Source organism: Lepidochelys kempii, chromosome 1 (genome assembly GCF_965140285.1).
Source record: "Lepidochelys kempii isolate rLepKem1 chromosome 1, rLepKem1.hap1, whole genome shotgun sequence".
Classification (NCBI taxonomy): domain Eukaryota; kingdom Metazoa; phylum Chordata; order Testudines; family Cheloniidae; genus Lepidochelys; species Lepidochelys kempii.
Window position 1 is genome coordinate 240,560,216 of NC_136380.1, and position 59,277 is coordinate 240,619,492.

At 44.6% G+C, this 59,277-nt stretch overlaps 1 protein-coding gene across 2 annotated transcripts; it reads right to left on the minus strand.

The window, feature by feature from the left end:
- Positions 1-6,426: 6,426 nt before the first annotated feature.
- On the minus strand, positions 6,427-24,860 carry PEX26 (peroxisomal biogenesis factor 26). 2 transcript variants are annotated; one of them, XM_073319677.2, is made up of 5 exons: positions 24,278-24,860; positions 20,698-20,838; positions 17,670-17,983; positions 11,549-11,695; positions 6,427-6,684 (listed from the first exon to the last, which is right to left on the minus strand). In XM_073319677.2, the coding sequence occupies exons 1-5, from the start codon at positions 24,493-24,495 to the stop codon at positions 6,677-6,679; spliced, it is 828 nt and encodes a 275-aa protein (XP_073175778.2). In that variant the 5' UTR covers positions 24,496-24,860; the 3' UTR covers positions 6,427-6,676. The 2 variants fall into 2 exon arrangements, with proteins under 2 accessions (XP_073175778.2, XP_073175770.2); XM_073319669.2 differs by lacking the exon at positions 6,427-6,684 and adding an exon at positions 7,353-10,663.
- Between the last annotated feature and the right edge of the window lie 34,417 nt (positions 24,861-59,277).

Below are 59,277 nucleotides of genomic sequence, written 5' to 3' on the forward strand. Positions count from 1 at the left end.
TAATACGATTTAGAAGTATCGTTTTTTCCCTTTAATCAGATGTAATTTTGTCAGTTTTAATCTGGATGTATTTATTACCTTGGTATAGCTTGAAGTTATGGATTGAATAAGAAGTGACATGTACACATACACTGTAAGAATCCAAAAGTACTTAAGATTGTCATTTTCTAGATTATAGGCATTTCATCATGTGTCATCTGGATATATTGAGGGTACATTGTACTTTAAAAATTTTATTAAGTTAAAAAAAAATTCACACCTCAGTTAAAAATGCAGACCTTGCCAGCATGTTTTTAAGAGTGTGGGGGGGGGCGGAGAGGGGGATGGAAAAGGAAGTAGTAGTCCCTCCCCAAATTATATCTGCCTCTTCTTCCCCTTTGAATGTGTGAGCGTTAGTTAGCTTCTCAAATCCAGCATTTCAGTTCCCCTGTTATGAGGTGGAACAGAATAAAAAGCCCCCACCTAGTGCATCACAGGGTCTGTGCATCGAAACCCTGTGCATGCCAGATTTGATCCAATTATTGAAGAGTTGCAGAGGATTTAGTAAAGAGCTGCAAGAATTATTCCAGGACTGTAGGATACACCTTACAGTGGCAACTTGATCATGGCCTCTGAGTACCTACACAGGAAGAAGGTATCTGGTACTAACCAGAGGACTCTTCAATCTAGTTGTCAAAAGCGTAACAAGATAAAATTGCTGGAACCTGAAGCTAGGAAAAGTCATACGGGAAATAAGGCATAAATTGTTAAATGAGGGTCATTACACATTGGAACACCTTAGCCAGGGGTGTAGTACATTTTCCCTCACTCTAAGTCTTTAAAACAAGGCTGGGTGTCTTTCTAAAAAATTTACTCAAGTTCAGTTGCAAATTATTGGGCTCAGTGCAGGAATTACTAGTTGAATTATTAGGGCTCTGCAGACCTTATAGTCTATCAATCAAAGACATCAATCTCTGGTCCCATTCAGCCCCCCCATCCCAGATTCCAAACACTGAAGCAAAAAGCAACCACAATCCTCTCCCTCTCATGCAGCTCCAGAGCAGATCAGGTAGTAGAGAGACTACAGTCTCATGTCTTCACATTCCCAGAATACCTTGTTCGCGCCTTGAATGGGGAGTTGCTGCATTTGTCCTTACCATAGTGCCTCTAGTGGTGCTGCCTTCCCTTTCGGATGAAAAGCAGCAGCTTTGGATAGTGATGTTTCCACTGCTGTATCACTCTACGCAGCTTGGTGGGAGGGAGCCCAGGCCATGCACCCCACACCAGCTGGTGCCCTACAGCATCACAGTGCCGAGAGGAGGTCACAATCTCCCCACGGCAACCCTCACTTTCCACCACCCCTTGCCTATTTGCATCACTAACCCCCTCACACACACACACACACACAAGACCACCCCCCTGTAACCAGATACACCCCAAATTCCATTCTCTCCCTCCAGGAATCCCCCACGCTTATCCCACCCCCACCCCGGTACCCTCTATTCATTCTTGACAAAAAATTTCCTTCCAAAGAATCCTTTATACTAGAGCTGGTTGGAAGATTTTCAACTAAATATACTTCATCCAAATATGTCATTTAATCAAAACTGAACCATTTCATGGAAATGTATCAATTTCAACAATTTTTTCATCAGGAAGGATTCTGAGGTCCAGAGTGGAGAAAGAGAGAGAGAGAGACCTGAACTGGAAACCTGACCTTTTCAATATGAAAATGGACGTGTCAACACAATTCTGTTTCATGAAAACTTTTGAAAGGTTTTTGTTCTCATTCCAATGAAGAATGAAAACAAATTTGGAAACCCCAAAAGTTTTTGCAAGACAGACTTGCCATTCTCCGGCCCTCTCTACTTTATACCTTTTTGATGGCGAGTGGCCCAATCTACAGTCCATGTATCCCACAGTGCTTTAAACAAACTAGATAAACATAAAATAATATGATTACCATTGAACTTTAACTATTAGATAAAATACTATTATTTTCACTTTATTCTGTATCTTTAATAATATTCTGACTCCAAGCGCTATTCGAGTGGTATTTTCATCTTCATTCATTGAAATGTTTCTCTTTCTCAGAGCTGAAATGAGTAAAGAAGTGTCCACTCATCTGGATCTGTTGGGTGCCCAACTTGAGCAACAGAGGGATTTGTTTTCAGACATATTAAGCATCCACAATGCCAAATGGAGTAAGTCAGTGGCAGCTGTGAGTGCTCAGTATCGCTGAAAATCAGGCACTTAGTATCCAAAGTGGACACCCAAAATTAGTAGTCATTTTTGTAAATTTGGTTCCTGACTGATTTGTTCTCTAAAATGGTTGTGTTGGTGGCAAAAAGTCAAGCTGGTACATCAAGGAGCATGGCTGAAAAAAAGACACAGAAGATATAGGCAAAAGGTATGGAATTCCTTCTCAGCACCTATGAATTACCAAGTTATTTGTAAAGAGTAAACATATATTCAATTTTCCATTGTGTACAACTTTATCCTTGCTAGAACATTTGGAAAGGAACCCGCCTTCAGGGATGTTTTCTTTTACTGCAGAATCTGTAATCAAGTGAGAACCTCTCTGAGTTATGTTGAAAACTAAAATGTTATTTCTGGAGTGATCTTACTTTACGGGAGTTGATTTGTTTAAAAATCATCATCAGACAACTGGGGCCAGATTCTGATCTCAGTCACACCACTGTAAAGCCAGAGCAACTCCACTAAAGGCAATGGAGGTAATTCAGATTTGCAGCAGCGTAACCAAAATCAAAATCTGGCCAATGGTGTTTTCATGCTTTTGCTGAATATCCCTGGAAAACCCAGAATCTCTGTTCTGCACTCAGGATCATGAGCTCTAGAATACCAATCAGTCATGAATAGGGCACCGTGTCTGTCATGGAGGTTGCAGAAGTCATGGATTCCATAACTTTCCGTGACTTCTGGAGCAGCCAGTATGGCTGACCTGAGGGCTACCAAAGCAGTTGCCTCCAGGGCCAGCTGATCAGACAGCCCCAGGAACAGCCCAAGCAGCGGCCCCTGGGGTGGCTGGAGCAGACTGTGCTCCGGCAGCCCCCAGCAGCTGGTGCCACTGTCCCACCCCAGTAGCAGCCGCCCGGGAGTGCCCCCCCCTCAAGATTTAGCCAAGGGTATTTATAGTATAAATCATGGACTGGTCACAGGCTGTGAATTTTTGTTTATTGTCTGTGATCTGTCCATGACTTTTACTAAAAATGCTGTGACTAAATCATATGAAGCTTAGCTTAGTCATGAAGCTAAAAGCATTGAAGCAGTCCTTTTTTTTACTTTTTTTTCAGGGAAAGATAGGTTGATTGACATCTGCACTGGATCTTAAAACCCTTTGTTCTATAGACATGTTCTGTTTTTAAAGGATTCATTAATACTGAGATATTTTCTGGCTTTTGTGTTGCAGGACTTAGGAAAATGGCTGATAAGTCTGAGCACCAACAAAAATCTACACTTTGCAGACTGTATGTTACAAAATTCATCATGAACTTTTTTTCTGGTTTATTTCCACTGCCCTCAATTGTGATTATTAATTTATCAAGTGAAAAGCAAAGGTATCAAACCATGAAATGAGTTGTGTAATTTTGTAAATTTTGTCACACCTGGGTGTGAATACCAAGCATTAGTTAGCTTGAGTTTAGCTTGTGCCACTGCTACATTCATAGCAAACTACAAGTGTTACCTTTGGATTGCACTAGAAAAGAGTGCATTAAAAACAGACACAGAAATGAGGCTCTTAAAGACTTCATGACACTTGTCAGAAGAATAGCCTTGGTATCTTGGGATATGATTGTCAGAGGGGCTGAGCACCCACAGCTCTTCTTTACTTCAGCTGGAAATCCGGGTGGTCAGCACTTACAAAAAAAGCAGGCCTCTGGTCAAATTGTGAGCTGGGAAACTATATTCTTCCCATAAACTTCCCCCTTAGTTTCCCTTCAATTTAATGTATTTTTCACTCCTGTGTTTAACTCTTGTACTGTTACTGTGCACTACTAAATGGGGGGGGGGGTTCACTTCAGAGGTAATTGCATCTGAATGGTTTAGTGCAGTGTTGGATCTTTGTGTGGAAGACGTGTCATTTAATACTGTTTTAATTATGGAGATATCTTTCTGGTTCCATAGTTAAGTTACTTTGAGATTTACACCTAAAGCAGAGATTAAACCTCTTAGTTATGTATGAATAATTTAGTGTATCCTCCCCAAACATTAAATAACGAGTTTTTCAAATTTTTAAATCTATTAGTTTGAGCAATAATTATTTTTAAATGGTTCATTTAAAAACTGTAATTTTTTCACACTTCTATCGCTAACAAATGGCTTGTTGCTAGGGCTGTCAAGCAATTTAAAAATTAATTGCGATTAATCACGCAATTAAAAAATTAATCGCAATTAATTGCGCTGTTATATAATAGAATACCATTTATTTAAATATTTTTGGATATTTTCTACATTTTCAAATATATTGATTTCAATTACAACACAATAGAAAGTATACAGTGCTCACTTTATATTTATTTTTTTACAAGTATTGGCACTGTAAAAAACAAAAGAAATATTTTTCAATTCACCTAGTACAAGTACTGTAGTCATGAAAGTGCAATTTATAAATGTAGAATTATGTACAAAATAACTGCATTCAAAAATAAAACAATGTAAAACTTTCGACCCTACATGTCCATTCAGTCCTATTTCTTGTTCAGCCAATTGCTCAGACAAACAAGTTTGTTTACATTTATGGGAGATGCTGCTGCTTGCTTCTTGTTCACAATGTCACCTGAAAGTGAGAACAGGTGTTCACATGGCACTGTTGTAGACGGCCTTGCAAGATATTTACATGCCAGATGTGCTAAAGATTCACATGTCCCTTCATGCATCAACCACCATTCCAGAGGTCATGCTTCCATGCTGATGACAGGTTCTGCTCGATAACAACCAAAAGCAGTACGGACCGACACGTTCATTTTTATAATCTGAGTCAGATGCCACCAGCAGAAGGTTGATTTTCTTTTTTGGTGGTTCGGGTTCTGTAGTTTCCACATTGGAGTGTAGCTCTTTTAAGACTTCTGAAAGCATGCTCCACACCTCGTCCCTCTCAGATTTTGGAAGGCACTTCTGATTCTTAAACCTTGGGTCGAGTGCTGTAGCTAGCTTTAGAAATCTCACATTGGTACCTTCTTTGCATTTTGTCAAATCTGCAGCGAAAGTGTTCTTAAAATGAACATGTGCTGAGTCATCACCTGAGACTGTTGTAACATGAAATATATGGCAGAATATGGGTAAAACAGAGCCGAAGAAATACAGTTCTCCCGTAAGGAGTTCAGTCACAAATTTAATTTATGTATTTTTTTTTTTTTAACGAGTGTCATCAGCATGAAAGCATGTCCTCTGGAATGGTGGCCGAAGCATGAAGGGGCATACAAATGTTTAGCATATCTGGCACGTAAATACCTTGCAATACTGGCTACAAAAGTCCCACGTGAATGCCTGTTCTCACTTTCTGGGGATGTTGTTAATAAGAAGTGGGCAGCATTATCTCCCGTAAATGTAAACAAACTTGTTTGTCTTTGCGATTGGCTGAACAAGAAGTAGGACTGAGTGGACTTGTAGGCTCTAAAGTTTTGCCTTGTTTTGTTTTTGAGTGCAGCTACGTAACAAAAAAATAAATAAATCTACATTTGTAAGTTGCATTTTCACGATAAAGAAATTGCACTACAGTACTTGTATGAAGTGAACTGAAAAATACTATTTCTTTTATCATTTTTACAGTGCAAATATTTGTAATAAAAAATAATAAAGTGAGCATTGTACACTTTGTATTCTGTGTTGTAACAGAAACCAATATATTTGAAAATAGAGAAAAACATCCAAAAATATTTAATACATTTCAATTGTTATTCTACTGTTTAACAGTGCAATTAATCCCGATTAATTTTTTTGAGTTAATCACATGAGCTAACTGCGATTTAACTAAACTTTCCATATAGTTAAAACTCATTAAGTGGTGAATATGCTGCAGATAAAGAAATGTTTGTAATTGAGCAACCTTTTTAACTGTTATATCTAATTATTATAATTATAGTCAGGGCAATGTCAATAGCTGAGGTCATTTTCATGTTGTGTCTCAGGGCACGTCTTCACTGGCAACGTTAAAGTGCTGCCACGGCAGCACTTTAACATGGCTTGTGTAGTCGCAGCCCAGCACTGGGAGAGAGCTCTCCCAGCGCTCTAAAAAAACCCACCTCCATGAAGGGCGTAGCTACTAATGCACTCTCTATACTGGCACATTACAGCATTGAAACTTGCAGCGCTCGGGGGGGTGTTCTTTCACACCCTGAGCGAGCCAGTTGCAACGCTGTAAAGCACCAATGTAGACAAGCCCTTAGGTCCAGATATTCAGCGAGTGTTAGGTACCTAAATACCTTTGAGGATGTGGGCCTACGTGACATCAGAGGTAACTGGAGAGAAATGATGGTGATTGAGTTATTTAGCATGTGGTAAATTCTGTTGATTGAAATGTGTCAGTGAAGGGAAGGAGAAATGTATCGAGATCTCAGTGGTAGATTATTTGATCACCTGTGCACAACAAAAAGTCACCAAGCTTCATCTTCCTCCTGCTCTCCATAGTCTCCACTTAGAAGCAGTCGATGTTGCTGTACTTCTCCCCTGGCATTTTTCAGTTCCCTGTAGGGAATATGTGTCAATATAACCTTCAGCCTCCTACAACAGGAGGTCAGATAGCAGTAGAATCATCTCAAACTCCTGGAGACAGTCAGAAAAAGTATAAACACCCCTCCCCCCTACAGCAAGGGTTTGGTGGCAGAATTATCACATCTACAGAAGGTATGTATACTGGCATCTTCCTTCATGGTAAGCTCTTTGACTCTGGTAAGGGATAGGGGAAAATAATGTAACGACAGATGAAGAATTATTCAATACTTTACTCTTTGTTGCATGTTTCTGTAAATTTTTGGCCATTTAAGTATATACAAACATACATACATCATGAATAGATAAATACTGCTTCATGTTAAAAAGTTTAACATATGAACAATATATGTTGCATCTTTAATTGAAAGCATCTGGGAAGATATGCAAAAAAATATTCAATACTCTGATCCATTATATGAAAATACAAGCTGTGACTCTGCAAACACTATTGCACATGAGTAGACTTAACTGAGTATCAGAGTAGCAGCCATGTTAGTCTGTATCTGCAAAAAGAAAAGGAGGACATGTGGCACCTTAGAGACTAACAAATTTATTTGAGCATAAGCTTTCGTGAGCTACAGCTCACTTCATCGGAATGCATTCCGATGAAGTGAGCTGTAGCTCACGAAAGCTTATGCTCAAATAAATTTGTTAGTCTCTAAGGTGCCACATGTCCTCCTTTTCTTTTTAATTGGGTAGTTAGTCCCATAGAACTGAATGGTACTAGTCACCTAATTAAAGCATGTGTTTGCAGAATCAAGGCCACTGTTTACAGTGAAACCTATTTCCAAAGAATTATTTGGAAATTGCCAAGTGTCAATGCACTAAATGTAAATATTTTTAACAATATATGCCAGTGTGGTGAAAGACTGTTTTGTGACTAGCCAGACGGAGCATCACAATATAACGGACTACATAAATAGTAATTTTTATTCTGAAAATTAAGTATTTAAAATTAAATTAATAAAACCATTAAAACTGCATAAGTGTTATTTTTCTGTTTCCACCATCCTTTGTCTCATTATGTGCTAAACACAATGAAAAACATTCTAATTAAAAAACAAAGTACTAGGAGAAATTTGAGGTGGCTAATCTATGCATCACTCACACATATTAAAAAGATCCATGGAAATGAACAGTTAAGACATTATCAAGCAACCTCTAAGCAGAAATCAAGATCACCATGCATGCTCCTCCCAGACCATAATCCCAATATCACAAGCATGGCTACAAACAGAAATTTGAAACAATGAGCCAGAGGAAATGTTAACTACCACCTAGTTAGCAGAAGACAGACTACATATGATCAGTAAGTGCATTTGACTCACTCAGATACTACAGTGACTAGGTCACAAAGCTATGTACATAGGTAGATCCTGCAATATAGGAGACTGAGAAGTACAAACTAGTCATTCTTAGAAGAGTTACAGAGAGGGTTTGTCTAAGTTGTACAGCAGTGCACTCTACAGGGGTGTGATTTCTAAAGTTCACTTCGTTTGCACACTTATCAGAGCATGTAGACCATGCTGGTGCGCACCAGGAGTTCCTTGGTACACTTTAACATAGTACTATTTGAAACAGAACTATGTTAAAGCACAGTAGGGAACTTTTAGTGCATACCAGGAGGGAACACATGGACCAATTGTGCAAATGAGTGCATTTTAGAAATCACACCCCCATAGGGCCCGTTGCCACACCATGTAGACAAGAACATAAGAACAAGCCCAGAGCCTTTCTCCTTACAGTCTTGATATGATTATTTTATGCTGAAAGTCTTTGAAATGATGAATCCAGTGACTGAGCTCATGGAGATATGATGGCCCTAAGTGCATTACACATGCACGTAAATAATAACATGAAGCTCCAAAGAGCTCTGCCTTATATGTGTAAGGTCTTCAAAGTTTTGTCTTAACTGCCTACACGTGTTTTTCACAGCAAGATAAATGGACAATAGTTACCTCGCTGTAATATCCTAGTGGAGACAAGCTTCCTGTACTTTCTTCTGAGCGAGAGGTAGGCAAAGTTAATAATATTACCACCGCCCACTGCATCGTTGACCTTTCCTGGTTTACCTCTCAGTAAAACGACAGAGCCTTGTCTCCACTAGGATTTCACAGCAGGATAGTTCATGTTAGTTATGCCACAGAAAAACAGGTGTGTTATTTTGCAGTGAAAATGGAACCTCGGACTCTTTTAAACGAGGAGGAACCACTAACAAACCATTGTAGTGCATGCAGCCAGCTGTTGTGACACCTGTGTGCTGCTGCCATTTTTGAAGGACTAGAAATGGCCCCCACCGCACTGTATGGTTACTGCAAAGGCAGAAGGCTGTGCGGGGATGATTTAGGACGTTGCACAAGGATCTGCACTGGATGCCTCTTGGTTATCAGGGAGGTGGGGAGTTCAGGGTGTGGTCTGGGATTTATCTACCTGAATAATCATTTCTCTCCCTGTTTTATACTGCTAAAGCTACAATCAGCAGAGGCACTTGAGCTGTGAAGCCAACTTGGTATGGGGGCAGGCACTGCTGGCAGTGTTCTCCAGGAGGGCCCTTTGACTCTGGAAGTCGCTCCCCCAACCACTGGTCTGAAGTAGCTTTGATCTATTGACCATCAGAACACTATGTGCTGGGGTGGAGGGTTTTGGAGGAAATGTATTTTGAGGCCTGTTAATTTACTCTTGGTGTGAAAGAGTGCAGTTTTGCTGCTGGATGATTACTCTTTGTGGATTATGATTCTAAATACTTGTTGGGATGTCTAGGCATGTGGCCAGGAGTCTATTTGTATACTAAATCTAAATAGGTAAATAGAAAGCACAGCAAGGGGAGATACAGAGACACTTACAAAGTATTCAGCGAAACTACATGACAATTCAAGTAATTGGGCAGGTTAGACTAATAAATATGGAGGATATTAAGATTAACAAGAGCAACTCTGTTGCCTCTTGTCTCTCGCTATCTCCATTTTTCTGCTGTCCCCTATTCTAACTTATCCAGTGTCAAATATTTAATATTAATGATCATCTGAAAGACAGGAAGGTCTATAATTGCTTGTGCTGGATGCAGTACACCCAGACAGGGGACAGAATGGGATGACAGATCCATCTTTATAATGCACCCCGTCACCTTGATATGCTTGCTTAGCCACGATTGTTAAATCCAAAGTGAGAATGACTATGCCAAGACACATCAGGGTCACAAGAGAAATTCTGGCCTTCAGAACAGAATGGGCTCCAATTTCAGTCTGCAATATTTTATTGTGTTCCACATATTTGGCTTAAATCCCATGCTGCAGAAACTGGGCATTTAAAGGGTCCCAAGGCAGCACAGTTTTTTGGCTCCTAGTGTTCAGTGTAGACTTGGTGCTCAGATCTTTCATAACCATATCCTCTGAAATTCCACTCCCACTTCTTGGACAACTTCAAAAACATTTGCAAGGATGGTGCAATCTCTCAAAATGCCTGTCATTGTTCTTTGCCATTGGCTACAGACTCTCACTTGGGATCCACACCAAAAGCAACCACTTTAAGGAGCATCTAAATAAGACATGGATTAGAGGAGCACGGCTAAAACCCTGTATGTGCACATTCCTCCAGGGTTAGTACTGTGCTGCATGGCTGCATAGCACAGGGAGACAAGTAGCGGAGGCAGTTTCAAAATCCAGACAGCACTAGGCCAGGTTCTTAGTCTGGCAAGAGAGGAAGATGTCACTGCATGGGACCCATTTGTGGTCATTTTAATTAGTACATTGGTCTCAGGAGCCCTTGAAGAGCCTGATTAAAATCCTCAAGACAAGCTGCCACTTGCACAGCGACAGAGACAAAAGACTTTTAACACTTCATAAAGCCGCTTAGTCTTGAAGTGGAGGCCTGTAGAGCAGAGAAAATACAGCCACCCATGCCTGATGGCAGAGCTGGACCAGCCTGTAAAGGAAGGGTAGGGACGTGGGAGCAGCTGCAGAATAAAACAAAAGTATTTCATTAATGTTTCCTACCCTTCTCTTTATAAACTCAGACTTAGAAAGAGCTGATCTCCACTCCGGTCAAGGGAAGCCATCAGCTTTGCTTTCTCTTTATTCCCGCCCAGGTGAGTGCTCAGACTCTCACCTAGCAGAAGCTGCAGGGCATAGAGAAGAGGGTGTTGCTCTCATCCCCAGTAAGCTATGCTTCACCCTGCAAAGGCTGATTGACAGAACAACACTGAAGACTCAAAAGTCCCCTCTGCAGGGGGGTAATTAGCATGTGCCTCAGCAATGAAGATTCTTAGGACTAGCAGAGACATTCATTACAAAACAGAGGGGGAAATCTATATCCACACACTTTCTGAATGCTAATGAGTGCTTTTTAGGGTAGTTTTGGGTTGGCTTGTAGCTTAAGTAGATCAAGGTCGAGGTTACAGCTAAATTACTTTGCTAAAGTTCACCAATCACAACCATTCTTACCACTTTACTTCCCACAGCCAACACCCTTCCAGCATCTTTCTCTGACAGAGGCACAGTCTGGCACTGGATAGCTGCGAACTGCACATAGCCTGTGCTTCAGAACAGTTTCCGACAGTACCTTTCGTTAGGAAAGGCTGTGGATGCAATAGCTATAGGTTTATTTACAGCCAGCTGTCCTACACATCTGCCTTCAGTGATTTTTAGTGGAAAAAGCTGGAAATATAGTAGCTGTGAGCTCCCACACACCCACCACTCCTGCACCCTATCTCACAGTCACTCCTACGGAGAGAGGCTTGAATAAATGTTCCTCTTCCAAGCCCACCGCTAGCAATGCCCAGTTTCTTGTTCTTAACCATAAGACAGAAAACAAATAACATTCAGAAGCCTTAATCACATACCTGGGTCTAGTCTCACCACAACAAGGCACACTATAAGAGCAGCCAAGAGTGTCTTTTTGTAAGGACTGGAACAGAAGTGGCTTGACATGGATCCCAGTGCTCTACGCAGCACTGTTAATATGTTCAACAACTTTTGGGACACAGAGCCTGGAATACAAGGACAAGAGGTGGTTAAATGAAAGGGCTAAAGCAAGGAAAATAAGACCGCACAGAAGACCTGCTGGATTCCAAAAACTCTCTCGATGGAGCATGTGATGGGGTGTCTGCCCCACACTAGACTAGGAAGGGTTAACCTCAGCAGCAAGCAGTGGAGGTGAGTCCTCTGAGTGGTCCAGAGAGACTGCATGAGTGCAGCCAATCAGGGAGGAGTTGCAGGAACAACCAATCAGGGCCCAGCAAGCTCACATAAAAGGAGCTTTAGGGCAGAGCAGAGCAAGTTAAGCTGCTGCTGGGAGCTCAAGGAGTGAGGACTGTGTCTCTAGTACATATTGGACAGAGCAACTACTCACAGGATGGGGGAGCAAGAAGGAGCTCCTAATTGGCTGCTGGGGCTGGGTAGTTGGATATCCTGAGGTTAGGGCGAAGAAGGTGCTGGGGCCACGGGGAAGTGGCCCAGGGAAACATAACAGCATTGGGAGAAATTTAAAAAGTTGCAGCAAGAGGCTGCTATCTGTAAGGTCCCTGGGTTGGGACCTGGAGTAGTGGGTGGACTGAGACCCTAACCCCTAAAAGGGAGGAACCCAGATAGTGACACAGCTGGAGGGTCAAGTCACAAAAGAGGATGCTGCGGTTCCTGAGGCTGCAAGAGGGGCCACTGCCAGATGCAGAGACAGAGTGATGATGTGCAAACCATGGACGGGGGTGGTGGCCTCCAGCTAATCTCCAGAGTGGCCAGGAGGAGGTACCAGCCTGCTGGTGAGTGATGCACCCCATGACAGGGCAGCTATTCAAAGAGGAATACTGTGTTCACCCCTGGGTTCCTCAAGCACTCCTGACCTGTCTGCTATTAGCAAGGATGTAACATCAGATTGGCTCCCGCAATCCACATCTTCCTAGTTGGGCAGCTATTAACACAGGTGTGTTGCTTTCTTTTCCTGTTTTCTTTCTAAAAGCTTTGTGGTAGTTGTTACTGAGGAGGAAACTCTGTGGGAAGCTTGTACCCAAAGGACTTTATACAATTATAAATACTGATGTCCCATAAGGGAGGGATACCCCAGCCAGGTGCTGGAGCCCCGTGGAGACAAGAATTCCTGGATTAATTGAGAATTCTTAGGTTTAATAGGTGCTTAAATCCCACCCATAGATTCTACTACATGGGCTCAAAAAAGGAGAATAAAATAAAGAAAATTATTAATGGGAAGATAGTAGAAAGTTCACACTGGCAACTACATAAGCCCTTAGAGGAAAAGTCATCTGTCTTAAGTTTTAATTGCACGTTTTTACATATTTCTTTGGTAGTATATTTTAGAAACTAGAAAATAATTTTCTTAGACTTTGCCAATGTGAAAGATAAACTTCGCCCTTGCAACTCTTATCAAGCAAGAGCATTTAGTTTACTACTTTGTTTATGCACATGCCATGTAAGAGGTCAAAAGGAACATCCCCTGGCAATATTGTTAGTTAACAGTTAATACCCACTAAGCTAGCAGACTAAGGCCATGTCTACACTATGGAAACTAGCATAATATAGATATGGCACTGTAGCTATGCTGGCATAACCCTGTAGTGTAGATGCAGTCTACAGTGACGCATGGGGTCTGTCTATCACTCTAGGAAATCCACCTCCCCGAGCAACTGTTAGATTGATGGAAGGTTTCAGAGTAGCAGCCGTGTTAGTCTGTATTCGCAAAAAGAAAAGGAGTTCTTGTGGCACCTTAGAGACTAACCAATTTATTTGAGCATAAGATTTCGTGAGCTACAGCTCACTTCATCGGATGCATACTGTGGAAACTGCAGAAGACATTATATACACAGAGACCATGAAACAATATCTCCTCCCACCCCACTCTCCTGCTGGTAATAGCTTATTTAAAGTGCCGTATGGAGTGGAAATCTATCAACTGCATGAAAAAACCTGTACAGATACAGACAGACATCATCTTCCTTTCCAAATGCAAACAGATGGACATCGTACCAAAAGGACTGAAGGTAAAAAATCCATTACAATCTACATACCACACAGACTATGCTGACAGCTTGTGCCACACGCTCTCAAAGAAACTGCGGAATCACCTGATCAACATCCTCTACAGCAAACAGGGAAAGATTAAGAATGAGCTCTCAGAACTGGATACTCTCATAAAAAACCAACCTTCCACACAAACTTCCTCGTGGCTGGAATTTACTAAAACTAGACAAGCCATTTACAACGCACACTTTGCTTCTCTACAAAAGAAAAAGGACACTAAACTTTCTAAACTACTACATGCTACAAGGGGCCACAGCAATGGTTCCCTCAACCCACCCAGCAATATTGTTAACCTATCCAACTATACTCTCAGCCCAGCAGAAGAAGGTGTCCTATCTCAGGGCCTCTCCTTCTGCTCCTCCACCCCCACGAACATGATACAGTTCTGTGGTGACCTAGAATCCTATTTTCGACGTCTCCAACTCAAGGAATATTTCCAAAATACCTCTGAACAACATACTAATCCACAGAGGCCTCCCTACCAACATTACAAAAAGAAGGATTTTAGGTGGACTCCTCCTGAAGGTCGAAACAGCAGACTGGACTTCTACATAGAGTGGCTTCCGCCGACGTGCACGGGCTGAAATTGTGGAAAAGCAGCATCACTTGCCCCATAACCTCAGCCATGCAGAACACAATGCCATCCACAGCCTCAGAAACAACTCTGACATCATAATCAAAAAGGCTGACAAAGGAGGTGCTGTTGTCATCATGAATAGGTCAGAATATGAACAAGAGGCTGCTCGGCAGCTCTCCAACACCACTTTCTACAAGCCATTACCCTCTGATCCCACTGAGAGTTACCAAAAGCAACTACAGCATTTGCTCAAGAAACTTCCTGAAAAAGCACAAGATCAAATCCGCACAGACACACCCCTGGAACTCCGACCTGGGATATTCTGTCTACTACCTAAGATCCATAAACCTGGAAATCCTGGGTGCCACATCATCTCAGGCATTGGTACCCTGACAGCAGGATTGTCTGGCTATGTAGACTCCCTCCTCAGGCCCTACGCTACCAGCACTCCCAGCTACCTTCGAGATACCACTGATTTCCTGAGGAAACTACAATCCATTGGTGATCTTCCTGATAACACCATCCTGGCCACTATGGATGTAGAAGCCCTCTACACTAACATTCCACACAAAGATGGACTACAAGCCGTCAAGAACACTATCCCTGATAATGTCATGGCTAACCTGGTGGCTGAACTTTCTGACTTTGTCCTTACCCATAACTATTTTACATTTGGGGACAATGTATACCTTCAGATCAGCGGCACTGCTATGGGTACCTGCATGGCCCCACAGTATGCCAACATTTTTATGGCTGATTTAGAACAACGCTTCCTCAGCTCCCCTAACGCCCCTACTCTACTTGCGCTATATTGATGACATCTTCATCATCTGGACCCATGGAAAAGAAGCCCTTGAGGAATTCCACCATGGTTTCAACAATTTCCATCCCACCATCAACCTCAGCCTGGTCCAGTCCACACAAGAGATCCACTTCCTGGACACTACAGTGCTAATAAACAATGGTCACATAAACACCACCCTATACCGGAAACCTACTGACCGCTATTCCTACCTACATGCCTCCAGCTTTCACCCCGACCATACCACACAATCCATCGTCTACAGCCAAGCTCTGCGATACAACCGCATTTGCTCCAACCCCTCAGACAGAGACAAGCACCTACAAGATCTCTATCAAGCATTCTTACAACTAAAATACCCACCTGCGGAAGTGAAGAAACAGATTGATAGAGCCAGAAGAGTTCCCCAGAAGTCACCTACTACAGGACAGGCCTAACAAAGAAAATAACAGAACGCCACTAGCCGTCACCTTCAGCCCCCAACTAAAACCCCTCCAATGCATTATTAAGGATCTACAACCTATCCTGAAGGATGACCCAACACTCTCACAAATCTTGGGAGACAGGCCAGTCCTTGCCTACAGACAGCCCCCCAATCTGAAGCAAATACTCACCAACAACCACATACCACACAACAGAACCACTAACCCAGGAACCTATCCTTGCAACAAAGCCCGTTGCCAACTGTGCCCACATATCTATTCAGGGGACACCATCACAGGGCCTAATAACATCAGCCACACTATCAGAGGCTCGTTCACCTGCACATCCACCAATGTGATATATGCCATCATGTGCCAGCAATGCCCCTCTGCCATGTACATTGGTCAAACTGGACAGTCTCTGCGTAAAAGAATAAATGGACACAAATCAGATGTCAAGAATTATAACATTCATAAACCAGTGGAGAACACTTCAATCTCTCTGGTCACGCAATTACGGACATGAAGGTCGCTATCTTAAAACAAAAAAACTTCAAATCCAGACTCCAGCGAGAAACTGCTGAATTGGAATTCATTTGCAAATTGGATACTATTAATTTAGGCTTAAATAGAGACTGGGAGTGGCTAAGTCATTATGCAAGGTAGCCTATTTCCCCTTGTTTTTTCCTCCCCCCCCGACGTTCTAGTTAAACTTGGATTTATGCTGGAAATGGCCCAACTTGATGATCATACACATTGTAAGGAGAGTGATCACTTTAGATAAGCTATTACCAGCAGGAGAGTGGGGTGGGAGGAGGTATTGTTTCATGGTCTCTGTGTATATAATGTCTTCTGCAGTTTCCACAGTATGCATCCGATGAAGTGAGCTGTAGCTCACGAAAGCTTATGCTCAAATAAATTGGTTAGTCTCTAAGGTGCCACAAGTACTCCTTTTCTTTTTTAGATTGATGGAAGCATTCTTCTGTCAACCTAGCTGTGTCTACACTGTGGGTTAGGTTGGCACAGTCAGGGTGCACAGGGGTGTGGCTTTTTTTTTTACACCCCTGAGCACTGTAGCTAGGTCAACCTATATTTTAAGTGTAGACCAGGCCTAATAGTACGTTGGGTAGCTGCTCCTGTTGCTGCAGCAGAAATGGGTACCAACTAGTGCCAGCTGTGATGGAATTTTGAGACCTAGAAACTTGCTGAAACTGAAACCACTTCCCATAAGACTTTCAGTCACTACCAACCTTGGATAGGTTCAGAAAGGGGAACTGTCTGTTCAGTCATCCAACTGGGCATGATAAAAAAGAAAAAGAGATAAAACTGGTAATGGATACAGAGCCTCTTCCTCCTAAAACACCAGTTTGAATCTAGCCCTAGTTGGTAATGAACACTGAACAGTCAACCCATGTATTGGCAGCTTGATGTGTGGAAATAAGTGGGTAGCTTTCACCTCTGTTCCCAGTGGACAATATTCAAATCCCACAAAAAAACACCATTGCAATTGGCATCCAGCAGAGAAGTCAAAAACTAAACAGACATGGGGAGCTTGGAATACTGTGGATTTCTGAGCACAGTTTGAAGTCTCTATTTTAATTTAAAAGCCCTTAAGTAGTTTGGGTTTGTTGAGGTACCACCTCTTCCCTCATACAATGCTGCCACTGTTGTGAGGACTGCAAAATTGCAACTCCCTCATTGTAGATGGGAGGAGGCTACTCGCAGGGCAGTTCTCTGTGAAGGACTTTTAGATTTGAAACTCCCTTCTCCTCTCTACCTGCCAGATTTGCTGGCCTTCTGGATGTGCTGCAAAGTCTAGCTTTTCTCCTGAACATTTGGGAAGGAGCCAAGCTGAGGGAACTGGGGTACAAGAAAGGGGGCTGAGATGAATTATTATTTATTAGCAGACAGTGGTTATGTGAGGGGGAGAGGCAATCTGGAGATTGTATGCGTTGAGCTGCATTTCGACATTGTGAGTTGTAACTATAGTGAAAGCACCAAGAGCAAGTAGGTAAAACACTTAACATAAGTCTAAATAAAAATAAAGAGTGATTTGGCCCAAGTTCAATCACTCCCTCTTCTACACCTCGGAAGAGGAAAGCAGGATTGTGAGGCTTAGAGAGAGCGCCTACCTAACAACTTCTCCCTTGCTGTGGCTGGTTGCTCTTCAGGGCCTGATTGTGTCTCTTCCTGCTGCACCCACTGACACCTCCTCTTGTTAATGGTGCTCAGGGCCTCAAGTTGTTGCTCTTTACTGAAAGCTTCACAGCCCTGTACCAGATCCTCTGCTTCCACAAATTGTCCAAGGGGAAGCAACACGTGCAACAGATGCAACTCCATCAAGGTGCCATACGAAGGCAGACTCTGATTGGTTAGATCTCTCAGCCAATAGTTGTCAACTTCCAACATCACGTGGGGCTCCTTCACTGTGCTGTACAATAGGATGCTAGAATGCAAGAAAAAAATGAATGTTACACTACAAACTATTTATTTGCAAAGTTGAGATCACTTACAGTTACCAACTTCAGTCATCTATAACCAGGACTGGACATAGATCCCTCAGTGACAATCTGCACTCCATGCAGAGAGGGAGGGAGTCCCTAGAAAGCAATATGAAGCAACCCCTCAGCCTGTGTCTACACTGCAGCAGGGAGGTGTGATTCCCAGCATGGGTAGACAGACATGATTCCCAGCAGGGAGGTGTGATTCCTAGGTCAGGTCAAGCTACTGCACTAGGAACAGCAGCGTAGCTGCTACAGCACTGGTGGCAGCTTGGCCTAGCCACCCGAGCTCGGACCCAAGGGGAAGGCAGGGGGCTGGGATTCGGATGGCTAGCCTAAACTATCACCAGTGCCACAACGTCCACACTACTATTTTTAGTGCACTAGCTTGAGCTGAGCTAGGGCGAGTCGATCTACCCACAGTGGGAATGACACCTCCCCGGTGCAGTGCAGACACCCACAGAGGCCAAGCTTCCTTCCTCCCCCAGCAACGTTCCCAGACTTTCATCACCTGATGCAGGGAGCAAAGGTCTAGTACAGCAGTCACTGTTAAGATGTAAATTTTATCATCTTAAAACACATGCTCTTCACTGAGGGTGACATGTGACCTTCTCCCTGCACTTACTGATGGCATCACAGAGTCTGAGTCTTTGCTAAGGCCATGAAATTCATGACTTAACGAGACACATCAGGCAGTACTTTCCTGGGCAGTTCTCAGACCCTTTGGGTTTTGACATGAGGGGTCCTAAAGGCTGGCAAATACACAGATTTGACTAATGGGTGAAATGCAGTAATCTGAGAATCAAATGTCCCGAGACCCATTACACTCATTTAAGGTTCTCAAGGTGCATGTGGCTTTTCATAGCCCTGAATAATACTCTTTGCTCAGGCTTGGTTAATCATGACCCAACCCCCTTGCCACAGCTGCCAAGCCCTCCTCAATCTCCTCCCCCAATAACAAGCATCAAATCCATTTTCCCCTCCTTCCTAGAGAGGCCAGATCCTTCCACGACTCCATGCTCTCAGTAATAAGACTCCTGCACACCTTCTTCTAAGACGCCTGTACTTCTAAGGGAGACTAGATTTGCTCCAGCAGTCACTTGGAATGGTACTTGCCTGCCTTTATAAAGTGCTTTGAGATTCATGGGTGGAAAGCCCTGTAAATTATAAGTACTTAATACTTTTATATATTCAACTTCTGCAGCACTCTCTCTTCATGCTAAAAACTAAATTTAAAAAACATACTTCTGATAAAGAGAAGATTCTCTGGATTTTTCATAGGTATTTACTATAGCCCCATTCCATTCATTGATTAAGTGGTTCTTTGGCTATTCATAGGTCAGGTGCCACTGCCACAGCATCTTTCATCACAAGGATTGCTATGAGAACATATGAACGGCCACACTGGGTCAGACCAAAAGTCCATCTAGCCCAGTATCCTGTCTTCCAACAATGGCCAATGCCAGGTGCTGCAGAAGGACGGAACACAACAGGTAATCATGAAGTGATCCATCCCCTGTCATCCACTACCAGCTTCTGACACACAGAAGCTGAGGACACTCAGAGCATGGTGTTGCATCCCTGCCCATCCTAATTAATAGCCATTAATGGACCTATTCTCCATGAATGTTAGTTCTTTTTTTTGAACCCTGTTATAGTTTTGGTCTTCACAACATCCATAGCAAGGAGTTCCACAGGTTGACTGTGCATTGTGTGAAGAAATATTTCCTTTTGTTTGTTTAAAACCTGTCTATTAATTTCATTGGGTGACCCCTTACTTCTTGTGTTACATGAAGGAGTAAATAACCCTTCCTAATTCACTTTCTCCACACCAGCCAAGATTTTATAGACCTCTATCATGTTCTCCCTCAGTCATCTCTTTATCCAAGCTGAAAAGTCCCAGTCTTTTTAAGCTAATACCCCTAATTATTTTGTTACCCTTCTCTGTACCTTTTCCAATTCCAATGTGTCTGTTTTGTGATGGGGTGAGCAGATCTGCACACAATATTCAAAAAGTGGATGTACCATGGATTTATATAAAGGCAATATGATATTTTCTGTCTTATTATCTATCCCTTTCCTAATGGTTCCTTACATTCTGTTCGCTTCTGTCAGGAGACAGTCACAGTAGTCCAGCCCTGCTAGTGAAGGAGAGAAGGGAAGAACATGTCTTTCACTGCATTAAAGCACTAGGGAGATGCTGCATTGATTGAGACAACATATTCTAGGGGAGATGTTAAACCACTGCCTGACTACAGGTGCTAGATAAAGATCACATAACACTGGGGGAGTGTGATCTTGGTGTCAGGGCAACATCCCTTCTCACACTAACAGGTTCCAGTGTCTCTAGCTGTGGAAGAGGCAAAACTTGTTACATAACAGTCTCTAACCTATCACTATGGCATTCCTTGAAAATGAAAGATGCTGCAGAAAACCAAGTTCAGCTCTGTTCTTTCATTCTGAAAAGGTTCCCTCTGAACAGCTCTGCCTGCCTGCCTGCCCCCCCCCCCCCCCCATGCACAGGGAGATGACAAGAAAGGAGGAGGGACACAGGAGGAAAAAGCCCAACTCAAACTCCATACAACAGACTACACATATAGGTTGTGGAACCTGGGTATTTTAGGCAGGACATATCTGGAAAGTAGAGATAATTACTCACCACAGTTCCAGAATTTTTGGAGGCAGAAGTTCAGGGACCTGGTAATACTGCAAGACCCAAGACAGAACTTCTCTCCACCGGTTCATCTCTGCCAGGGCCTGGATCCCCACAATGCACAGGGAGCTCTTCACTTCCGCAAAGCTGTCCAATGGAGAAGACAGGCCAAATGAGCACTTGTGAGAAATGCTGTTTCAAAATCCTTCCCCGCCTGACACATCTGATGTTAGGGGCTTTCTAATTCCTCCTCAGCAGCTTTTCCCCAAAAGCGCAGACCATGTTCAGCCTTTTTTGCTGGACATGTTTGTTACAGATCTCCAGCAGAAGTCCCATAACTCTCAATCATGCACAGACCCCTTTTCATACTCCTCAGGAGTTGTCTATATTCACAGGTATTAAAGCAGCCAAAACGAGCCAAATTTACCTGTAAATTAGTTTAGGCTTTTAACAACAATCTAGCCTCCAGTAATGGTTTGGTGACTAGAAATCATGACAAGGACCATTGGCATCATTATTATTATTATTATTTTAGGACTGGCAATGTGCTGAAATTGTGATTGTAAGAGATTCCAAACCTAAATAATGCATGATTGATAAAACACTCTTTAAGACCAAAAACAAATAATAAAAAAGTGAGTGAGAACGGGTTCAGGCCCTGGCCTGAAATTCAAGAGAACTGGGTTCAATTCCTTGCCCTGCTTGTGCGACACAGAGTCAGTGATTCAACCATTCTCTCTGCCTCATGCCTGGTCAACACTAGAAAATTAGGTTGGTATAACTACGTCAGTCGGGGGTGTGAAAAATCCACACTTCCGAGTGACACAGTGAAACCAATCTAACCCCCAGTGTAGAAAGCAGTAGGTTGACGGGAGAATTCTCCCATAGACCTAGCTACTGCCTCTTGAGGAGGTGGATTACCATTGGTGTAGGCAGTGCCTTCACTGAAATGCTACAGCGGTGCAGCTATGCTGCTCTGGCATTTTAAGTGTAGACAAGCCCTTAGTTCCCCACCTATAAAATGAGGATTCTTCCCTCCCACCCTTTGTTGGTCTTGTCTAGTTAAACCATCAGCTCTTTGAGATAGACCATGTGTTTGTGCAGCGCCTAGCACAATGGGGCCTTCATCTCCACTGGGGTCTCTGAGTGTGACTATAATATAGCAAGTAAAATATAAACCTAAACTGCTCCTTTTCCATCTGGGGGATTTTTTTTTAAGTGTCCCTCCCTGGTTCTTCGGCCAGGTAACAAGTATAGGCTCTATCCTTGTTGTGAATAATCCTAACATAATTCCAATGCTATTTTACACACATTCTTCCAGGGAATTCTCATCTTCACGCCCCTGCCCACTTTTAAATGTGTTTGTGGGTCATTTAGTATCTAGTAGAACCATAAGAACCTCTGGACTATATTGCAGTGGGGCATAATAAGGTCAATAAACTACATCATTCTGATGGCTTTTGAACTCATCATAACTAACAAGCAAAGCAGAGCCAGACCAGATCTATTGATTGGCAGGACCTCCAGAGAAATGGGAGTTACAGGCCTAAATACATTGGAGGAGCTGTGCTTAAGTCCCTTAAGAGTTCATCTATTCCAGCTGTTCATTTCCTCCACCACAAGTCATAAACCTGTATTATATACACAGCTTTGGAAATGAAGAGGAGCAAGAGGAGTATTTTTGTGTTCAGACAGGGAAGGGGGGGGGGAATGAGGAACAAGACTAGATGACCTAAGGCACTTAGATTCTGTTTCTATGCATCTCCCTAGTCATAGACAAAGGAATAAAACTATTCCTCAATATAGTGATTTATAAAGGGCTAATAAATTAGAGATATTCTAAGCATGTTACAGAGATAAACAGTAAGAGAAATTCCTAGTCCCTTCTATCCTTGGAATCTATTGTGATCATCTAGTCTGATCTCCAGTACAACACAGGCCATAAAACGTCTCCAAAATAATTCCCAGAGCATATTTTAATTTCAAAGTAGTCAATGATAAAGAATCCACCTTGACCCTGGGTAAATTGTTCCAATGGTTAATTACTCTCACACTTAAAACGATATGCCTTATTTCCAGTCTGAATTTGTCTAGCTTCAACTTCCAGCCATTGGATCATATTATACCTTTCTCTGCTACATTGAAGCGTCCATTATTAAATATTCTCCATGCAGGTACTTATAGACTGTAATTAAGTCACCCCTTAACCTTCTCTAGCAAAACAGATTCAACTCCTTTAATCATTATCGTGGCTCGTCTCCGAACCTTCTCCAATTTATCAACATCTGTCTTGAATTGTGGACACCATAACTGGACACAATAGTGCAGCAGCAGTTCCACCAATGCCAAATACAATGCTAAAATAGTCTCCCTACTCCTACTTGAGATTCCCCTGCTTATGATTCCAAGAATTACATTAGCCCTTTTAGCCACAGCATCATGCAGGGTGTTCATGTTCAGCTGATTATCCACCATGAACCCCAAATTATGTTCAGTCACTGCTTCCCAGGAGAGAATCCCCCATCATGTAAGTATGGACTACATTCTTTGTTCCTAGATGTATTTAGGCATATTAAAATGCAAACAGAGTTGTAAGCAGGTCAGCAAGTGTTACAGATGGCTATCAGTCGTGTATTGACTACTTGGACTCTAAAGCAATAGATTAACCATTTACTAAAACATGCACTAATCATTCATTAATCCTTTATAAATAGAACCTTAATATAAAGCGTGATCAGTAATCCCACGCTTCCTGTTTCTGAGTTCTTATACATTCTTAGACCTATTGTCATCAAAATGCCTTGATTCTCAAGGATCTCCAAGCAATTCATATACAGGAATCATTTCCCTTACCTAGAGCATGCAGTTACTGCTGCCTGAAACAAATCAGCTGTTTGTATACAGAACAGCAACATTACACCCCATTTCAGGGTTGAAAGCAAAAAAGAATGTATTATTTCCAAATGGAACAGCATGGAGTTAAAAAGTAAGTAGACAAATCAGAATTTGGCCAGGACACCAATATTAACGCTCTCACTACTGTAAAAAAATGCTATGAAATTTTTAACTACCAAGATGGTCATGGATCTCTCCTTTACCTGTCACACAAAAGACAACAGCACTGACTCTGACCAGTAACACTTGCAACTCTACCCACGTAGAAGGCTGAGGGGGAAAGAGGGGCAAAAAAAATCCAAAACCAGAACCCACAGCAAAATTATTTCTAAGCAAAATATTTCAAAGCGATTTATTAAAAATAGTCAGTGTCGATGCATCCCTCTAGGAGTTCACGATGGAGTCCCTGAAGGCAGGACATAACAGATATTACACTGATACATTAGACTTTAGCTGAGTCCTGTCAAACATCTCAGGACTACTGTAGTCCAGTGTGTTCACGAACAAAAGCCAAGACTTCTCGGTCCAGGGGTCACTCAGAAACAGATTTCGTCTGCGCTTGGATCTGAGATTTCGCAGGGAACCGGCTGCACAGGCCCTGCCTGCGTTTGCCCTGAATAACTAAGCAGCGGGAACCTCTTTTGCTGTATGCCCCGGGGTGACTGGGAACTCGCCCCCCCCCCCCCCGTACCTTTCACCGTCAGGGTCTGAGGCGAGGCTCTCGCAGCCCCGCTCACACCTGTCCAGAGCGGCAGCAAAGTCCAGGTGCACCACCAGCAAATCCGCGGCCTCCTCCAGCAAAGCGGTCGCTGGGGCTGGCACGGGAGACAAGGACAGGGGCTCGCTGCTCCTGAGGAAGCCTGCCGGCCCGCTGAGTCCAGCGAAGGACACCGGCAAGTCGTTCTTCATGGTGCCCGGGGAGCGGCGGCTGTTAGCTGCCGGGCTTGGCCACGTGCCCTCGAATCCCGCCCCCGATCTCCCTCGGGGCCACCGCTGGCTGCGCTGCCCCAGCTGCCCCCGAAGCGTCCCCGCCCCGGGCCGCGCGCGGGCTGGCTCCTCCCGCGCGCGGCCGCAAGCGCCAGCCCTGCCCCGGGGCGCGGAGCGCAGCGGCCGGGGGAGGCGCTGCGCGGGGGCCGAGAGCCGGCGTGCTCTGCGCCTGAGTCCTGGCTTGCGGCGCGCACCCCCAGCGCCGGGCGGGCGGGCGGGCGGACCCCCTCTGCGCGGCGCTCCCGAAAAGCCGGGAGCCTGGCACCCGCCCGCCTCGCGGCGCCCAAACCCTGTGCAGGGGACTCTGGGGTTTGTAGTTTCTCGGGGTCACGGTGCTGCTGTCGCGGGCAGGGCGGAGGAGGAAATCAGGCAGCGTGCAGTCTGCTCTAGGATTTAAAACTGAGCCGCGAGGACGTGAGGAGTTTGTAGATGTGAGGTTTAGATTCAGGTTCCAGGGGTTATGCTGAGCAGGGGTGGGAAGGGCTGGCCCACTTTCCCCCGGATGGCAGTAGAAATTTAATTACTTTATATGTTGATTTTCTCCGTTCCTTATGGCAGAGGAGATCTTCATTGAGCTGCGATGGGTGTGGACGCTGAAGCCCTGAACGCAGCAAATACCAAGCCACAGCTTGCCATGAAAGTGAGGATTTCAAAACCCACTGGGCCCACCTGGGATGACACCTCTGACCCTTCAGGACTTGGGACCTGATTTTAAAAGGTACCGAGCATCCACAAGTGTAGGAGAAATCAGCTGGAGTTCAGCATCTCTGAAAATCAGGCCCTGGGTGCCTGAAATCCAAAAATTGCTGTAAAGAGCTAGCTTTTGTTATACTGCATTGGAACAGAATAGAGCATGGCGGGGGGAGGGTGATAGGCAGTGGCCTAGCCTGTTTTCATTTGACTTATTTAAAGAAAAAAGCAGGTTCTCTGGAATCCAGACAGAAGGCCTTTAAGTGTTTTTAAAAGCTATTGCTATTGGTAGTTATTGTATCAGAGGGATACCACTCTTTGAACATAGGGCAGCTATGCTCACTCTAGATCAGTGCTACTCAAAGCGGTGGTCCGCGGACCAGTGCCGGTCCGTGAGCCATCAGCTGCCCGTCTTCACGCACATTGGAAAAAAAAAAAATTGCCAGTCCCCCACATCAGATAGCTTGAGAAGCACTGCTCTAGATGACTGAAATTGATAATGGGAGTCATCAGGAGTTCCAGGTTCTGTTCTTCTCTCTGTCACTGACTTGCTGTGTGACCTTAAGAAAGTCACGTATGGCCAGATTGTCAAAAATGTTGAGCAGCTTGTACTCAGTGGGAGCTCTAGGGGAGTTGTGGGTGATCAGCATCCTCAAAAATCAGGTCACTTAGCCTCTGTTACCCAATTTGTAAAGTTCTTTATCTCTCCAGCTGAAAAAGACTGTCTGTGCAAAGCATCATTATGTAAGCCATGCAAAATTGTCATGAATATTTACTAGCTCACACACAAGACCTTCTCATCTACTGACTACCAGGAGGGTAAATTATAATAAAAAAGTTACTCACCTTCCAAAAACACAAAATACTTGCTGTGGGGAAGTGGGGGAATTGACTTTTGCAAGTCTATATTATCTTCATCTTAAGTTTTAGAAAATTAATGTCTTCTGTAGACAAAGGGTCAGAGCTGGCTAGAACCAACCAAATGTAAAAGGCAGTATGGTGCTCACAGCCACTGTAACTTGGCCACATTGCAAATATATTGCATATTAAGTCCTTGAAGTTAATACTATATTGTAATACATGTAGTGAAGGATCATTCCCAATCAAAAGTGTGCTCAGAAAGTCATGTACATACCATCCTGAAAAGTTTCTGAAGTGAATTATGCTATAGAGAAATTTAGGGTTTATCTTGTATTGTGAAAGGATTGACTGCAAGATCATGGCACACTTACTGCAGTTCCATCTATAAATCCCAGTTTGTATGTAGTGGTGGCATCCTGAAAAGACATGAACTGCCCTGGAAGAGAGGAAGACCTGATGTTGCAAGTCTGTGTATGCAAGAGAGAGAAGAGGGGTTTTTTTGATGTAGGATAGGGTATGTGTCTCTATCTTAGTGATGAGTCTCAAAGGGCTTGAGTCTCAGAGTTTGCCTTTGGTTCAAATAAGGACACAAAGTTTATCAAAATCTTTGACTTCTGTGGCCACCAAGACTTCTCCTATAAAAGAACTGAGTCCAAACCAATGTATCCACTTTCAGCTCCACGGGTAAGCAGGAGAGTCAAAGAAGGAGGAATCAGTAGGACTAGGAGACTGCATTTCTTCTGTTTAGTCTCAAGGTGTCGCCCTAACAACATACATTTACTCAAGAAAACAGTTTTCAAGGACCTAGAGAACAGTTATTTTAAAAAGAAAAGGAGTACTTGTGGCACCTTAGAGACTAACAGATTTATTTGAGCATAGGCTTTCGTGAGCTACAGCTCACTTCATCAGATGCATGCAGTGGAAAATACAGTGGGGAGATTTATATACACAGAGAACATGAAACAATGGGTGTTACCATACAGACTGTAACGAGAGTGGTTAGATTAGGTGAGCTATTACCAGCAGGAGAGCCGGGGAGGCGGGGGGGGGGGGGGAACCTTTTGTAGTGATAATGAAGGTGGGCCATTTCCAGCAGTTGACAAGAACGTCTGAGGAACAGCGGGGGTGGGGAGGAAGAAACATGGGAAAATAGTTTTACTTTGTGTAATGACCCATCCACTCCCAGTCTTTATTCAAGCCTAAGTTAATTGTATCCAGTTTGCAAATTAATTCCAATTCAGCAGTGTCTTGTTGGAGTCTGGTTTTGAAGTTTTTTTGTTGAAGAATTGCCACTTTTAGGTCTGGTTTCAGAGTAGCAGCTGTGTTAGTCTGTATTCACAAAAAGAAAAGGAGTACTTGTGGCACCTTAGAGACTAACCAATTATTTGAGCGTAAGCTTTCGTGAGCTACAGCTCACTTCACTTGTTTTATGCATCCGATGAAGTGAGCTGTAGTTCACGAAAGCTTATGCTCAAATAATTGGTTAGTCTCTAAGGTGCCACAAGTACTCCTTTTCTTTTCTCTTTTAGGTCTGTAATCAAGTGACCAAAGAGATTGAAGTTTTCTCCAAATGGTTTTTTAATGTTACAATTCTTGACGTCCGATTTGTGTCCATTTATTCTTTTACGTAGAGACTGTCCAGTTTGACCAATGTACATGGCAGAGGGGCATTACTGGCACATGATGGCATATATCACATTGGTAGATGTGCAGGTGAACGAGCCTCTGATAGTGTGGCTGATGTGATTAGGCCCTATGATGGTGTCCCCTGAATAGATATGTGGACACAGTTGTCAACGGGCTTTGTTGCAAGGATAGGTTCCTGGGTTAGTGGTTCTGTTGTGTGGTGTGTGGTTGCTGGTGAGTATTTGCTTCAGGTTTGGGGGCTGTCTGTAAGCAAGGACTGGCCTGTCTCCCAAGATCTGTGAGAGTGATGGGTCATCCTTCAGGATAGGTTGTAGATCCTTGATGATGCGTTGGAGAGGTTTTAGTTGGGGGCTGAAGGTGATGGCTAGTGGCGTTCTGTTATTTTCTTTGTTGGGCCTGTCCTGTAGTAGGTAACTCCTGGTACTCTTCTGGCTCTGTCAATCTGTTTCTTCACTTCAGTAGGTGGGTATTGTAGTTGTAAGAACACTTGATAGAGATCTTGCAGGTGTGTGTCTCTGTCTGAGGGGTTGGAGCAAATGCGGTTGTATCGTAGAGCTTGGCTGTAGACAATGGATCTTGTGGTGTGGTCTGGATGAAAGCTGGAGGGATGTAGGTAGGCATAGTGATCAGTAGGTGTCCGGTATAGGGTGGTGTTTATGTCACCATCGCTTATTAGCACCGTAGTGTCCAGGAAGTGGATCTCTTGTGTGAACTGGTCCGGGCTGAGGTTGATGGTGGGATGGAAACTGTTGAAATCATGGTGGAATTCCTCAAGGGCTTTTTTTCCATGGGTCCAGATGATGAAGGTGTCATCAATGTAGCACAAGTAGAGTAGGGGCATTAGGGGACGAGAGCTGAGGAAGCGTTGTTCTAAGTCAGCCATAAAAATGTTGGCATACTGTGGGGCCATGCAGTGCCGCTGATTTGAAGGTATACATTGTCCCCAAATGTGAAATAGTTATGGGTGAGGACAAAGTCACAAAGTTCAGCCACCAGGTTTGCCGTGACATTATCGGGGATACTGTTCCTGACGGCTTCTAGTCCATCTTTGTGTGGAATGTTGGTGTAGAGGGCTTCTACATCCATAGTGGCTAGGATGGTGTTTTCAGGAAGATCACCGATGGATTGTAGTTTCCTTAGGAAGTCAGTGGTGTCTCGAAGATAGCTGGGAATGCTGGTAGCATAGGGCCTGAGGAGGGAGTCTACATAGCCAGACAATCCTGCTGTCAGGGTGCCAATGCCTGAGATGATGGGGCGTCCAGGATTTCCAGGTTTATGGATCTTGGGTAGCAGATAGAATACCCCTGGTCGGAGTTCCAGGGGTGTGTCTGTGCGGATTTGTTCTTGTGCTTTTTCAGGGAGTTTCTTGAGCACATGGTGTAGTTTCTTTTGGTAACCCTCAGTGGGATCAGAGGGTAATGGCTTGTAGAATGTGGTGTTGGAGAGCTTCCTAGCAGCCTCTTGTTCATATTCCAACCTATTCATGATGACGACAGCACCTCCTTTGTCAGCCTTTTTGATTATGATGTCAGAGTTGTTTCTGAGGCTGTGGATGGCATTGTGTTTCTGCACGGCTGAGGTTATGGGGCAAGTGATGCTGCTTTTCCACGATTTCAGCCCAAGGACATCGGTGGAAGCACTCTATGTAGAAGTCCAGTCTGTTGTTTCGACCTTCAGGAGGAGTCCACCCAGAATCCTTCTTTTTGTAGTCTTGGTAGGAAGGTCTCTGTGGGTTAGTACGTTGTGCCAAACTCAGAGTTCGGGGTTAGGTTGAAGTTTGCTCCATTAACTAGCAAAAGCTGACTAGCTAAAGTTCAGGTCCCAAGCTTTCTCTCTCTAAATAAATGAACAAAAACACTAGCAGGGAGCAGACTTGAGAGAAAGGGACAGGGCTTACACTATGAAATATGTTGGATCTGGTCACACTGCAGAGTTTCTTTTTTAAGGGAATTCCTGTTTTTCTTCCTGTTTCTCCTCCATGATCCTCAAGGGCCCTGTATTGTGGCAGCATGTGGCTGGCTCCCTCTGAAGCCTATCAGTGGTGCTTCTTGGAAAGTTGTTTAAAGGATGGTGGTGTACTCGAGGCCAGAAGCTTCCTGATATACTAGATGAATGCAAGCCTTCCAGGGCTGCTGCTTCTCTACATTATACTTCACACCATGAGATCTCCTCAGGAATCCTTTTTATGCATGAGTATTCATGCGTTCACTACTACAGTACTTTTTAAAAAGGGTGAAACGGTTTGTCCAATGAGCTGCAGTGTGGGCATTACAATTGCCTCCTTCACTACATGACCTCACAGTGTATGTGCAGTAATATAAAATACTACATATGCTTAACTGTTATGGAAAATAGGGCAGTTTGAACATAAATCAGTATTACACAATGAGAAAACTGCCTCCAACCATATACTTCCAGCTGAGCGGCAGGATAAGTTACGCTGTTTTGTATGTTTGCTAATTGCCCACTGTTGTGTGTGATCATTTAATGAAAGTCATTAATGCAATGCATATGCCTAAGGTGTCAGAGAAAAGGCTTTAAGGGGGATTTAATTCTGATGTTTCTGATTGGAGTAGTAGTGTGATTGAAATGCATCAGCTTTACTGTTGCCCTATCCTGTTTTTTGCATATAATTACTTAACACAGGCAAAGAGAAGCACCTGCTCCCTTCCATAATGAGATAAAAATATTGTGCAAAAGCATTACTTACCAAACTAGAATGTAATAGGGTCTTTAATGTGTGCTTTGTTGTGTGAAGCACTCATATGCCATGGTGATGACTCCAGCATGAAAACCTAGATAGATATAATTCAGGAGGAGAAGGTATAACAAACCAGAGGATTAAAACACTGTTAAAAGGGGGGATGGGTTGTAATTAAGAAGGAGAACAAGGGTCATCCTCAGACGTCTTTCTTTCTGTTGCCTTTGCTGGCTGTTTGCATGTTGGAAAACAACATTCCTTGCTGGAAACTAGAACTCCCAGTGTGCACTGTGGGAAGAGAATGGGTTGTACCAGTTAGTGCCCAACACAAATTCCCAAATATGGAGAAGGAATCAATTTTGAAAGAGGCAAACACTTGTGGAAAAGTCCCCACCAAGAATCAGACAGGGAGCAAGAGAGAGAGAGAGCATGAAAATGAGGTAAGTTAGCAATATGCAAATATACTGTTCAAGCGTGTCATTTAAGGAGGACAGCCAAGAATATTTTGGTCCTGGGAAGAGAGCCGTGCTGTATTGGTGACATTAGAATTGGTTGCTGTGGGGATGAGTGTGATTTTAAAAACAGAGGATCATTGTTTCAGGGGGAGGGGGAAGTGAAAATAAGCAGCAGGAGATCAGCTCCTAAGTGACTCTGACCATTTCCATGCAAATGTCCCTGCTAATAAAGAACAAGATGTTGTCGGCACCCAGTGCCGAGAGGCTAAACAACAGCTGAAGTTGGTTCGCTACCCGGTGTGCTACACCCAATAATCACAACGGGGTGGAGAAGCAGAAAAGTTTATTTGCAGCTGCAAAAAGGTACAGGGAGAATAAAATCTCAAATCCTGCACACAGAGCAGGAAGTTACACAGGCTTTTATACATCCTTTTTCCCAGCATACTTATCCAATAGCAAGCGGCCCTAAGTATCCATATAGCCAGCCAATCCAATTCCCAGCTAGTTCCCTTGTTCGCTGTATCATTTCTTAAACCATACATAAAGCTGCTTTATTCAGCATTGTTCTTCCATATCTGCCCTGTTTGGCCTCGCTTAGTTTCAGGCAGTCTGACTCTGCAACATATTGTTGCAGATCCTCAGCATAACTGCTGTGAGTGCCTCCAGGCGGGGGGGCCAAGGACTCTTGGGCCTAGTACGCAGAGCTGCTGCGAGTGCCTCCAGGCAGGAGGGGGGCCAAGGACACCTGGGCCTAGTGTGAGGGGGCTTCATCGACACTCGTGGTCTTCCATCCCCTCGAGTTACCTAGTGGCCATGCCCCAGTGTCCCCAACAACTCCCTCCTTTGAGAACACTCAGCAACCTTGGCTCTGAGTTTTCTCAGTTGGGCTTCTTATTTCTTTACAATAGGACTTTGCATAAGCACTTTGTGATAGCCCTGAAGAGAATGACTTATTAACTTTTGCAAAAGGGCCCTAACACATGAGACTGCACAGCATAATACCAGTAATACAAGCAATACAGGAAAGAGAAGTTTCAATAGCAGGCTAAATAAACCACCAAGCCAAAACGACAAACCCCAGCCTGAAAACAAGGTTTGCAACCAATCGCTCTCTGGGGCAGTATAGGCAACCTGTGCTCGGGCATGGGCCTCAGCCTGTACCACCTTTTCACAGATCACATAACTGCTATCATTTACATATACACAACATCGGGGCCCGATGAGGGCACAAACCCCTCCTTGGGATGCCAAGAAATAGTCCAAAGCCAGCCTGTTTTGGAGGGAAAATGTCCTGAGCTGCTGTATTTCTTTATTTAATGTTTTTACTGCTGATCCTAAATCACTAACCGAGTCCTCTAACTCTAAGGCCACTTTCTCAAGTACCATTTGCAGCCTTACAGTATAGCGGCCTATGCATGCCATGGCTGGCCCGGTAAACAGTGGCACTATTCCCAGTACAGAGCACCCTACAAGCTTCTCGGTTGTGAGGGAATTCTTCATATTGCCCTCCAATGCTGTAGTCAGTCGCCGCAGGGTCTTTTCTCGTGACTCAACAGAAGTGTCTCGGGCATTTCTAATCTTTCCTTTGGGCAGTGTGGCAGTTATGGAAATATGAGGAACTCCATGAGCTATATAACAGCTACCTGTCCAGTTGGCTTGCAGCACCTTGTAAGCCTTTCGGCCACATACAAAATAGTGACCCTGTAGGGCCCAGTAAGGACTGTTTCTTAAGGGGGTTCCTGGGATATTTAAGGCCGTTTTTCCAAACAGTTCATATGCCCCAAGGGGGCATCCCATCCTCCTGATTGGGTACAAGTTGGGGCGTTTCTAATTGTGCCGTTCAAATTACACTTGCCATAGGGACTACTACAAACCCACCATTGGCTTGCTACATTGGAGATATTAACTGGATGGCAAGTTATATTTCCAAACCCTTCTTTTGTGGTAAGAGTATTTGTAAGAGTTTCCCTAAAAGGGGAGGAATCATTACACCCACACTGTTGGCCTCCCCTTTTGGTCTTTATTCAATACCCATCAGTCCACTGTGTAATAACACAGGAGCTTTTTCCCACAGGACGCCCATAGTGATCAGATTGGTTTCGGGTAAAACATAACACTCCCTCAGTGAGTACTGCAACTGAATACTCCTGGTCCTGATAGGTGGCTTGCTGTAAAGAGGTTTTATTCCAGAACCGCGAGTCCGTTCTTTCCTGCTCTTTGGTGGCGGCTAATTCTGCTAGGGTCAAGGGCAGCATGTCAAGGGGCATTCCCGTTTTGAGGGACAGTGGAATTGGAGCACATACCCAGCAATCAGTCTGGTTTGTTAAAGTAGCAACATGGTGCGCAAGCGAAACAAAGGAGTTATGCTCCTGATATGCACAGTTTGGAAATACCAATACAGAGAATAACAATGTTACCCAATTAATTATCACCAGAGTCTTCCCAACCCAGGGTCTCCAGTACCTGGGTGGGCCCATTTTAGCATTAAGGAGCCCACTATTTGTGTCTTTTAAACAGTAGCTTTAGCCCGAGATCGTCACTAGATGAGTCAGCAGGTTGGACGGTCCACTGTTCTGCAGACGAGGGGGTGGGTACTGCCTTCAGATGAGAATGATGGATCCAGTTCTTGTGTCCCTCGATCTTTGCCGCTGTATGGGAGATCAGCAGGACAGTACAGGGTCCTTTCCACTTTTCCTGGAGAGGCTCGTCTTTCCAGGTACGAACAAGCACGGAGTCACTGGGCTGTAAGGAGTGGACAGGAGAGTCCAAGGGGAGAGGCTGGGAATCCTTGGTATACCTGTGAAGAGACAAGAGAACAGCAGACAGGGAACACATATACTGTGACAAAAAACCATTACCCAACTCCCATTCCCCTAACAGAACTGGGGGGTGCCATTCATAGGCCATGCCCTTCCAAACATGATTTCAAAGGGACTAAGCCCTAATCTACCTTTAGGGAGAACGCGGATACGGAGTAGGACAAGGGGCAAAGCATCAGGCCATTGCAGTGAGGCTTCTTGGCACACTTTTGAGAGATGCCGTTTAAGAGTCTGATTGGTACGCTCCACTACCCCACTGGCTTGCGGTCTCCAGGGCGTATGGAGTTTCCAGGGGATCTGTAAGGCATGTGAAATGGTTTGAATGATTTTTGACGTGAAATGTGTCCCGTTGTCAGATTCCATCCACAGGGGGAGTCCAAAGTGAGGAATGATCTCCTTAACAAACTTGAGGGCCACTGTTCTGGCAGTGCAGTTACGGCATGGGAAGGCTTCTGGCCATCCGCTGAACCGATCCACTATGACAAGGAGATATTTGAACCCTTGGGTCCGGGGAAACTCAGTAAAGTCTATTTGCCACACTTGTCCGGGGCCCGGAGTGGGTTCTAGGGCAGCTGGTGCCACAGGATGTCCCGGTCGGGGGTTATTCTTTTGGCAGACTAAGCAGTCCACTTGTACCTGGGCAGCCAGGGGTCGGAGTCCAGAAGTGATAAAGTATTTTCCCATTAGCTGGATAAGTGCTTCCCTGCCAGCATGAGTGGTTTGATGTAGTTTCTGCAGCACTGGCCGGATCAGGCCCTTTGGTAAGAGGACCTTCCCTTTCGGGGGATGGAGCCATCCCTCCGAGTTTTCCGGAGACAGTCAATTAGCTGTCTCTCCTCCCCAGAGTACTGAGGGGTTGGAAGCTCCCCTACTGATGGGATAAGGGCATGCATATGGGCGTTCTCAGTCTGAGGGGATGGCAGGGTGGCAGCATGCTTAGCCTCTCTATCTGCCCGGGCATTACCTCTGGCCACATCTTGAGCCTCCCTTTGATGGGCTTTACAGTGTACCACCGCCACTTCCGAGGGAAGTTGTACGGCTTCTAGGAGCCGGAGGATTTGGGGCCCGTACTTGACTTGGGAGCCTTGGGCTGTCAGCATTCCCCTTTGCTTCCATAGGCCAGCATGAGCATGCAGCACACCAAAAGCATACTTTGAATCAGTAAAAATGTTGACCCACTTTCCTTTTGACAGTTCAAGTGCACGGGTCAGGGCTATTAGTTCGGCAAGCTGGGCAGAGGTCCCAGCAGGCAAACCTTCAGCTTCCACAGTGTCATGGAGGGTCACAACAGCATAACCCGCCCTCCTTTGCCCATCTATTACAGTACTGCTACCATCAGTGTACGACTCATAATCTGCATTTGGGAGGGGTACATCCTTTAAATCCGGACGGCTGGAGTACTGGGCATCTATGATCTCTAAACAGTCATGTTTCTGTTCCTCTGTTTCTGGCAAGAGAGTGGCTGGGTTAAGGGCGGGGCAAGGCTGTAAGGTGACTTCAGAGTTCTCTAACAGCTTAGCCTGGTACCGAGCAATCCGAGCCTGGCTAAGCCAAAGCCCTCCCTTTGCATCCAATAAGGCTCGGACCATATGGGGAGTATAGATTTGCATAACCCCGCCCAATGTTAGCTTCTCTGCTTCCTCAAGTACTGGGCAGTAGCTGCGACCGCCCGTAAACATGCCGGCCAACCCTTTGCAACCTGATCCAGTTGCTTAGAAAAATAAGCCACAGAACGTCTCCATGCTCCTAACAGCTGTGTGAGCACTCCTAGGGCCGCCCCCCTTCGTTCATGTACATACAACTGAAACGGCTTAGAGAGATCCGGCAGGCCCAGAGCCGGGGCTTCCATCAATTTTCTTTTCAGGATTTTAAATGCCCTGTCAGCCTCTGGGGTCCAATAGAAGGGGTCATGATCTGCTCCTTTTACACAGTCATACAGGGGTTTAGCCCACAGTCCAAACTCTGGGATCCATATCCTGCAAAAGCCTGCCATCCCCAGAAATGCCCTGAGCCGCTTACGATTACTTGGGGTAGGAACTTGGCAGATAGCTTTGTTTCTTTCGCTTGAAAGCTGACGCTCCCCTTGCCGTATGTGAAACCCGAGGTACCGTACCTCTGGGAGGGCGATTTGAGCCTTACTCCGTGCTACCCGATATCCCCGGAGTCCAATAAAATTCAGGAGGCTCACGGTGGCTTTAAGGCAGGGGGTTTGGCCCACAGTGGCAATTAACAAATCATCTACATACTGCAGAAGGAGGGCCTCCTCATTATCCCACTCCTCTAGGTCCCTGGCCAGAGCCTGGCCAAAGAGGGTGAGGGAGTTTTTAAATCCCTGGGCCAACACTGTCCAGCAAAGTTGCTTTTTAACCCTTTTTCAGTCCTCCCACTCAAAGGAGAAGATCTCCTGTGACAGGGTGGCAACTGGGATGGTAAAGAAAGCATCTTTCAGATCGATGACTGAGAAATGGGTATACTGTCCCCATATAGAAGCCAATAAGGTATACGGGTTAGGGACAAGAGGGTGCAGAGTCTTAACCCGTTCATTGACTGCCCTTAGGTCCTGTACCAGCCGATACGTGCCATTAGGCTTCTGTACGGGTAGAATGGGAGTGTTCCAGGCTGACTGACATTCCCGGAGAATACCATACGTTAGGAATCGATCTGTAGTTTCCTGTAAACCTTCTCTGGCTTCCCTCTTGATTGTATACTGTTTTACTTGCACTGGGCCTTTCCCTGGTATGAGCTGAATAGTAATGGGGCTCTGGTGGGTGGCCTTTCCTGGAATCCTTGATGCCCACACGAGGGGGTACACCTGGTCTTCTCATGGGCTCCATTCTGGGGCTTGCATGGCTGAGGGCTCAACTGCAAGGGTCGTGATCCATGCATTCTCAGGGGGTAAGGTAAGAGTTATTTCATCCTCAGTAAAATGCAGGGTGGCACTGAGGCGACAAAGCAGATCCCGTCCCAGCAGAGGTGTTGGACACTCAGGGAGGTATACCAGCTTGTGGGATATAGTCCTGTTTCCCAAAGCACATTCCGCTGGGGCATACACTGGGCACTTGGTGTCCCTGCCTGTGGCTCCCACCACAGTAAGGGAATCTGCTACTGGCAACTGAAGCGGTCGATTACAGCAGTTCGTGCCACTCCAGAGTCCACTAAAAAATCTATTTCTGAGCTTCTCACCCGCATCTTTACTCAGGGTTCTGGGGGTAGGGTGATCCGTCTCCCCTGACACCCCTATTCCTGCTCCGCTATCGCCATCACAGAGGCATCCCCCTTTCTTTCCTCTTTGGGCACTCATTTTTCCAGTGTCCCTCTTGTCGACACAAGGCACACTGGTTGAGACCCAGTTGTCTTTCCTGCGGGCCCGGACGTTCGTGTCCACGGCCCCTTCCTCCCCAGCCACTTCTCTTAGTGCCGGCCTGTACCGATGTTACCATCAGTCTCACTAGCTTTCTCTCCTTCTCTGTCTCTCTCAGACTATAAGCTCGGTTTGCAGTCTCTAAGATTTGTGCCATGGTCATGCCCATTAAATCCTCCTTTTTTTTCTAACTTTCTCTTAATATCAGGGGCTGCTCTGCTCGTAAAAATTCCCTTAATAATTGACTCAGTTGCCTGATCATCGGGATCTGCATTAGTGTTCTGTCGAATTGTGTCCCGAATACACTGTAGAAAGGCCCCTGGGCTTTCTTTTAAATCCTGCATTACTTCATATGGCTTTGCCCAATTATTATGTCGGACAGCCGAGTGACAGAGTCCATGCAAAAGCAACTCCTTATAGGAGGTAAGGCGGGTCATATCCCCATGATCATTTGGATCCCACCTGGGGTCTGCTCGGGGGACTTGTGCATCCGGGTCAGGGACATTAATACGATCCCGGTCGTACCGTCTGTGCGCCTCCTCCCTTGCCTTGGACACAACCTGTTGTCTTTCAACCTCAGACAATAGGGTTTGCAGGAAGATGTTACAATCATCCCAGTCCAGCTTGTGACTATTGAGGCACCCCTCAAAGACTGATATAAACCTGCTTGGGTTAGTGGAAAACTCTCCTGCCTGTGCTTTGAAAGCAGCCAAATCCACATGAGTATAAACCTGCATAGTCGTGGCCGGACGCCTGTCCGATCCAGACTGGGCGACTTTAGTTTCGGTGATTAAGGGGTATAGGCTAACCATTGGGGACTTACAAGGTGTGGGTGTAGGGGCCGAAGGGGACACCGGCTCTGCCATTACAGTGGGGGTTGGGGGTCTGGGGACTAACATTAGCTGCTACCGAACCAGTCGGAGTCAGATTACAGTGCTGTAAAATATCTGGTCGAGTACATAAAGTCAGAAACAAATGCGCATACATATGTTCATTCCATTTCCTTGTTCTCTGACGGAACAGGAGTAACTGAAGGATCGTGTTGTAATTAATTGACCCTCCTGGTGGCCACCATTCCTGGTCCTCTAGTTGATATTGAGGCCAGTCAACTGTACAGAATCGTTTTAATTGGCTCTTAGTCATCGGATCCGCACCAAATACCTTCCAGTTTGCTAGAATGCATTCTAGGGGCGTACACAGTGCCCTAACCCCCGAGCTCTGTCCCTGTTCCATACCTACAGGGTAAATCTGAGCGTCCCCAGGTTCCAACAGAGCATACAATCCGGATTTCAAAAGGTTCCTACCTTATCCAAGGGACCGGTTCTTCACCGTCGTCCACAACTGCTCCTCCCCTATGTCCAAGGGACCGGTTCTTCACCATCGTCCACCACGACTGCTTCTCCACTATATGAGTGTGTTGCACCGTTGTGCCCTCCAGGGTCGATCAAATCGTGTCTCCTCCGAGGCCCCGGTGAACTCACCGGTGCACACTGGGTGTCGGTTCTCGCCGCAATCCTCGACCTCCAGGAGGGGTCCGGGCAAGGCTAAATTGCAGCCTCGTAGCCCTCCCAGGGACGCCAAAAGCTGTTGCCGGCACCCAGTGCCAAGAGGCTAAACAACAGCTGAAGTTGGTTCGCTACCCGGTGTGCTACACCCAATAATCACAACGGGGTGGAGAAGCAGAAAAGTTTATTTGCAGCTGCAAAAAGGTACAGGGAGAATAAAATCTCAAATCCTGCACACAGAGCAGGAAGTTACACAGGCTTTTATACATCCTTTTTCCCAGCATACTTATCCAATAGCAAGCGGCCCTAAGTATCCATATAGCCAGCCAATCCAATTCCCAGCTAGTTCCCTTGTTCGCTGTATCATTTCTTAAACCATACATAAAGCTGCTTTATTCAGCATTGTTCTTCCATATCTGCCCTGTTTGGCCTTGCTTAGTTTCAGGCAGTCTGACTCTGCAACATATTGTTGCAGATCCTCAGCATAACTGCTGTGAGTGCCTCCAGGCGGGGGGGCCAAGGACTCTTGGGCCTAGTACGCAGAGCTGCTGCGAGTGCCTCCAGGCGGGAGGGGGGCCAAGGACACATGGGCCTAGTGTGAGGGGGCTTCATCGACACTCGTGGTCTTCCCTCCCCGCGAGTTACCTAGTGGCCATGCCCCAGTGTCCCCAACAAAGGGAAAAGAAATAAAATCAACAACAGTAAGACAATTATATTACAGGTCTAGAAAACGGGAGAGAGGCAGTGTTGTTTTTAAACCAAAGGTTTGCATGAGATGCAGGCTGATCTTTCAAGAATCTCAGCTGGATTGGTAGGCATCATACTGTAAGTGATGGAATAAAAGTTCAGTTCTGCTCTGTAAGGCATGGGGAAATGTTTTTGTACTTCTGTCTTTATTCCTACAGGGGACAGTATGGTGCTTTGAAGGCAAACCTCCTACAGTCACCCTAGTGCCACACATTATGCAAGGCACTGAATTTAGCCGTATGGAGTGGAAATCTAACTGTCATCACAATAGTACAGTAACTCAATAACAGGTTCTCTTATTTCATTGGCAGCTTACCAGGCAAAATTAAAATACGTTGATCTCAATAGGATGGCTTTTAGGGAGATTAGTTCTGACTCAGAGACTAGGGTTGCCAACCCTCCAGGATTGCCCTGGAGGGTCCAGGAATTAAATATTAATCTTTAATTAACAATTATGTCATGTGATGAAACCTCCAGGAATACGTCCAACCAAAATTGGCAACCCTATCAGAGACAAGCCAACATCAGCATAGCAGTTTCTGAGAGATTATTTTATTTTTCAGAAGGAGTCCTTGTCTACATAGGAAAGTTTGACCAGTTATACCAGTATAGATATACTGGTGTAATGCTCCTACGTGGACACTTATTCCAGTATAAGTGTAGCTATTTTTAAGCTAAACCAAAAAAAAAAAAAGAGGCCACATTTACAATGGAATCAGAGTGCCTCCATGGAGGGTTATACTGATATAACTATCAGTTTAAATTCATACGTGAGGTTATACCAATAAAATTTTCCCATGTAGACAAAGCCTAATTTCCAGAAAATGGTTTGTGATATTAGAAAGGATTAAATTCAGGGAGATTGGCTGTCAGTTGTGTACAGTAAGAGGGAGATGTTGTTTTGGGGTACATCATAATGCCTTTTGTGTCATATGTGGGATGTCAGTCTCTGCCTAGGTGCCCCTTAGCTGAGAAGGGAAGGATTTCTGTTCCCTATAATTGTAATTTTTATGCAGAAAAACAAATGAAATGAGCCTGAGTTGTCCAAGGGTGTTTATTTTCATGTTTACCATCTGTAAACTCATAGGTTCCATGCTTCCCCACTCCTGCAGTAGCTCAAAGCATGTTAGAGATACACGCACCTGTAATAAGGCTTCCTGGGGTAAATCGCTTCAAGTATTAATCCAGATCTGACCAGCACACGGTCACAGGGCCAGAGAGCTGGTCTCTGGCAATCTCTGTTTCTCCTGGTGTCTGCTGTGTCAGTAGGCTGTTAATATGAGATTAGAAGCATTAGGAAGACTTGGAGCTGAAAACAGTAAGGCCCTGCACTTGAAGAAGGATATATTCATAGACCCACCTGACATCAGACAGCAGAGACTGCAATATAAAGGGCATTGTAAGCCAAGACAAGAAAAAGTGCAGCCTCTAGGACAGGTATGAGCCATGAAGTTCTGCAATATAATGTAGCATACAGCCAACCTCATCTTTAATAGGGGAATGTGGTCCACAGAGATTCTAGGTTCCAGCATACAGTGTTCATCTTGATCTGAGCGTTCTTGCTCTTTGGGTCGGGACAGAGGTAGAGCATTGCATGCTGGAACCTATAATTACTGTGAGCAACAGTCCCATATTAAATATAAAGATGGATGGCTGCAATCTGCTTCATTTAATCCAAATTCGGTGCACCCTCAAGTTCTTGGCAAGCTATCATTGCAGCCCGAAGTTGGGTGAAGTTTGGATACTCCTGTTATGCCCGTGACAAAAAGGCTGAACATGAAGTCCAGGTTTCCCATTTTCACTCAGCTATTAAAAGGACACAGCATGAAATCTAGTCTTTTTAAAAAAAAATGAGTAAAAGTCTCAGGTACTACATCTGCCCCTAAGACCACCTGTCAATGTTTACTGTCACATTGTCTATTTTTAAAAAGTGTTCGTCTCTCCTCCTGTTGCTGTGTGAAAGATCCACACAAACAGCAGAAATGACTGTTCCAGAGAAACAGTAAAGGTAACTAGACACCAAAACGTTGTCAGATGAACAAAGTAAACAAACTGGAAACATAGGGGAAACTATATTTTCTGTCTAATTTCTTTCACATATAGTATTCTGAGGTGTTCCTTGTAAGAACATTAGGTAAAGATTCAGAAAGAAGGGTGATTTTTAAGTTGATTGTGCTCCTTTCTCTGCTCCATAGTAAACAAAATACCCAATAACAGTACGCAGAACTTGAGACACAACATAGAAAGAATAACAATTACTTTATATTTTCTTTACACTGTTTATAATAGCAATAATTACCACTGGACTAGGTATTTCAAAGCACTTTGGCCCAGATCCTCAAAGGTATTTAGGGTCCCAAAATCCATTGAAATCAATGGAAGATTTACGCCTAAATACCTTTGTGGCACCAGGCCTTTCTGACCAGCTTAGTTAAGAGTTCCAAGGCTTCTCATTTCCCCCAGCCAGTCATTAATTGTCAGAAAATACTAAACGCAGGAGGTCAATATTGCTCAATGAAATCCTCTTTGCCTTACACAGCCCTGCATCTCTTTGCTGTCTCTGAATCAGGGTTGCCAACTCTCACGATTATCTCATGAGTCCTGGTGATATTTGGATTTTTTTAAAGCTGAAATTAGGTTTTTGAACATAAGAGCGGCTAAACTCAGTCAGACCAAAGGTCCATCTAGCCCAGTATCCTGTCTTCTGACAGTGGCCAATGCCAGGTGCACCAGAGGGAATGAACAGGTAATCGTCAAGTTATCCATCCCCTGTCACCCATTCCCAGCTTCTGGCAAACAGAGGCTAGGGATACCATCCCTGCCCAGCCTGGCTAATAGCCATTGATAGACCTATCCTCCAGGAACTTATCTAGTTCTTTTTTGAACCCTGTTATAGTTATCTGAGAATTTCAGCCTTTTTTTTAAGTAAATTTTTGGTCATGGAGAAAAGCTTGACAATGTGAGTCATAAATATGCCAACACCAGAAGGCAAATGAAAGGAATCTAAAATGTATTATTTGCAAATTTCATTATTTTAAAGCTAAATTCATGATTTTGGGGGGCTTAGCTCTTGATTTTTTTTATTTATTTTTTTAATCCTTGGAATTGTCAGTACTGCTGATTAACAGGGCTGGCCCTCATTTTAAACTCAAAGTTTATCTCCATCCCTCCGCTAATTATCACTGTAAATTATTGACATCAGAAATGTTGACTCTTGAAACTGAAGCTATATAAACATTAAAACATGATATAGAATACAGGAACAAACCCATGTCATTTCAGACTTCTGTTTCTGTCTCTTTTTGACAGGTTTCAGAGGAGCAGCCGTGTTAGTCTGTATTCGCAAAAAGAAAAGGCGTACTTGTGGCACCTTAGAGACGAACCAATTTATTTGAGCATAAGCTTTCGTGAGCTACAGCTCACTTCATCGGATGCATTTGTTCGTCTCTAAGGTGCCACAAGTACCCCTTTCCTTTTTGTCTCTTTTTGCTGGGTCTTGTGATACCCATTGAAGGGTTAATTAAGGGTTCTCTGAAGTTGCTAGGTAACAGTGTCTGGCACTTAGGAAAGGATCAGCTAAGAAGGGATTGTTTTGATGATGCAATGCTTCTGTCTTGTGTTTCATTAGTTGAGGGTTTCATTAGTTCAGTGTATTGCCACTCCACATGCTGCTAGGGACTGGTGGATGGAATTCTGGAATAAACCAGAATTTTCCTGCTATCTTGCTCATGTGAGTGAATTTAGTTATTATTGAAAGAAATTTTCTGTTTTTTCTCCAGACTCATTTTAATATAGTCACTCCAGAAACAATATTTCTTATTTGGGGCTTCCCCCCATATGTTAAAGATCCATATCCTACATTAGCATCTCATTGGATTAAGAGCTATCTATGACCACAGTATGTATAAAATTAATTTGCATTGCTTTTCTTTGCCCTCGCAAACTGTTTTTCTATCTCCTTCTCTTCCCTTCTCATTCCCTGGCTTCTCTCATCTCTCCCAGAAGGTGTCATAGCAATGCTGGCTGCGGATGAAGATGAGATTAGGTTTCTAATTAGTTTACTATCTCTGCAGACAGTTGTTTACTTGTCAGCAGTGGGGGAAGGGCAGCTGCAAGAAACTTTACTGCTTTCTCCCCCTTGTTTTCAGCTTTAAATGAAACCTGAGCCAGGAGGACCATCTGGGAAGGCAGGCCAGGAGTTTTCTAGACACGCTTCGTTATTGCTTTCCTGCACCTGTCAACGGATAGATAAAGTAGAAGATTCCATCACTTAGTCTTACCAAAGCTGAAATCATCTCTAATTTAGGGTGAGATCTTATAGTCACATCCATATTAGGGTTGCCACCTTTCTAATTGCTGGTAACTAGACCGCCAAGGCTCTGCCCCCCTGCTCTGCCTCTTCCGCCCAAGACCCTGCTCCCATCACTTGCTCCTCTCTCTCCTTCCCCCTCACTGGCTTGATCATATTCACCTCCCTTCCTCTTCTCCCCTCCCTCTCTCCCTCCAGCTGTCTCCCTCTGCTCTGGGGCTAGGACAGGAGCTGCTGCAGCCTGACAAGGAGCCTGCCTGCAGGTAGGAGATAGCCCCCCGCTGAGCAGGGGCTGACAAGGGTTAATGACCCGGCTCCTCCCCAGGGTAACCGGACTTTTGGTGTCCAGTCGGTACATCTAACTGGACTTTCCTGTTGAAAACTGGGCACCTGGCAACCCGGACACAGAAGCCAAAAACCGGACTGTCCGGGTAAAACCTGGACCGGTGGCAACCCTAACAATGCTCATCTCTGAAAAGCGACTTGCTATGCGTTCAGTGGTAGTCTGAAGGGCTTAAATGTGAAGGCTTTTGGGATTCTTTGACACTCCAAAATGTTCTTAAAATCATATCCACAAGTTTTCTGCATTTTGTATAGTGGGGCCCTCAAAGGGCTTGTTTAGAATAGGATAAAAAACGTGTCTGGTTAAAATGTGTTAGCTAATAATGTTTTAACAAATATGTTTTAAAACCCGAGTGTAGACAGGGCAAGTTATATTTTAACACATGGCTGGAGAAAGTGAACCCTAAAATACAACTTCCCTTATCTGCCCTGGGGTTTTAAAATAAGTTAAACTAACCCATTTTTTAAAAAAAAACACACTTTATAGTCTAGTCTGGGTATACCCAAAGGGGGTGGGATTTGGCTTTAAAAAAATAAGGTAATTCAAACACTGCTTTGATTAAATTAATTTGAGGCATGAAAATTAGTCCCAACTGTCCTCTGAGGTGGAGCTGATTGGTTGGAGGACCCCTGCCATTGACTAACCCTGTAAAACCTTAATCTCTCTGTGTCTCAGTTTCTCCATTTGTAAAATGGGGGTAAATAATGTATCCCGTAACTCACAAAGGGGTTGTGGCTTATGGTGTAATTAATATTTGTAAAGTGCTTTCAGATCTTTGGGTGAAAGGCACCAGTGAAGAGCAAATATTTATTATTGTACTTATTAACAAAATGTTTTAGTTCAAGAAAATAATTCCAATGTAAACTGCAGTGATCAAGAATCTTTTATAAATTTTGGACAATCCTTTAGAGGGCAGGGGAGTTGGCAGAGATTGGGGCACTTATATTTACTGAAGTAGGATGTGTCCTCAAGATTATCATTCAGTGTAGTAGGAAGGGATAATGGCAGGCCAGCCAGTGGAGGAATGCTGTAGGTGTGTGTTGGGAAGGAGCACTGGGCTGATTCTAGCAGTGCAAAACCAAGTCATCAGGATGGAGGTCAGTGAAAGCCTTGAGAGAGGTTATGGGAAGTGAAGAATGTTAGGAGGTCACAGTGAGGGGGAAAGTGAGACTGGACAGATGCACGTGACTGTTCATGGCCTTGGGGATTGGAAGGGGAATTAGAAATAGCTCAAATGCACTATTTATGTTCATGAATACTCACCCATGCTTTCCTTAAATGTGTCTCTTTCCCACATTCAAGTTAAGTGACGTTTAACGCTCCCTGTGCACAGTAAGTTCCCTTATCGATAGGTTTGTTCAGGATTGTTTTGTGTCAGCAGATATGCTCTCCAAGAGAAATTCAGCTTCATAGATTGTAGCAGAGCAAGAGCTCTGCTACAGTTAAGGTTAAGACCAGCTTTCTGTTGAAAGCCTGACTGTTCTAAATGCTCTAAAATCTGTACAGTTAATCAGATTGCCTTGTGGGGGTGCAAGGTATGGTCAGTGGTCCAAATCTGGGAGCATTTGATCCAGGCATTCGCAAGATACAGCCCCCAGAAGAAACAGCTTTTCTTACAGTTGACACATTCTGGAAACATTTTTTGTTTGTTTGTTTTTTGGCTCACAGATGTCCCCATATCACAATCACAGCTCTTCCAAGCTGCTCCAACTTACTTTTCCACCATTCAGTACAGCTACACCTACAACAGTGCATGTAGCTGGAGTGTATATAGATCATTCCCAGGAACTATTGACAACTCCAGGGGGCAGAATTATGATTGTGTGGTGTCACTTTAACTCTGTAGTTCCTAGTTTTCAGAACTTGAATTGAGAGTTTTGCTCAGTAAACATTCTGGAAGGGCACAAGCTATCACCAGGCAATCTTAACTGTGCATTAACAAAGTTTTTGCCATTTAATAAGAAGATATTTTTCAGAGGTGGGATAGGTGCACTTTGACTCCCTAAAGAAGCTGACTAAAACAGCCTCACAGGGGAGATATGTTATGTAACAACATTAAATTACATGAGCAGTGACATTAAAGACAATTTTCAGAGTAACAGCCGTGTTAGTCTGTATTCGCAAAAAGAAAAGGAGTACTTGTGGCACCTTAGAGACTAACCAATTTATTTGAGCATGAGCTTTCGTGAGCTACAGCTCACTTCATCAGATGCATGCCGTGGAAACTGCAGCAGACTTTATATATACACAGAGAATATGAAAAAATACACTCTTTGTATGAGTGAATCAAGCAGAAATTGTCCCTTGAGCTACATGTTGTTAGGAACCCAAACCAAATCTGTGCTCCTTGTTTCCTAAACGCAGAACCATAGGAATGTGTGGCTGGAAGAGACCTTGAAAAGTCATCAAATCCAGTCCCACTGTGCTGTGGCAGGACCAAGTAAACCAAGATCATCCCTGACAGATGTTTGTCTAATCTGTTCTTAAAAACCTCCAGTGATGGAGATTTCATGATCTCCCTTGGAAGCCTATTCCAGAGTTTAACTAATCTTAAAGTTAGAAAGTTATTTCTAATGTCTAATCTAATCTCCCTTGCTGCAGATTCTGCCCATTACTTCTTGTCCTACATTCAGTGGATATGGAGAACAATTGATCACTGACTGCTTAATGACAGCCCTTAACATATTTGAAGATTATCAGGTCCCACTTTAGTCTTCTTTTCTCAAGACTAAACATGCCCCAGTTTTTTTAACCCTTCCTTGTAGGTAATGTTTTCTAAACCTTTTATCATTTTTGTTGCTCTCCTCTGGACTCTCTCCCGATTGTCCACATCTTTCCTAAATTGTGGCGCCCAGAATTGGACACAGTGCGCCAGCTGAGGCCTCACTATTGCCAAATAGAGTGGGACATTTACTTCTCGTATCTTACATACAACACTCGTGGTAATACACCCCACAATGATATTAGCCTTTTTTGCAACTGCATTCAATTTTTGACTTATGATCACTTGTGATCCACTATAATCCCAGATCCTTTTCAGCAGGACAGCCATCTAGTCAGTTATTCCCCATTATGTAGTTGTACATTTGATTTTTTTCCTTCCTAGGTGAAGCACTTTGCACTTGTCTGTATTGAATTTCATCCTGTTAAATTCAACCCAATTCTCCAAGGGCCAGGTTGTTTTGAATTCTAATCCTGTCCTCCAAAGTGCTTGCAACACCGCTAAGTGTGGTGTGATTTTCAGATCTGGATCCAGGACTGACCCATGCGGGACTGCACTAGATATGTCCTCTCAGTTTGACAGTGAACTATTGATGACTGGTTTTTGAATATGCTCTTTTAACCAGTTTTGCACTCACCTTATAGTAATTTTATCTAAACCACATTTCCCTAATTTGCTTGTGAGAATGTCCTGTGGGACTGTGTCAAAAGTGTTACTAAAATCAAGATATATCACGTCTACTGCTTCCCTCCCCCTGCGCCATTCCACTAGTCCGGTAACCCTGTCAAAGAAAGAAATTAGGTTGGTTTCACATCCCTGCTGGCAATTCCTTATAACCCTCTATCCTCTAGGTCAGTGGACTCCAACCTTTTTACGCCAAGATCATTTTTCCAATTTAAGGGCAACCCAGGATGTACCCCGCCCCTTCCCCGAGGCCCTGCCCCTTCCCCAAAGCCCAACCCCACTCACTCCATTCCCTTCCCCCATCTCCATCACTCGCTCTCCCCCACCCTCAGTCACTTTCAGCAGGCTGGAGTAGGGGGTTGAGGTTCGGGAGGGGGTGCAAGCTCTGGGCTGGGGCTGAGGGGTTCACAGTGTGGGAGGGGGCTCTGGGCTGTGCCTGATGCAGGAGGGGGTGAGGGATGCAAGCTCTAGGAGGGAGTTTGGGTGCAGGAGGGATCTCTGGGCTGGGCAGAGTGTTGGGGTGCAGGAGGGGCTTCGGGCTGCTGGCTCCAGGAGGGGGCTCAGGGCTGGGGGTTGGGGTGCGGCCTCCCGCCGGGCAGCTCCCGGTTGGCAGTGCAGCAAGGCTAAGGCAGGCTCCCTGCCTACCCCGGCCACACGCTGCTCCCGGAAGGGGCTAACATGTCCCTGCAGCCTCTGGGGGGGCATGTGGCTCCATGTGCTGCCCCTCTCTGCAAGCACCACGCCCTGCAGCTCCCATTGGCCACAGCTCCCCATTCCCGGCCAATGGGAGCTGCGGCGGCGCTGCCTGCAGGCTAGAACAGCGCAAGGAGGGAGACCCCTGCCCCCCAGCCCACGGGGCCATGCTGGCCACTTCTGGGAGTGGCGTGGAGCCAGGGCAGGCAGGGAGCAAACTTTAGTGGCAGCCCTGCTACACCACCAGAGATTGCGATCGACTGGGAGATCCTCTAGGATTGACCAGTAGATCGCAATCAACCAGTTGCGGACCACTGCTCTAGGTGCTTACAGATTGATTGTTTAATAATTTGTTCCTGTATCTTTCCAGGTATTGAAGTTAGGCTGACTGGTCTATAATTCCCCAGAACATCTTTGTTCCCCTTTTTAAAGACAGGTACTGTGTTTGCCCTTCTCTAGTTCGCTGGGACCTTGGCCGTCCTCCGCGAGTTCTCAAACATAATTGCTAATGGTTCCAAGATTGCTTCATACGTGCTATAATCTAAGTTGGTGCTCATTTCTCAGTATTAACCCACCATTAGAAGATCCATGCCTGCCTGAAAAAAGACAATCACAAACCAGAAAAGCAGACCTCTCCCACCCTGATTCCTCCAATGCCCAGGCTATCCATTTATATCCCTAGCCGATTGTGGGGCAAGAGGGGGTGGTGTGCTCGTTTCCAATCTCTTCCAATCAGCATGCCTCTGTCTAAAGTGGCATAATGGTAGTCATAGCAATAGTGCTTAAGGCCAGAAGGGACCACCAGACCATCTAGTCTGACCTGTACGTCACAGGCCACCAACACCACCCGCATGCTAAAGCCAACAATTGGAATTAGACCAAAGCATACATCCCACAGGAGATTAAACTACAATGTGCCACAGGCAGAGAATAGGAGAGACTGAGGTGCACCAGTGCCTGAGGCCCCTGAGAGTGGCAAGAAATTAAGTGAGAGAGACCCAAATAATTCTGGCAAGTGATTCACACCTCACACTGTAGAGGAAGGCAGAAAAATCTTGCTGCCAGTCTCACCTGGGGGAAAATTCCTTCCTGAGCAGTTCTCAGATACCTTCAACTTGTGTACCACTTCTTAACCTGGAATTTATCTCAGGGACACCTCTTCTCTCTATCCTAATCCTTCACCTTCCTACAAGAAAAGCAACATAAAGACGCTATTAAAGAGACCATATAAAAATAAACTTGCTTTAATGTTACGGATGAGGTGGCTTGGTTCTTCCCCATATTATTTATCTGTGCTGTTTCTTTCCTCTCATTGGGTGAGGGACTTTATATTTATGAGGACTGAATCACCTGTCGCTGGCTGAGTTATGAGGTGAAGAGAAAGACACTGTGCTATGTCACCTGGCTGCCTTCACATTGCTAGGCCACTCAGGGGTTAACAAAGAATCTGTGTGCCTTGAAAAGACAATTCCCAGTGAAGAGTTTCACCACCCCACAACTAAATCACGAAGCTCATCATTATCCATGAACAATAGCTGGCTGTGTACGGGATTTAATGGGTTAAGTGGTAAATCCTTTACAGAAGTCCAGATCCATAATAGAGATTAAGTGGGGAAGATTCTCTCAGTCCGGCCCCCAGAGAAATGTTTCATGCTGTTACGGTGATGGATATGCCTATAAACACCATGTAAACCATCAATAGGTAAAGTGCTGTGGGTTGAATACACTCTTCCTATTCAATGATACACTGATCTGTGTGAAACAGCAGCAGCCTGAATTAATGAGCCAGAGGACACAAGGATTTACCAGCCCCTGCAGCATGATTAGGGCCAAGAACAGGGAGAATCTGCACCATGCTCCCTTCCTGCTTTGGTGAAGGAGAATGGAACACTCTTGTTTACTGTCTCTTCCTTCTGCCCAATCTCTTTCCCTCTTGAGGAGAGCCTTGCTGTTTCTTTGCCCCCTTTGGAGAATAAGGCTGTGACAGGCGCTTTTGGAAACTGCTCTGAAAATTTCTCTGAGTAGGCATCAGCCTTCAGCTATGGTTTGTACGAAAACTGTCATTCCCTGCTCACATCCAGCAAAGACAGCTGCCAGTCACGGTGGAGAAGAATACTCACTATTGTAAGCATCTTCAGGTAGAGGAGCCACCCAGCCTCGAACCCACAGTCTCCCCACAGCTGCATAGATTCACGCTGTAAGCACAGATACATACATTCCTCAACACATGTACACCCCTGTCAGAAACACATACAGAAGTCTCATGATATTTGGTGTTTTTCTTAAAGCTGCTGGAATCAGGAGACTTTATGAGACTCTTAGCTTTCTTTTTTTTTAAATTACATTTCTAGCCCTCCGAGTTGTGAAGAAAAGCTTGAAAATGCAAAGTGAGTGCACCCCAAATGATCTGGAATGAGAAGGCTAGTAAAAGAACTCCAACATGAGCAAACAAACCCTTCTGGTAGTTCAACTAGATTTCCAGGTGTTTAGAGATGACAGGGAAATCAGTTGAGATCCACCATGTAGCTCAGAGAGGAGAATTTTGCCTGGGGTTTGGTTTTCATACATTTCTGTCATGTTTTCTTCTTGCTGTCTTTCTTCTCCTCTCCTCGTCATTTGCTGCCCATTGTTTCTCTCCTCATCACTTTTTCTTTTTTGTTTCCTTAACTCACTCCTTTTCACCCTCCAACTCTGCACTTTGCATTTGTGGTTCTGTCTTTCTCTCTTGTTCACTCTCTTCTTTCTCCTCCTGACTCTCTGCTCTTCAGTTGCTGGTTTACCAGGGCTCCTCACATTTTGCAACAGTGGAGATTGCATTTGGTTGTCTGCTATGTTTTGCACCCGCTGTGATAGAGGCTATTGTGGGTCTCTACCTGGAGAGCCCTACAACAGAAACCCTTCCTCGCCCTCCTGGCTGGCAGCTCCCTGTAGGAGACAGTAAGAACAGGGATAAAATAAACCACACAGTCAAATTCCCCTGATAAAATCATGCCTGTAGCTGCTTATAACCTAGAAGCAGCAAGTAAGGAACAGGGCATTGTGGGAGGGGAGTGATTAGAGTGAGTGTCTCTCTGTGACTTCTTTTACGTGTGCTGACCATCCATCTCCTTCATGTGCCACACCAGGAATCTTGTCCATGGTGACACCTTCTCTCCGGAAGACTTGAACTCTGCCTCCATCACTTTCCTTTGACTTCTCAACTCAGAAATAATCTTGAGCTAGTGGCTTTGAGCCAGACCAAGAGAAAAGCAGCTTTATGAAGCTTTATCCTTTTGGAGCTGCCATTCACAGCCTTGGTGTCTTTGAGCAACTCCTAGAGGGACTGCATCAGAGACCCCAGAAGGAGTTAAAGTAAGCTGGAACATTAGAGAGTGACCTTTTTATTCAAAAGATGTCTCCCCTTTGTGTATAGTCAGATCTGCTGAGTTTAGTGACACAAAGAACTTTGCTGTTATTAGCCCTGAAGAGCCAACACCCCTAAGAGAATGAGAAACGCAGCAGGATTCTGTTTCAACTTTTGCGGCCGCAGCAGAATAGCCTACTATGTTCCATTCAGTTAGAGCTGTGTAAATCCATCGACAACGTCACTGAGGCCTAATCTGGCCACAGAATAATTTATCACTTGTGATTATGGTATGAATAAGAGAGAAGGAACTCAGTTTGAGTCTGATATTCTAGCCAGAGTTAGTAGGGATGGCAGTTAAAACACACATCTTTTTTATTTGTAAATTGAGCACATTTGATCTGGAGACACAATAAACATGGAGCCCATTGACTTCAGTTGGAATTGTGGTTACTCATCACCTCTGAAAATTAGGCCACAGGGCCCAGATCCATAAAGGGACGTGGGCATTGCAACGCACAGGATTGCAGCACTAAGTTCTAGGTGCCTTGAAAATCACAGGGCTCCCCAAAGCCTGGTTTAGGTGGCTAGGCTCCCTGTGCAATGCATGGAAAGACATAGGCACCTGCGAATGGGATGCACAAACAGGGAGCTGCCTATGCTAGCCAATGGGAGATACCAAGAAGAGGGATATGCTAAGCCCCACCCATCTCAGGGAGTTTGGTGCCTATGTCCAGGCTGCAGGGAGCACCTATTTCTGCTTGTGATCCACAGCCAGGATTCGGAACCTCTCTCCTGGAGTTGGGTGGCTTTGGCACCCAAGCCGTTCTTGGAAGAAATCGCTTAGGCGCCAGCCTACCTCTACATGAAATTGCCCTTCGGGGGAGACAGCAGCCCTCCTTTACAACCTTTAGCCCTGTGGTTAGAGCACTTACCTGGAAGGTGGGGAACACTGGTTCAATTCCCTGCCCTGCCTGCTGAGATGAAGGGATTTAAACAGGGTTGTCTCAGCTCTCTGGTGAATAATCACTGTTTGTTGTTATTCAGGCTAGCTAGATCAAAGCTTGGTTGGATATAGCTACATGTGCTATATGGGATTCCTGCTTAGACATAACTTTAGAGTCCTATTAGACAGGATCCTAGTATTACAGGAAGTTCCCTGCTGGTACCAGTAGGGTTATAATGGTTTCAGGACTGGATTCACTAACAGCACTACTTTCAGAGAAAGGATTGCAATCTGTCCTGGTTGCTGCTATCACAGTAAGTGAGTAGAGCTCCCCATCTGTTCTCATCAAGGTGCAGATGCTGTAAGTGGATAGCTGCGGTGAGGCTGGAATCTGAGCCTCCCTGCAGGATGGAAATGCTATTCGTTAATATTGGGCACAAGGTCTTTGCTGCAGCTTTAAACTCTGTGCAAGGAGACCTGGCTGTGCCAGAGGAGTTGTAGCTCTGAAACGTTTAGAAGCCACAGTATGGTGATGGGCTCAGGTGTGCCTGGCTGCTTACCTTGGGCTGAATGAATTGCTGATTTCCCATTGGCCACTGACTACAAAAGCAGAAAAAAGTGCAGCGAACAACAACAGTAAAATTATTAATAATCTAATAAATAATTAATACTGTGATGGGTTGGATCACAGAAAACCACTTGGGGCTGCCAACTGATGTCAAGACTACGGCTGCCCCTGCTTTCCCTGCCAGCTTGGGACTCCAACACCCTGTCTTGTTGAGCCAGACACACCAGTCTGCTCCAACACAGACCCAGGGTCTGAACCATGTGCCCCAAAGCTGCAGACTTAACTGAAAGCAACTTAAGAAGTGTTCCTGTCTTTGACACTCAGATGCCCAACTCCCAAAGGGGTCCAAACCCCAAATAAATTCATTTTACCCTGAATAAAGCTTATACAGGGTAAACTCATAAATTCTTCACCCTCTATAATACTGATAGAGAGATATGCACAGCTGTTTGCCTCCCACCCAGGTATTAATACATACTCTGGGTTAATTAATAAGTAAAAAGTGATTTTATTAAATACAGAAAGTAGGATTGAAGTGGTTCCAAGTAGTAACAGACAGAACAAAGTGACTTACCATGCAAAATAAAATAGAACACGCAAGTCTATGTCTAAGAAAACTAAATACAGATAAAACCTCACCCAGTAAGCTTTCTTTTACAGACTAGTCTCCTTCTAGTCTTGGTCCAGCAATCAGTCACCCCACCCCCCACCCACCCATAGTTACTGTCCTTTGTTCCAGTTTCTTTGAGATATCCTTGGGGGTGGAGAGGCTATCTCTTGAGCAAGCTGAAGACCAAATGGAGGGGTCTCCCACAGGCTTAAATAGACTTTATCTTGTGGGAGGAGACCCCCTCCTCTCTCCTGTTTAAAGTCCAGCTACGGAGTTTTGGAGTCACATGGGCAAGTCACATATCCATGCATGTCTCAGAACTTACCAGTAGCACCCATAGCTCACAGGATAGCTTGAACATCCTTATGTAGACTTCTTATGTGGATTGGAGCCTCCCAAGATCAATTGTCCCTTAAGTGCTTCTTGATTGGGCACTTAAATTGCACTTTCCTTTCTCAAGAAGCTGACCAGATGCTTTACAAAGGCTGCTTAAAAATCAAGCCAGTACACAGTCAATATTCATAACTTCTAGTACAAAACTGATACATGCATACAAATAGGATTAATAGATTCAGTAGATCATAACCTTTACATAGATATGTCACATGGCATATGTAGCATAAAACATATTCCAGTTATGTCATATATATATTCATAAGCATATTTCCATAAAGCCTTATGGGGGGCACCGTCACAAATACCTAGCATTTTTGTAGCACTTTACCTATTCAAAGCACTGTACTAACATTAACTGATTACTCTTCATTAATTCAGACAATTTAATTCCACTTCTTTTTAAGTGGTTAGAGGAATTTTCAAGTGTGAGAGCCTCTGTAGGAACAGAGATGAAAATTACTAACACTGCTCTATTGGAAAGGAAGAAGAATGGACCTAGAACATGATAGAAATTACGGCAATTTGAATAACTACTTGTGGAATTCCCTGCTACAGGACATTATTGAGGCATATAGACAGCATAGTGATATTCCAAATGAGTTTTAGTGTTTGACTAGCATCTGCAGTTATACTTGCTTGAATAAAAATGGTATGGATAATCAATCTTGTGCTTTAATGCATAGAACCCTGACCAGCCAGGAAGAAATTCCCCTCCATAATAGTGGTGAATTACAGAATCAGGTGCATTATAGGGGCTTTACACTTTCCTGTAGAGAATCCAGCATTAGTCTCTGTTAGGATGCTATACAAGACGAACCATTACGTCTTCCGGGATGACAGCTCTTATGGAAGAGGAAGAGCAGAGGCTGGCCTAGCATTAGGTATGGGCAGTGTGACAGAGCCACTAAACCAGCATGGAAAACAAGGAAAGACTCAGAATATCACTTGTGAATTGATTTGTTATAGGCTTACACATCCCCCAGAAGTAAGGACATGGGATTCTTCAGCAGAGAATCACCATCCACCAGTGTCCCAGTCACAACATACTTACTTTTTCATCATCTCCTGCTGCCCACATTTTGTGTATGATGCACAAAGGATAAACTCCTCAGAATGCTTAAGAGGGAAAGCATTCTTAGTATGCTGACCCAGGTCAGTTTTTGGTACTGTTTGATGATCCCTTGGACCTCCTGGAGGAATACCAGCCTCATGCCAGACAAGAGCAGCCTCAGACCAACTTGCCAGGAGTGGTCAAAGAAAAGTCAAAGAAAATCTGTGACTTACTGGATTGCTAGTGTCCTAGTTTCCAGAGACTCAGTTCTTCAGTTTACCTGTAGCGTATGAGTTGGATATTTTAAGTAGGCCCAATACATGCAGATGGTGCTGTGGTGAGAGCCAACTGTCATGAATAAAGTTGTGATTTATCAGGGAGTTAATTACTTCACTATTTTTGCCACATCTCTCAGGAAGGCAGAGGATATGAGGTCTCTATCTCTCCACCCATTGGGGTGACCGATGATTACAGTGCAAGCAGTGAAAGCTGTATGGCTTCTCTCTCTTTTATTTATGTATTTCCCCTCACCCCTGCAAACTCTGCTGGGGATGGAGGATCCTGGCAGCTGGGTCTAGCCCAGGCTTTAGCCTTTTGTTCAGTGCATTTTCCTCTTGGCATTATTCAAATCAGAGGCTTTCAGTGTTGTGCTTCCAGAATCACATGATAAAATATTTGCACAGCTGCATGATGACAGAGAGAGAAAGAATCCACTCTCCCATTATTTCAAGTTAAAAAATCAGTGTTAACATGAGTGTAGACACATAAAAGCTCTCCCTCACCCTGCTCCTCCATAGTAAAAGACCATCTCTCAGCCTGCTTGCCCCACTCTCCTTCATCTTGCTCTTCTGAAACATACAAAACTGTCCTTTCATGCCTTCCGTAAAAACTGCCCCTACTCTCACAATATACAGATGCCATCATCCTGCACCACACACAATTCTTCATTCTGTTCCCTATTTACAGATATTGGACCAAACCCTAAAGTCCTTATTTGGATCTTATTTGGGCAAAAACTCCCATTAAAATCAGTGGGAGATCTGGTAGGTAAATACTGCACATTACACCCATGTTACAGATAGATAGATAGATTAGATATAGGTGGAGGAGAGAGAAATACTGCATAAAAAGAAAATCCATTAATAAATGAAGGGTGGGGTTGGGAAGGAGGGTGGACTGAATTATTTCTACTGTAGTTATAAAATTGCTGAGCTACTGAACTTCTTTTTAAAATCTGTCTTTAACAACAATAAGAGTTGTGAACAATTTAGGACGTAACAAAGACGTGTCTAATCTAACTGTGAAATGCAGGCGTGGAAATATTTAGAAAAATTAAACATATACAAAGACCGCATCCCAATGATATTGCATGTTATAGGGCTAGTGGAATTCTAATGGATTGCAAACATAATCGACAATCAAAAATTATGAACAGGTGTGCTTGAGGATTTCAAAAGAAAGGTGAGTAAAAAAAATTCCCAATCTCCAAAAAAAGAAAAGAACAACAACTCTGGTAATAACTATCTAATAAGCCTTACTTCAAACCTTACTAAATGGAGCATGTATTAAAAGAAAAAAAACTATCCAGAGGATAACAATACCATGAGCAAAAAGGAATATGTGTTTGTAAAAAAGCAAAACTTGCCACACACATTTTTACTTTTTTGACAGAATTACCACATTGATGGGTGAAGATAACAGAGTAGATGTAATATAGCTGGATAATCTTGTGTGATGCTTGGATAGGAAGGTGATATACACTTTAGAAATATCTAAGATAAGTTTTAGTATAGATTTTGATTCAATGTACTTAAGTGATATACTATTTGAAAAACTCGGTGTTGGCTGAGTGGAAGAATGGGAAAAAAGCTTTTTTTCCCCCATCTGTAATTCTAACTTCCATGATTCATGCAAACATGAATATTGTCCTCCTACTGTCACTCCCTTTACAAACACTCACACTCCCTACTGTCACATAAACACACCCCCTCCTTTAGTCTGCACACAGTCCTTCCTTCTACCCCCTCACCTCACCCAGTCTGCTCTCCCAGACTCACCAGCCCCTTGATCCTCAACCAAGACACATCCTTACAAATATTTCTCATGCCCAATTCACCAATCTATTTTGTAAAAAGTCCTTACTGCTCTCTCTAGTCCTGGACTATCTCCATATGGCCATTCCTCTTTGTGAAACACTCTCCTGGGAGCAGTTAGCTAACTTCTTGTAAACTCTGTGTCAGTATTTGGGGGAGGTTCTAACTGCAACCAGGAAGGGACCGCCCCCCATCCCTCCCAGGTGGGGCTCTCTGCACAGGACCAGGAAAGCACCCAACGTGCTGTATGTTGCTCCCACTCAAAGCAGGACACCAGAACGCTCACAGCTACTAATAAAAGGCTCCCGTGTCCAAGCCACTGGCAGTGTGACAAAAAGAAACATGGTTTGGACATTGAGTGGATGAATGAACATTCATGTGGAATCAGAGTAGCAGCCGTGTTAGTCTGTATCCACAAAAAGAAAAGGAGGACTTGTGGCACCTTAGAGACTAACAAATTTATTTGAGCATAAGCTTTCGTGAGCTACAGCTCACTTCATCGGAATGCATTCCGATGAAGTGAGCTGTAGCTCACGAAAGCTTATGCTCACATAAATTTGTTAGTCTCTAAGGTGCCACAAGTCCTCCTTTTCTTTATTCATGTGGAAGTTCCTTATGCCTCCTAATATGAAGGAGAAAAAGATGGGAAGAAAAAATGTCAAGTGCCTCTACCTGTGTATGCAGCCTGGGTAGTTCCATGAATGTACATTTACTATAGCTCTTGATTTGCATGTGGCTGGAGGAATGAAGTGGGTATGCACAGGAACATGTTCTTTCTGGGCTGGCATGGATCCAGTTGTCTGTGTCAATTCCAGTCCTTTAGCCATTGCAGCCTTTTGCTCATCAAATCACTCTGATGAGGCAGCTGATGAGAAAGCCGCTGCCCATTAGCTGCTGTCATTTTTGTACCCTTCTTGGTGAGTGATGGAGCAGAGGAGGCCTCCTGATCCCATTAAACACCTCCCGAGGGTCCTGCGGCTGCTAGGAGACAGCAGCAGAAGGAAACAGTCTAACAGTGCCCAGTCACAGCTCCCTGGCTGCCCTCAAACCTTGAAAACCTCCCCTGCTCAAGACAGCCTTAGCTAGGGGGCAGCTTTATTTGGAAAGCTTTTACATTCACAGATGCAGGAGGCCTTTCCCATCAGCACAGCCACAACATTCCCAGGGCAGGAGAGGGGGTCTGCAAGATAGACCAAGTTTAATTAAATGTACTTAGCATAGGGGTGGGCAAACTATGGCACGCGGGCCAGATTCGGCCCGCCTCCCATTTTAATCTGGCCCTCGAGCTCCTGCTCGGGAGTAGAGTCTGCGGCTTGCCCCACTCCAGCGCTCCAGCCTGGGAGCAGGGTTGGGGGCAGCTCCCCATGGCTCTTAGAAGCAGTGACATGTCCCCCCTCCGGCTCCTAAGCATAGGAACAGCCAGGGGGCTCTGCTCTGCATGCTGTTCCCTCCCCAAGTGCTGCTCCCATTGGTTGGGAACCACGGCCAATGGGAGCTGCAGGGGCGGTGCCTGTGGATGGGGCAGCACGCAGCAGAGTCACCTGGATGCACCTCCACGTAGGAGCTGGAGTGGGGGACATGCTGCTTTCGGGAGCTGCTTGAGGTAAGCGCTGCCTGGAGCCTGCACCCCTGAGCCCCCATGCTCCAACCCCCTGCCCCAGCCATGATCCCCCCTCCAAACCCCTCAATCTCAACCTGGAGCATCCTCCTGCACCCCAAACTCCTCATCCCCAGCCCCACCCCAGAGCCCACACCCCCAGCCAGAGCTCTCCCTCACACCACACACCCCCTGCTCCAGTTTGGAGCCCCCTTCCACACCCTGAACTCCTTATTTCTTGCCCCACCCTGGAGCCCGCACCTCCAGCCAGAGCCTTCACCTCGTTCTGCACCCCAACCTTAATTGCATGAGCATTCATGGACCGCCATACAATTTCTATACCCAGATGTGGCCCTCAGGCCAAAAAGTTTGCCCACCCCTGACCTAGCACCTTCCCTTCCTAGGACTGAGAGGGTAGTTCAGTCTCTATTCCTATTTCATGCTCATGTGAGACTACCCACAAAGAGGCGATATAATGCCAGTCCTAGTGTGAGTTTTTGTGACATGGCACATACCTAGTGTGAGTTTTTGTGACATGGCACATGGCCTTTGTGAAATGAATT

Coding starts and splice junctions, on each gene's coding strand:
- PEX26 (XM_073319669.2), bottom strand. CDS start 24,495: ATGAAGAACGACTTGCCGGTGTCCTTCGCTGGACTCAGCGGGCCGGCA. Junction 17,984..20,697: donor CCAAAAATTCTGGAACTGTG/GTGAGTAATTAT, acceptor CTTGCATTCTAG/CATCCTATTGTACAGCACAG. Junction 11,696..17,669: donor AGCAAGGGAGAAGTTGTTAG/GTAGGCGCTCTC, acceptor CTTGTATTCCAG/GCTCTGTGTCCCAAAAGTTG.